Below are 70,655 nucleotides of genomic sequence, written 5' to 3'. Positions count from 1 at the left end.
TTCAATTTTTTACAGTTAATGCATCTGGTGTCCAAATCAAGCCAAGTTTGACACTGGACTTCCCTTGGCCACTAAGAATAAACTTGGCACTAAGAAAATGCCAAGCGTGAAGCCGATAGGATGAACTGTTCTCGAGATATGCGTTCCACATACAGACAGATAGACGTGTGGTGATATCGTAGGTAGATAGCACCTTTCATAAAAACAGAATGTAACAGAAAGTTATTCACATACCATTCCACCCCCCCACCCCAAGAACATGTATATTATAGTATACATATACACACACATTTAATTACAAGCACACAATTTTCACATCTCAATCAATCATGCACTCATACATGCTGGTCTTTTTGTGATTTGATTTCACCTGGCTAGGTACAAGTACGGAGTGGCTGGAGATGTTAGGGAGAGGTCAGACAGGATTGTTTAAGCTCTATGACCATTGTTAGTGAAGAGAAACCCAGTAATATGTATGATTGAATCAAAGACACATCATTGTTGCCTGTAGAGCTCAGCCTGAAGTTTCCTGACCGGAAAAATGACTCCGATATGATATGAAACTCATCACACTTAACCATGTTGCCTCTGAATCAAATAAACCACATCCAGAACAACATCAACTCCCCACCTGAGGCCATGATTGAAACCAATGCTTCTCTTTACCTGGGTGAGGTATTGATATTGATGACTCCTTTACACCATTCTACCAACAGAAGAGAGCTCATGTTTTCTATATGTTGTGTTCATGTTCATCTCCAAAAGCACTGACAGCAAGGTCATTACACATGACACAAAATATTGTTATAATTTTTGTCCTTCTTTGTAACACTGCAGTACCCGTTCTACACATGCCTGTTTGGAATGGGCTGTTAGCTTGGCCTATGTTAATACACCGGGGCTACTTCAGAATTATTCCTTGTCATTAGTGAGTCCTACTCAAGCAGTTCTATAATGCACTGTCCCTTTTTTTCATTGTGTGCTGGACGTTGTGTGCTGAGCTTTATTCAACCTACTAATTTAATCTGCAGTGACGTTTTTATGGTCAATGTTTTTCATAAAATGTAACTGGGTTAGCGTTAGGGTAATCCTGCTCAAGCATTGACATCATACTGTATATGTGCTGGTGAAAAGTTAATGCTGGTCACAACGGCCTTCAATAAGAAGTGAACTGTTTTGAGGAAGACTCAAAGACTACTTTTACAGCATGCATTTGATGAGTTATTATTATTATTTTTTTTTTTTTTTAAATACTTTTCCACATTCTGTGCGAGCTATTCTATCACCTTATGCTACATAGTTATATCGTATGTTTGGTTTCAGGATGCACTGAGATAGAAGCCTGCAGTAGGGAGGAAGGCCTCTACCTGTTTCTTCACACCTGTCTTCAGAGATTGTCCAATACTATACCAGATTTGTACCATTGGCAGAAACATGGTGCCATTAACTGTAATAATTTAAGTAGGATGTGTGTTGGAAATGACTTAACATGGCTTTGTTAATCAGTGTGACACACAGCAGATCAGCTGTGTGTCAGTTGTCTGTTGTTCACACGTTATAAATAAAACAATATACCATTTCAGAAGGTTATCCTCTATGTTTCTTTATAACTGGCTATAGTAAATGTATTACTGTTATAATATGCTGTATGTTGTCTTTCCCACTACTGTCACTTTAGCATGGAGGTATAACACATTATGAATGCTGAATTTATAAACCTTGTTAAACTATAAGTTGTCATGCTTATTTATAAATATTGTTAGGCAATGTATATAAGTGACATTTATAAAGTATACCGAAAAAATCCTAATATATTTCTAATATAGACTTTTGAGTGACACTATTTGTCTGCACTTTTGCTATATTTATGGCTACATAAACAGTTGTATTCTTCCAATTCATTATTCATCAGCTTCACAAAAAAAAAAAAAACATTACATATAAAGATCCTACAGAGACAAAGATCAGTTTTGCGCCCCTTTGAACAAAACAGAAATGTTATAACAGCACTTGAAACCCTCTATAAATAATACCTATGCACCACTCATATACATGCATACACATGCATGCAACAACAAAATACTCATCTTTCAGAAGCATTTTGACACAGGGTTGCAAACTGAGAAGATGTGAGGCTGCACTAAGCCTCTCATCCTCTCATATGCCAAATAAAAAGGGACATCTGTCCTTAATGACAGCTTCACCGCCCTAATAAAGTGCTCATAAATGCTCCCTGAGACATCACTGCAGAGCTGTCAAACCACATTCACTTCATGCACTTTGTGTGCTCGCTCAAATGCAAAGTGCTTTCCTTGTTTATCTTTACTGAGAGTCAGCTAATTGTGCATGAGCCCACGACTGTTAAGATATGTAATGCCCATGGTTTCACCTGCCAGCTTTCACTGAGCAGATGAATACATTCAGAGCAGTATTTGTACCATAGAGGTGAATTTACCTGCACTGAAATCCTTAACCTAAATATTACTCCCACAACCACGATGTCTCTTTTACAATCGTGTTGACTTTTTAAACAATAGAGACATTAAGAATGAAGTCCTGTTGGTAAACTGGTGCTGATGGCCAATAATGTTGTGTGTATTTTCCCATTTGCACTGGCCCACAATGTTGAGTGTGTTGATCCTGGCGTGGATGGAATACCTGAATATTCCGCCTGCTCTCCCGGATTGTCTGGAGAGACTATGGATAACATGCACAGACACACAACTCCTCTAGTTTATTATATTTTCTATTGTAGACAATTGATAGCAAACCACATGACACATATCAGTAATTTATATCAATTTAATTACAAAACAAATACAATTATGTGAAAAATAGATAGGTATAAAAATTGTCCAGCATTTCATAGCAATACTATGATTAAATCAAAGCCCCTACAAGGAGTTTCTAACTGGTAATGAAACTGTCTTATTTTAGTATTGCTGCCTGTTTATGAGCAAATTAGACAATAAGGGAGAAAACTGACTTTTTCTTATTCTCAATGTCTGTGGTTGGGACTGATTACCCACGAGGTCAGAGGAACGATTTATGGCAGTGAGGCTGGAAAAGCCTCTGTTTAGGTGGAGGGAGAGGAAACAGAAGCAGGGGAAGCAAGCCGGGCTAAACGCTAGGCTAAAAGCTAACCAGCACTCCCAAGTATGTTCCTCGCAAACTCCACGCCTCTTCCAAACAAGATGAAGAGAATTATGACACATTACCTCATTGCTATGCAATTTGCTGAGTATTTTGGCCTTTGACCCCCTCTTGTTTCACTTTGGTACGTGCCCAGGAATCGCTGTCACAGTCTGCATTTGGGGCAGAAGAGACAGTGATCTGAGAAGTGGATGGAAACTGATGCAGTCTGATCCAAAGAGATTGTTTTCTTGGTGTATGTCCTGAACCTGCAACGTGTGTCTGTTTTCACTTCTTCCAAAACAAATACACATGCTGTCTGTACTGAGGTTTTTACGACAGCAGAAACACTAAAGCTTTTGTCCACAGAGGCGCCAAAAATCTACGAAAATGTTCCTTGTAGGAGCTTCAATAACACACACAGACAAACATATGTATATTGTATTGTCATGAGAGGTCACTAGGACAGGCTTGTGTGTGTGTTTGTGTGTGCGTGTGTGTGCGTGTGTGTGTGTGTGTGTGTGTGTGTGTGTGTGTGTCTGTGTGTGTGTTTTCCCACAGCACCTCACTTAGAATCAACACTTTAACAGGCTAGTTGTTTTATTTTTATTGAAATGTAGTGGTATATTTGTACACATAAGAATTTCAGTTGAGGTCCACAGAGGCAGCGCCGTTGTTTAACTGCCCAACAAATCATGTATTTATTATTCACCTTTCTCTTCTCAGACAAAGAGGCAGCAGTAAACGTTTTGTTTCAATTCTCAGACCAAATTTTCCAATAGGAATTCAATCATATAACTACATGCTACAGACAACAGAGATAAACTGTGATCAGCTGACCACATATTTACAATATAAATGGTGGTATACCACTGCTCTGAAAGACAGAACGGTGGTGCTACTGGCCCCTTGCGCTGTTCTGCCATATTTACAGGCCAATGTGAACGGATTACTGAAAAATATTACAAATGCATAACACTAAATGTACAAAATGTGTTATATATACTGTGGCATTTACAATTATATCCTTGATATATGCAATTACAGTATGAACCATTTATTCTAATAATGTGTGCAGAGTGAAGTTTGCATTCATCCTGCTTGGTTTTCTGCATGCAGATTATATAGTCAATGTTTTTCATAAAGTGAAATTGAATTTGCTTTATTACTGTTCACATGTGTGGCTTATATAATAATAATAATAACTTTATTTGTATAGCACTTATCTAAACAAGGTTACAAATTGCATCACAAAAAAAAATCCATGGCAAAAATAAGAATGAATTATAATAAAAGGTAATCAGTTCAGTTCAATTTTACTGGCCAAATCATAATATAATAAGGTCAAGACCTTAAAATGTATAGAGAAACCCAACATTTCCCACAATGAGCAAGCACTTTGGCGACTTTGGAGAGAAAAAACTAATATATATAGTTTGAATGATTTACTGAACTGCTCTCTCTGAAAGCATCCAGAGATCTATCATAGTAAAGACAATTAAAATAACTTTTTATTTTATGGTTAATTCTCATCTTCTGTTGATATGTATTTTCGTCCTCCTCATCTTTGTTGTCGTGCTCACATGTCATTCTAGATCCTCCAGGCAGAGGATCAATTGACCAAAGCTGTAGTGTGATGGGGTTGTTTTACGCCCTGGCGCACACTGGCTGCGGCTGCGACGTGGAACGGCTGCACTGCAGTTCTGCTGCATGTTGCGGTTGTCAGTTTTTCACACCAGCTGCGGTACAGCTGCAGTTCTGCAGCGGAGCGTCTACTACCAGCTCTATGTTTTTACATAAGGTTTGCCTTGAAAATGGCCATAAATATGTGTGTGTGTGTGTGAGAGCGAGACAGAGCGGGAGAGCAAGAGACACTACTGCCCATCACCTGAAGTTCTTAACGTTAACTTTTAATATAACTACAGTCTTTCTGGGGTTTCTGGTGTGACTCCTGTATTTCCTTGTATAAAGTAGTCCTGTGTACTCAAATAAACACCAGTACTATACAGTATGAAGCAGTGGATGTTCAGCTGCTGCAAATACTTCACAATAAAATCTTTTAAAAACAAATGAATGGATTCAGTCAACAGAAACGGTGGTGTGCTTTTATTTTAAAACAGGTAGGCTATAGGAAGTGTTGCAAATATTTACGTTTGTGTGGCCTGGGCCGTACTCTCTGAATCGCCTGGTGATCCTTTTCTCCCACTCCTCCCTATCATCCTTCCTCACACTCAATCTCAACACCAACATCTCTTGATCCTCCGGGGGGAAGGCACATTCTCCTACTTTTCCTCCACAATATGCTAATCCAAAGCAAACCCATACACTCAATACAAAACATAACCAAAAAAAAAAACACAAAGGAAAATATATGACACCAAAATGCCCATGACCAGAATGTGGATGCCACAGGTTTCCCATGGATGATATGTCAATAGGTGACGGCAACAGTGACAGCAATGATAGAGAGCCTCTTTCTTCACATGCTGCACATGCACAAGCAACCTGGACCTTGCTATGTGTTGTGACATTTTATCTCTGTAGTAGTATAGAATTTATATTGAACATGTTGTTATACTGACCAATACTAACTAAACTTTTTTGATAAGATGTGACATGCCTTATAAGAGGCAACCGCAATACCTTTTTATATTGCAAGAGTGAGCCTCATGCTGAAGTAAGGACTAATCTTGATTATTTGTATTTTTCAGATGTTTTGCAGATCAGAAGTTCCTGCATTGTCTTTTCGAGAACCAGGGAGGCAACAGGAAGCAGTCTTTCAACAGCATCTTTTAACAGCAGTCATGGCTGGAGAACTCCTAAGGTGCTGCCTACTGTTCTGCATGTCGACATTTCTCCCTGTCAAGTACCCCATGATATGTATTCAAATCCCACGGGGTTGCACTCAATGAAAAAAGACAGGGGCTTTAAAATCTGAGGGTCATGTCAATGCCATGTTGGAGAAAGCACAAGAAGAGAATACTGACAGACTCTTGCTCTATGCCATAAAATGTGTACAGCAAGAAAATACAAGCAAATGAAATATAGATTAAAACATTAGCTAAAGCACTTATTTTAAAAGCAACACATAACACTGAACAAAAAGAGACAGAGAGGCAGATAACAGATTTAGACATTTTGGAAATGCAAGCAAACCATTACTTAGTGGTAAAAATCAAGTAAACACAAAATACTATTATAATACAGAGTTAAATCCTATAATGCTCTGTAATGATTTATCTGAGGAAGTAAGTGAACGTGTTATTTGTCAACGTTGAAGACCTAAACAAGAAAGAGTAGATATCATTGGTCCTTTGGTACTGGAACGATGGGGCAGTACAGGAAAACCTTGACTTTCAACAAGCTACATGATTAGATGGACAAGATTATGACAGAGCAAAAGTAATGAGTGGGACACACTGAGGAAATAATAATGTCTATGTTATTATAATCAAAATTGCCTGAACTTATGATTGTTGATACTGTGAAGGCAGTCCCGGCGGCTGGATGCTTTTTTCACGACTGAAGAAGCTTTACCTGCATATGTGTGGGTTCTATGTTAACCAGAAGTGGCTTAAAGTGCAAAGGTATGCACAATGGTCAACCAAGGATAGATGTTTGAGCTTTACTAAGTCAGTTAGACCTCAACTATTGTCTAATTGCAACTCCCCAAAGCCTCATTGGTGATGCAAAACTACACAGGTGCAGAATAGATATTGAAAATGCAGAGGGAAAAGAGGTCTCAAAAAGTCAGCTCCAGCTTTTGTAGGTCTGACAGAGCAACATTATTGACAAGCACCTGGAAGACAGTTGGTTGAACCAAAAAGCATGAGCAGATATTCAAAGTGGCCCTGGGAGGTATTGAAATCTTTTCCAATATTATCTTCAGCACCAAATGGCATGCATTTCACTAATACATGATGAAACTGTGTCACTGTGAATGGGTTTAAACGCAGAGTTGATTAGTTGTAGTTAAAACTTGTTTTAGTATATTGTTTAAGCCTTTATAATAATTACAGGAACAACACTATGGGTGTATGATATTTGAGACTTGTTTACGTATTTCTCAATTGGCACCATCTTTCTGAACAGGTTGCACAGCCAACTAGAAGTTAAAGTGACCCTAGGAAGTAGAATGATGGCAAAGTCATCTGACCAATGTGAAGGTAGAGCCAGGGCCATCTCTATACTGAGTACCTCCCTTAGTCATGATATTCAGGTGGAGCTGAAGACAAATCAGGAGGGTCTGGATCTGGTGTGGTAATACTGACCTCTGTTGGAGAAAGAGCAGTCAAGCAGATTGAATGTATGAATGGGAATAGGAACTCAATTTCGCAATTTTACCAGTTGCCCAGTCAATATGGGAATTACATTTAACTAATCTGGGATGTCCAAGGACCAGATATGCATTGGGGGAAGTGTGGGACGTAGGATTGGATCTGTTCACAATAGTTTCCAGAGGAGAAAAGGAACACTGGAGCAATCTGCTGAGTAACAAGAGCAAAAAGTCTTTTTAGAACAGTGGTCACCAACGTTTTCAAGCCCAAGATCCCTTTTAATTCGTATTACACCATCCGAATATCTTCCAAAAAACCCACTCAGGAGGCTCATATTTATTAGGGCCCGAGCACCGAATGGTGAGAGGCCCTATTGAAATTGAAAGGATTATTGTGACTAAAGTGAATTGGCTTTTTGAGGGCTTTAACATGCTGAACTTCTTACCAAACTTTGCACAAAATTAGAAAGTGGTGAAAATTTACGTATTCTGGAGTAATTTGAAATGGGCGTGGCAAAATGGCTCAACAGCGCCCCCTGGAACACAGCCCCTAGGTTTCCCTTTGACCGATCTTCACAAAAGTCGTAGCCCAGGTGTATCGTGACCAATCATGAAAAAAAGTCTCAAGGAGCATTATGAAAAACGCAACAGGAAGTCCGCCATTTTGGTTTTAGTGGCCATTTTGGCCATATTCCACATTTTTACTTTGATGTACTTGTCCCAGGGCTTTTATCTGATCAACTTCTAATTGAGATGAGTGTCATCACAACAAGACGGAGATCAAAACTAACTCAAAGATCGATTTTTCGTCACACGGTGTGACCGTGGCGTGGCGTCAAAATTTGATTACACGCCATCAAAACACGAGGTTCTGTATCTCGGACATACATGGTCCAATCGAGTCCAAACTAGACACGTAAGACAAGAGTCCCGGCCTGATGACATCTACACAGAAATCATGACTTAAAATCACAGCGCCCCCTGGTGGCAACAGGAAATGTCTTGTTTTTGGAACCTCTTACACGTGGAGGTATTCTTCCTCACCCACTGCCCGCAGCCACGTCAAACCTGTGTCAAATGGGTCTCAAGACATTGTTCATGAAGGCATAAGATTACTGTGACTTTTCGTCAAACGCCATAATAGTGGCGTGGCATCAAAGTTCATCAACTCGCCATGACACACGAAATTACTATAACTTCGGTGTTGGAGGTTCAAACTCCCTCAAACTACATTTGTGTAGCAACAGCCCCCCCCTGCAGACATTAAGATGGTTTTAAGAAATGGGCGTGGCATAATAACTGACTAGCGCCACCTAAAGTGCAGCCCCGGCACTACGATTGGCCGACATGTACAAAAATCGACAGGGACATGTGTCTTTTCATAACAAACAAATAAGTCTCTTGGATAGATATGCTCGACCAAACAGGAAGCCCGCCATTTTGACTTTAGTGGCCATTTTGGCCATATTCCACATTTATACTTTGATATACTTTTCCCAGGGCTTTTATCTGATCAACTTCAAATTGAGATGAGTATCATCACAACAAGACGGAGATCAAAACTAACTCAAAGATCGATTTTTCGTCACACGGTGTGACCGTGGCGTGGCGTCAAAGTTTGATTACACGCCATCAAAACACGAGGTTCTGTATCTCGGACATACATGGACCAATCGAGTCCAAACTAGACATGTAAGACAAGAGTCCCGGCCTGATGACATCTACACAGAAATTATGACTTAAAATCACAGCGCCACCTGCTGGCTACAGGAAGTGACATGTTTTATACTTTGATGCACTGCTCCTGGCTGCTTTACAATATACAGCTCAAATGAGCTCAGTCAAGTCATTTGACCATGGTCAGAATGGTGACATTTCCTCAAACCGTGTAAACGTTGAGGTGCGGCGAAGGATCATCCTTCGCCAAAGGACACGATGTTGTCATAACTCCAGTGTGCATTGTCCTATCACCGCCAAACTTCTGTCACTTGATTATAGTTCAAGCCTGAACAGCTCCATGTGTCAATATTTCCTCAGTGTCATAGCGCCACCTACTGATTCGCCATGAAACAGGAAGTACTTTGTAAATCCACTCTGCATTATCCAACCGGCTCCGAACTGCTGACCTATGATCACAATCTTGACCTGAACACATCCATATATTAATATTAGTTCAGGGTCATAGCGCCACCTACTGATCAGTGTGAAAATTAAGTTGTTGTAACATTGTCCGATTGACACAAAATTGCTCACGCTACATCAGAGCCCCTACTTGAAGAGATATATCAGTCTGTAGGTAATAATAGTGATGGCGCCACCTACTGGCAACAGGAAGTAAGCTTTTTTTACAACTATCATTCGATTTACATACAATTTTCACAGTGTGATGTGCAATTGATGGCGTGGATCGCAATGAGCAATTAGCAGGCAAGGATCGACGTCGCTCGACGGACGCAGGAAGTGAAGCGTTTGTCCTTGCCACAGTGCGCAAAACGCGTGCAACGCGGAGACGTGCGCTTGGTCATTGATCGCTCTCTCCACCGACCGCAACAGGCTTCAACGTGCGGGTGCTCGGGCCCGTCAGTGCTACAACGTAGCCCTAGTTATTTTTGCAATTTCTGTTAAAGGCTTACGAGCATTAATATACACAAAGAAAGGAAGTTATGCGACTTTATCTATTCAATGCACAATATTTACATTATTATCAATTCATATTTACAGCATCTGTTCAATGCACAATATTTAGCTTCTCAGTTCAACAATATGTTCTGCAGAGGAGCTGCTACTGCAGCACAATGTTTTTACATAGGCTTTGCCTTGAATATGGCCATAAATATGACTATTTCCTTGTATATAAGTAGTCCTTTGTACTTAAATAAATACCACCGCTATACAGTATAAAGCCGTGCATCTTCCACTCCTGCAAATAGTTCACAATAAAAAACCTTTTTTTTTTACACAAATGAACAGATTTATTTTGAAATGCCTACAGGAAGTGTTGCAACCATTTATGTTTGTGACATAAATTGAACAGATAAACATTAAAACTCAGGTGAAAGGTATATTCTGCTGTCAACAACAATATTTATCCGTCTATGTCACAAACGTATGTATTTCCAACACTTCCCTGAACCTGTTTCAAAGTAAATGCACTGCAGTAAAGCAAAGAGCATTACAGGGATCGACAGTGAAGACTGTCCAGATCGACCGGTCAGTCGCAATTGACAGGTTGGCGACCACTGATCTAGAATGTTGGCACAAATCCTTATTCAAAAGTTTTTATCTGCCCCAGAATGTACCAGATAGACAAATACAGAGATGTATTATTCAAACACAGAATAGCATGAAACTGCATTTGGTCTGGCTCACCAGCATCCCCAATGCTACTGTCTAGCCTGGTAGCTAGTGACTTGAAACAATCAAAGACAAACTGATAAATGGCTGATTCTCCCACGCTGCTGTAGCTCAGCTAAACAATGTTCCCCTGAGTAACCCCATAATATAGGTTATTTTAGCACTGTATGTGCAAAAACACTTGGGAAGACAAGCTCTGCATGTTGGTCAAAAATTAAAAGGGATTTTCAAGTATCAAAAAAGTGTAGTAAAGCTTTCAATTCATTAATTGTTTCAGAGCACCCCAACATACTAGGAATTTAAAGATCGTTGTACTTTGCCAATTTGGATGGATGGAAATTTTGTCCAGAGGGTAACATGCCTCTTACCCATTATCAGCTGGGATTAGTTCAACTCTCAAAGGATAGGTGGTATAGATCATGAATGGCTGGATTAAAAATTGAATGTCAAAATATGGGTGAATGTTCCAAACTGCAAAATTATAATTTAGTGTCATGGTCTGCATTTTGATTTTAACATTACAATAGTAAATTAACTATATTTCCTCAATATCTTTATAGTTGCCTTGCTAAGTGTCTCTCTCTTTGTTAAACTGCATCCCAAAAAATCAATAACTCAAATTTAATCCTGCTGTCTGAAAAAGGCACCTTGGGAAGAGAGGGTGTGTTGAATAATACCAGCTGGGTCCACGGTGTTCAGTTCAATTGTGGTTAACAGATGAACCCAAAAGCATAACACTGTCTCAAAGTGACCATGATTAAAAGAAGGATTTTTTTCTAAATGTCTTGGAATGATAAATGATGAATTGGGGGGAGAATAACTCCAGCAGGTGATGCAAAGGGAGAGGTGGTGGATGGCTGAGATAAGCACTGAAGAGCTGGCAGGCAAGGGAAGGAAGTGAGAAGTAGTTGGACACAACCAGCTTGTACTGGAGGAACTGAGCAATCGGTGCAGCTGTTGAGTGAGATACCTGGTTAGCAGGGAATGATTCTAGTGTAAAGGAAGACAAAGATTAGTATTAGCGAAGACAGACAAGGAAGTTAAGTATGCATACTACTACATCACTTGATACCAAACTGGCAGAAGCAAAGAACTAGTGGAAATAGAACAAGGGATTAAAAAACTACTGGGCTGATGAGCTAATGGACTGATAGAGCTTCCCCTCAACCCCGACCAGTCTCCCAGTCTCTGCCACTGTATAGCACTCTCACAGGGAGGGTATTTCACAGGTTATAAATATTGCCTGGTTTTCTCAAAATATGACACAACTGAGTCTTGGTTTCATCATCACAAAGAAACTTGTTTCACACTATCCGAGGGTCCTTTGGGTTCTTTCATGTGTCTTTTACTGAGGAGATCTCTCGATTCAGGCCATTCTGCCATAAAGCCCAGGGGCCTCATTTATGGAGCAGTGCATAGGATTCATACTGAAAGTGTATGCGTGCAAAAGCCAAAGATGGTGTACACCAAAAAACATTTTAAAAATGTTTAAACGTGCGCATGCACACCTGAAAGCAATGGTCCCTTCATAAATCACATTCCACCTGGAAATGTGCATACGTGGATCTGTCTCATATCCCACCACATGCCCACATTCGACGTAAATGGTCAATGCAAAGCACCTCATGAATGCTGATGGGTATATACAACCCTGTTGATAAATGTTTTTTTATGTTGAATGGCATAGAGCGAGGAGAAGACCAAGTGGCGCTACTTGTCTGACACTGAAAGAAAGGTGCTTGTGATTGAGGTGAAGAAAGACATTATTTTTTGGCCACAGCACTGTGTGATGCAAGGAGGCCACAAGAGCATACAGCCTTTCCTTGCATGCGAGTGCCTCTGTAAGTGGCTGCATCCTGACTGAAGCAGTGATACAGACACAAAGAGACACCGTTAGAACAATACAAATAATAGAAGATGAGCAAAAACAAGTAAGTGTTTAACAAGTAAGTATTTATTTCTACATTTATTCATTTCTGAGTCCATATGTTATTGAAGCAAGTAGGCTTAACTAAGTAGGTCTAATTCTATCGTAAATGATTTACAATTTAATAATTTACATTTAATTTTTCTTCTTCACTAAGACAACATAAACAGCTCATTCATGGTATTGCATCAAATTATATTAATCAAAAAGCACATTAAAATTAATTAAACGGTAAACTAAAGGAGCATATTTTAATCAAGGACCTGAATCGAACTAATGAATATATTATTCAGCTGCAAGGTTTTCTTTAGACTGCATATGAGGTGAGAAGCAGTGAAGAGTAAAATCATTCAACCTGCACCTTTCCATTTAAAGGCTTTGAATACAGTCTACTCCTGGCTGTACTCCTCTATGACAAGTGAGCCTTTTGAAATGCAGCATTCCTGTGACACAATGTGATCTGTACCATAGATGAAAGTGCACATTCACGCTATTCACAGGAAGATCTCATTATCTGCTTTAATTAGATATTTTCTCTGAACATATTCCCCCTCGGACTTGCCCAAATTGACTTTTTTTCCTAAAAAGATATCAAAGTGCATGAAAGATCAGAAACCTTTCCTTATTCATGCCATAAAATAAGAAAGTTTGAAAAATTCTGAGAAATCTATTAAAGAGCGTTCATAGAGTAACTCATTATGCTTCCATATGGTATTTGACTATTGTTAGGCCAAATTAAAGAGGGTAAAGCAAACATAAGAGAGGACTGCAATGCTTTAAACTTCAACCCCAGTCTTTCATTATGGGGTGCCTCAAGGTCCAAGTTTATAGGAAAATCTACGGTGGCCTTTCAGGCAAAATTATTTTTGAAAGACTCTCTCTAGAGCCAGTGTTTAGCTTGTCCATTTTGGGCTACTGTAGATACATGACAGTGCAACTCTGTGGAAGAGTCTCCTAATGTATGCTTACATAAAGATGGTTGTCCACATTTGTTATCAAAAGAAAGAAGGAAATACATGTACAAAAAGAGTGGTTCAAACGTTATTTGTGGTTTCTGAATCTCATCAGCATAAAATATTTCATCCATTATATTGAATTTCATTTATATGGGGTGTGTAGGAGAGATCAGGAAAGACCAAACTACTTCCAACCACTTAACAAGCGACTGTGGTTTCAATAAGCAAACAAACAAGTAGCTACAGTATTTACAACAGAGCATTTTGCAGTTCACATTCAGTTCACGTCTCGTTGAAAAATGTTTTTGTTTTGTAGAATTTGTATCTGTTTAGATTTTTTTATTATCGGGTTTTGAGTGAAGATTGAGGGTCTGAATACAGTTCACCATGATAATCATCACATGTTCAGTTGAAGAGGGGGTCTGATATTGCTATAGTTGCCCCTTGCAAATGTAGATGAGAAAAGCAAGACAAGCTCAGCATGAAACAAGAGGAAACAAGGTGAAAGTGATGGCTTTAAAAAACAATTCTGTAGTCTATACATCTGTATGAGGTAAACAGTGTTGGTGATAACTGCCCCAGTTCTTCATACTATACTTCAAGGACTGTACAAGAAAAAAAATTATTAAAAACAATTTCAGAAAAAGTCAAAAGAAAGATGTAATGCCATTACCTTGAACATTATTAGTCATGTCATTACATCCAGCATCTAATATCCACTGTGTCCATTAATACACCCACTGCATAATCATCACATATCCAAGGTGTGAAAATGTAATTTATCATTTTTCAGAGGGTTCCTGAAGGAAATCAATCAGATTTTTTTGAGGATGCCTCTCTGCATTACATGAAGTACCATATTTGACAGATCTAATATTTGTCATTTCTGGTTCGTATCCATGCCCCTGTGGCCTCTGAGGCTCCTTTGTAGGATATTTTAATGACATTCACAAACTGTCACTTTGTCTGGATAATGTAAGTTGAACATCAATGAACAATGAATGAGATGCAAAAAGTGTTTTTCAACATGCATTCATCAATATCCAGGTATCAATTTGTATCACCCTGAACACAACTTAAAGAAGGTCTTTGAGCCTACCATGTTTAAAACCATGAGAAGGACGAACAGAAGTTTACAAGCTCTGACTAATTGACATTCTGGAAATGGCCCTCTGCTCCAAAAGTGCCAAGTGCGATCAGAAATTAAAGTGAGAGTTTCTTGTGTTTCACTGACTCCAGCTCTCCAGCTGAAATGTCGCAGTATTGACCTCGCTCAGCTCTGTCATGTAAGGAGAAAAAAAAAACATGGCAGTCTCAAACCAACCGCTCAGGTCTTCGAAGTATTTCAAGGGAACTTCACATTTTTAACCTTATTTCGATTCGTTGACCTTTAGCTGGAGTGGTCACAGATTGGATCCAAGGAGATTGCTTCCAGAATTGAAATGTGTGACAGAGCAGAGGCTGTTATTCCCCCTTTTTCCTTCTCATGAAAGACAGATGGTTTGCCTTCACTTTATGTTCCAGCTTTTCAACTCATGTTTTGATCATCCTCAAATATACAGTTATAATGCCTATTGTGGAGAAAATGCTTCTTTTTTTTTTTAAACGGCCCAGACTATATTCACCCCTAACAAATAATAATTGATTATTATGTTGGGCAAATTTGTAACTCCAAACAAAAGAAAAATGAGCAAACCAAGAAGCCCAAGTCATTATGGCATTTATGTTATATGTATGGATGTATGCTGATTTCGCAGTCAACGACACAGTGTCAGCAGCAGTGATATCCACAAAGTTAGCAATTGCTCCCAAAGAAATGAAGGGGAAGACGGTTAGAAAACACAGATAGACTCCTCGTCGGGGAATCGAACCCCGCTCTTCCGCGCGGCGCAGCAGCCGCTGATTGTTTAGATTGTTTAAACGGCCCTAAACAGTTTCCCATCTATTGTAGTGCTAAACCACTATGGACGTAATGCCCCTTCCGGCCACTGAACATGTTGGTGCATGAAGCATGATGGCTTCATCTCCGTCTCTCTTCCTAGACTTTTCTTTCAACTTCAGGGACTGAAGAAGAAGCGTCAGGAGTATCGATCTCAACAACAACTTTCTCTTTTTGTTTTATTCAACAAAGGTAAGAGACTGTTTGACGAAGGACCCGATAAGTGATTGGCAGATATGTGTGTCACATTGTCTTGGGTTAAGTCTATCCTTTTTATATTGAATAACAATGATGCCTGTGCTTTTCTGTTCCTGCTGCACATACAGTATAAAGTAGCATGAGATTAACTTTGCAACACCACGAAGAAACACTAATGTTATAAAGTTAATGTTATTTCAGTGGCAGATGAATGAAAGAACGAATGAAGAAATGAATGAATTTAATAATTAATTACAATGTAACAACAACAACACGAGACACTAGTCAACATCAGTAATGTTATTTACCGCTGGTATTTATTTCATTTTAGCTTCTACATAATAAAAATTTAAGCTGCGATACAGAATTATTATTTTTGGGGTACATTTTTGGTCACTTCAGGAAATATAATCATATTTTAAGAAGGAATTTCATTTATAGTGTTTTTAATATTTTCAAATGTCAGAAAAGGTACAATTTAATCAAAAAAGTATTAAGGATCAAGAAGATATAAATGCTTATTATATCTAATACTATTATTCTCTCATATTGCATGTCACAGGCCAGTATGCACAAAAAAACAACTTTTGGAAGGATCCAAGGGGTTTTCCGCAAGGGACCTCGAGGGTACCTCCGTCAGGATCCAACTGATGCTGCTAAACTCCTCAAGGACAACCCTGCTCTGCAGGACAAGTCTGCACCTCTGAGGGAGGACACGGTCAAACGAAATGCCATCACTGTTATCCGTCAAAGAGGAGGGGATCCCTCAGACAGGACAGAGTTTCTGGGGGAATATATTTGCAGTTTGGGAAATATAAGGGGAAATCCTTCCGGTGGCTTTAGAGAATGATGTAGGCTACACAATGTACCTCATCCAGCACCTAGAAAAAAATGAGGCTACAGGGGTGTCTATGAATGTAGGGCACAACAAGGACAGCATGTTGTCATTTGTGGGTTATGCCCACGAAATTAACGAAATCAAATCTGTTCGATCATATGAATAGGGTAAGCCCATAGCTCAAGTCGTGTCAGAGGATGAGCAGTTGGTTGGCTTTGGCTCTCGTGCCAAGAGCACCTGGCAAGAGGTTGTGGAGAGTAGGGCTGATGGCTAAACAGCCTTCATCATGAAGACCAAGTGCATTTCAGGGACTCTGATGTACAAACTGCAGCAGTACCTGAGAAAGAAAGAGTCAGCCTAAGTCTCCTCTCCACCAGCTCCTGCCTCAAATGCACCCAATGAAGCCATGAGTAGGATTTCTTTTTCAGTGTACATGAAATGTAGCTGTATTCGTTTACAAATGTCAAAATACAATGCAGTCATGTACCATGATTATTATAACCAAAATAAAATGTAGAAATACATTTTTACAATGCTCTTATCTCTTTCTGTCTTTGTCACAGTGATGGATGATGAGGAGGAGCTGGAGAGAGCAATGCAAAGCATATCACCCACCAGAAAACTGGTTGAGTGTTGTAAGTACATTTTTTGTTTCATTTTCTACCAAGTGAAAATTCTAGACAGATTTTGGCTAAAGCTTTGTTGTTAAATGAAAATCTTCTATACTAATGAATTTGTTTGTCTATTGCCAGCTGCTGCTCCATCATCATCAATGTCTGCTATACCAGGACGAGTCACAGGAATGGATACAAGTTTTTTAAACATTCACACCTGTTGGATTGAGCCAGATTTCCCTAGGACTGGCGCCGGTAACACGAGCCACAATGGTAAATGTAACTTGTTTCTAAATCTTCTATACATTCATGTTTAACCATAACCACTTATGTATTCTATACATTCATGTTTAATCATAATTATCTTATGCACTGTTGTAATATCAGTTGTATGTCACTTATGTATTAAAAAATGCATTTTATTATGCAGGTGTCTTTTCACCTTAGCCCCCTCCACATCTACAGTAAGGAAGACCTGTGCCTTTTCATCCTGAGCTGCAGTTTCTGGTGAAAGAGTTTATCAGTCCCCAGCAAAGTGAGAGGACTGTCTCTGCACCAGGTGTGTATCACAGGTTTTGAATAACAATGATGAAACTATTGCCCACATTTATAGGTAAATAGCTACATGATGGAATACAAAGAAAACTAGGGCTACGTTGTAGCACTAACAGGCCCGAGCACAGGCAATTTGAAGCCTGTTGCGGTTAGTGGAGAGAGCGATCATTGAACAAGCGCACGTCTCCGCGTTGCATGCGTTTTGCGCACTGCGGCAAGGACAAATGCTTCACTTGCCTGTTCACACAACTGTTGCCTAGTTGTATGTTTTTAGTTTTAGTTGTTAAAAGGGTTTTTTAGTAGTTTTTCCTTACTCTTGTTGAGGGTTAAGGGCAGAGGATGTCACACCATGTTAAAGCCCTATGAGACAAATTGTGATTTGTGAATATGGGCTATACAAATAAAATTTGATTGATTGATTGATTGACTCCCTGCGTCCGTCACGTGATGTCGATCCTTGCCTGCTAATTGCTCATTACGGTCCACGCTATCAATTGCACATCACACTGTGGAAATTTGATGTAAATCGAATGATAGTTGTAAAACAAAGCTTAATTCCTGTTGCCAGCAGGTGGCGCCATCACTATTATTACATACAGACTAATATATCTGTTCAAGAAGGGGCTCTGATGTAGCATGAGCAATTTTGTGTCAATTGGACAATGTTACAACAACTTAATTATCACACTGATCAGTAGGTGGCACTATGACCCTGCACTAATATTAATATATGGAGCTGTGCAGGTCAGGATTGTGATTATAGGTCACCATTTGGGGGCTGGTAGGATAATGCAGAGTGGATTCACAAAGTACTTCCTGTTTCATGGCGAATCAGTAGGTGGCGCTATGACACTGAGGAAATATTGACACATAGAGCTGTTCAGGCTTGGTCTCTGATCATGAGACAGAAGTTTGGCAGTGATAGGACAATGCACACTGGAGTTATGACAACATCGTCTCCTTTGGCGAAGGATGATCCTTCGCCGCACCTCAATGTTTACACGGTTTGAGGAAATGTCACGATTGTGACCATGATCCAATGACTTGACTGAGCTCATTTGAGCTGTATATTGTAAAGCAGCCAGGAGCAGTGCATCAAAGTATGAAACATGTCACTTCCTGTTGCCAGCAGGTGGCGCTGTGATTTTAAGTCATGATTTCTGTGTAGATGTCAGCAGGCCGGGACTCTTGTTTTACATGTCTAGTTTGGACTCGATTGGACCATGTATGTCCAAGATACAGAACCTCGTGTTTTGATGGCGTGTAATCAAACTTTGTCGCCACACCACGGTCACACCGTGTGACGAAAAATCGATCATTGAGGTAGTTTTCATCTCCGTCTTGCTGTGATGACACTCATCTCCATATGAAGTTGATCTGATGAAAGCCCTGGGACAAGTTCGTCAAAGTAAAAATGTGGAAAATGGCCAATATGGCCACTAAAGTCTAAATGGCGGGCTTCCTGTTGCTTTTTTCCAATTGCACCTCTGACCTTTTTTGTTTGTCTGGTCATGATACACCTGGGCTACGATTTTTGTGAAGATTGGTGAAAGCTAACTGAGGGGCTTTTCCTTAGATGGCGCTGTTGAGCCATTTTTCCACGCCCATTTCAAATTACTCCAGAATACAATTACTTTTTGGGGTTTTGAATTCCCTGCAAACTTTGGTAACAATTTGAGCATGTCTAGGCCCTGAAAAAGCCCCAAAAGGGAAATACAAATCCTTCGAAATACAATAGGGCCTCCCCCCGGAGGTGCTCGGGCTCTAATTATTAGGACTTGTGCATCACTCATCAGCAGGGCCTGAGACTCAGGTCAAAGTGCACTCAGCATGGAGCAATGATAACTGCTCACCTCATACAGACTGGCTGTGAGCTCCTCCAGCTCCTGCTCCAGCTGATTCCTGACTTGAGACAGACGCTCGCACTCCTTATCCTTCAGTTTCAGTTCCTGATATTTGTGGGAGAAAAGTGTCACAACCACATTGAACAAGGAAGAATTGCATTGTCGACTCTTTTTTTCAGGTCAAACTATGCTTCTGTGTGTTTGAAATGAAGAGGGTTACAACACCCTCTTTGCAGCGTCCAGCTGTTCCCTGAGGATCTCTGAGCCCTTCTCTCTGATTTCTTTTTCTCTGATTTCCAGTGAGGGGCTGCGGAGCAGACAGAGGTCGTCATGGTCTCTGCCGGAGGTGGACCCAGCCTGGCCTCCTCCCTCCACTCTGGACTCTGGCTCTGGATCCAGATCTACCAACCTGCACAACGGACACACAAAATAATGAACATGATTATTAAGTGAACATGAAGTTTTTCAAGTTACAACTGGGTCCATTATCTAAACCATTTATCCTCTTGGGGGATGCGGGGGAGATGGAGCTAGTCCCAGCTGACAGTGGGCGAGAGGCGGGGTAGAGTCTGGACAGGCCGCCAGCGTATCACAGGCCCAACATACAGAGGAAGTCAGAGTACATGGAGAAACCCAGGCATATACAAGGAGAACATGCAGACTTCAATCATTCCCTGGACCTTGCTGTGAGGCAACAGTGCTAACCACCGTACAACAATGCCACCCATTTTATATATTAAATATATATATTCTTTTTTTTATTTTTAAATAGCAAAGATTCCTAAGATGTTGACAAAGAAATGTAATTGAGGCTTGAACAAATACAACCAAATATACAGAACTTTAATTAAGAAAATAAAGATTTTTAATGTTGCACATCTTCTCTGCATTGTTCATTATTTTCAAATCCGTGAATATCAGCAAACAGACACTGGTAAGTCTGTTTGAGGCTCATGTCAGCTGATACTATATCGGCCAAGTACCGGTCGGACACTAACTTAAATGATAATGACTGATTACTCCACAATTTTATTGGTATTTAAGTCCTGCCCTGTTTGTTAGTGGCGTACAACATTGTGTTTGTGTATTAACTTCAAGATAACTCTGATACGATACATTCAAATGCAGTGTTAATGTTTAAAGTTTATAGGTTTAAGGTACAAGACGCAGATTCCCCATAGTCCTTCGAGTGCAGTTGATGTGGAACATGACAGCAGTCGCGCCCGAGCAACTGCTGCAGCCTCCCAGTCCCAACGATCCAGACAAATGCCACATGTGAGTGAATCGCGGGCTGACCAGCGGAGAAATGCTCGTCCCGTGTGAACAGCCAGGCGGCTGCGCGCTTGGGAACGGCGCTGCGCTGCCTCGCAGCCTCGCTGCGTCCGGTGTAAACCCGGCGTAACGAGTGGGGGGTGGGCCAAGGCCATGTAGGGAGACTTCCAGTGCCTTGTTACGACACAAAACCCAGGAAGCTCAATCGAGTCACTCAAGCATGACGTTTCTGACTTAGAGGAACTATAACAAAACGCGCAAGTGTTTTTTTCCCAGAGTTTTGGGGTTGGTAGACATGCCAGATACCCACATTAACCTGTAGAAGCACTAACAAAGTGGAATTTGCATGCTATGTCCCCTTTAAGCTAAAGTACTGCATCACAGGAGTCCCAGACCCCTGAGGGACCCGGACCACCGCCTCGGACCCTCTGCTACTATCTGGCAACGTTTCATTTGAAAGACTTTAGCTTGTTGGTCACTGCTGTTGTTGTTTGTGAAGTTTAAGGTGAAAGCAAATGCTAACAGTCATTTAGCAGCACTGTTAGCCTGCTAGTTAGCTTCAACTTTCTTTTTTTTTTTTAAATACGGAGAGGTTTCCCCTCAGTGTCCGCCCTTACCCCATCAGTGTCCGGGACAGCAGACCGACACAGCTCCCTCCTCTGTGTCCCCTGTGTCCTCTGTCCTCCAGCTGTCCTCCTCTGCGGCTAAATGATGGACAAACACTGCAGAAAGTGAAGCTTCGCTGCTTTCACTGAAACTAATCGCAGCTGTTTTAAATCTCAGCAGCCAGCGGAGGAATGCGGACGCTGACGTAGACACCGACAACAGCGACGGTCACAAAAACACGAGCAAGTTTGAATATAAAGAGCCGAATAAAGAAGTCAGACAGAGACAGGGGCTGATGCTGCTCCTGACATTTCTCTCATTGATTTACTCTCATCTCCGCGTTGTTGATCCCAGTGAAGAGAGGGAGCGTCTCTGCGCGTCCGCCTCCACACACACGTCACATGACCGCGCATCCACTCCCAGAGGCCTGTCCGGAGACCCCCATCCAAAAACTCATATACCAACATACCAACATACCCACATACCAACATACCCACAAACCCTAATACCCACATACCCTCATATCCATAAACACATTCATGACAAAATGTCGACTTGGTAGTCAGAACGCCACTAGAATTTTTGGCCAAAAATGAAGAAAAAAAAACACAACTTTATTTAATTTATAACTTGTTTACAAAAACGTCTAGTTCATTATAAAACAAATCGTGTTATTATACTCATAATAAATGCTAATGCTCATAAAAGTGTTGCTGTTAGAGTGAGACTTTCATTCATCTTTGGTGCATTCATCTTTATTAAAGGTCCAGTGTGTAAGATTTAGGTGAAAGGGATCTATTGGCAGAAAATAATCCTAGTGATGTTTTCAATTATCTAAATTGTATGAATTGTTGTTTTCTTTACCCTAGAGTGGACCATTTATATTTAAATACTTTATATTTACATCGAAAGCAGGTCCTCTCTATGGAGGAGTAGCCCAGACTGGGCAAACTAAACACCTTTTGAGTTTTTATACCAACTTTCATGTTCTTTTAAATTTGAAAAAACTTTCAGTTATGTAGATTGATCAAAGCCAAATGGGATCAAAGCCAAATTAAGTGACAGACCCCTTTATAGGGTTCAGGAATTGTAGAATTCCTTTGAACCACAGACCAATGTCTGTGGTTCAAAGGAACTTCAAAGGAACTTCACTAGAAGTTCCTTTGAAGTTACTTCACTAGAAGTTCCTTTGAAGTTACTTCACTAGAAGTTCCTTTGAAGAGACATTGAACCACAGGGTCTGTCACTTAATTTGATCATTTCACTTCTGCTGCAGGAGAGAGTGAGACGTGCTTTCACGACTGCTGTGCTTTTGGAAAAACTTTGGAGAAATGCCTAAACTGATTTCCGTTGGTTGTCTGACTGAGGCAAAGAAGTGGGCCATGGATGGCAGGTCCAGAAAAAGATCCTTCTCTGAAGTCCTGCAGAGACCAGGAACCTTCTCCAGAGAGAGAAAGAGGTTCAGAGTCTGCAGAGAGGAGGGAAGTCCATGTCCTGTGCGCATCCAGAGGCTATGCTCAAGACACATAAAAAGGCCCTTCACTGAGACTGCTGAGGACATTGAAAGTCCTCAAGAGATCTCTTCCAAAAGGATGAGGATGACCACTGATGAAGAGGCTCCTCGCACCTCTGCAGTGTATCCTGCACCTGTGGTCAGTGTCACCATTAACATAGTGGCGAGTAGATAATGAGAGAATTTTCTTTGAATTAACAGTCAACACCAGGCAAAATGTTTTTGTTGTATAGTAACTACAGCATTGTTTTTTCTTGTTACAAAGAACAACAGTGATTGCAACTTATTTAACATAATTTATTTATCTTTATTTCTATTTCATTTATTTATTATTCAACATTATCTTGTTTTCTATTCAAATTCCAGACGTTCCCTGTCACTGAAGAGGTCACTGAGACAGAAAGGTTCTCGCTCAGTAAAACCTGGATCATTGGATCCAACTACATCCGCCGTAACCATGCGATTACTGAGGACATCGAGACTCCTCGCACGTCTGCAGTGCATCCTGCACCTGTGGTCAGGGTCCAGAGGAAGAGAAGCCTCGATGTCCTCAGTAACTGTGAGATTACTGAGGACATCGAGGCTCCTTGCACCTCTGCAGTGGATCCTACACCTGTGGTCAGGGTCCAGAGGAAGAGATGGAACAACTCCTATTCAAAGGTAACTTGAATTTAGTTATTTGTTCCTCTTAAGTCAAAGAAAAAAGGTGAATTGTAAAGAATTTACAGCAGAATTAACAGTCAATACCAGGCAAAAGGTTTTTGTTGTATATGAACTACAGCATTGTATTTTCTTGTTACAAAGAACAACAGTGATTGCAACTTATTTAACATAATTTATTTATCTTTATTTCTATTTCATTTATTTATTATTCAACATTATCTTGTTTTCTATTCAAATTCCAGACGTTCCCTGTCACTGAAGAGGTCACAGAGACAGAAAAGTTCTCGCTCAGTAAAACCTGGATCATTGGATCCAACTACATCCGCCGTAACCATGCGATTACTGAGGACATCGAGACTCCTCGCACCTCTGCAGTGGATCCTGCACCTGTGAACTCCTATTCAAAGGTAACTTGTATTTAGTTATTTGTTCCTCTTAAGTCAAAGAAAAAAGGTGAATTGTAAAGAATTTACAGCAGAATTAACAGTCAATACCAGGCAAAAGGTTTTTGTTGTATATGAACTACAGCATTGTATTTTCTTGTTACAAAGAAACATTGATTGCAACTTATTTAACATTATTTATTAATCATATATTTTTATTTTAACATTATCTTGTTTTCTATTCAAATCAAAGATGTTCCCTGTCACTGAAAAGGAGGTCAGAGAGACAGGAAAAGTCTTGCTCAAAAAGATCTGGATCATCGGATCCAGCTACATCCACCGTGGGGAGAAAGCTGCCTTTGACTGTTTCGGCGATAACTTTGGACTCAAGGCCAACGTGCAATGGTTTGGCAAAGGAGGCCTGCGGTGGACTGGTGTCCTTCCTCGCTTTTACAGCGAACTGTCCACGCAGAGTCCCCCAGATATCTTGGTCGTCCACGCCGGGGGCAACGATCTGGGACTCACGCCAGCCAAGCAACTTGCAGCTGCAATGAGAGGGGGCTTGATACAGCTCCACAAAAAGTTCCCCAACATGAAAATCCTGTTCTCCTGCATCAATGAGCGGCAAGCGTGGCGCTACGGTGAAGCAAGGATCATCGACAGGGACAGGAGGACTGTCAACCAGCTGATGACCGAGGCTGTTCACCAGTTTGGAGGTGAAGTGATACAGCATCCACTCCTGAGGTCTTTCAAGGAAAAACTCTATCTACCTGACGGAGTGCACTTCACCCCGGAAGGAAACCATGTCTTTCTGTCAGCGATGCATGGAGTCCTGAGGAAGATGCTTCTCTTACAAAGACTCTCACTGACTCCTCCCTGTGAGAAAGTTGTTGAATGTGAATAAAATCTAAATAAAACAAACTTCCTGATCAATCAGGAAGCAGTGAACTGAAAACACTCTGTCAGAGTCCTAATGTTTATATGACTTGTAACCTGGATCACAGGATAATGGCCGCCATGTCAATAAGCTGAATTGTATTTAATTATTTTATTTGGGTTATTGGTAAATTGTAAATAGACTGTAATTATTTAGCACTTTTCCAGTCTTAGAGACCACTCAAATATTTACAGTACAAGTTACTTTCATCCATTCACACACACTCATTCATCACTTTACAAAGACAAAACAGCTAAATAACTATATTTACAACATTGATGAGAAAAGATGGTGCCTTACATGACCGGAGAGGTGTATCAATGTTACACCTCTCAGGATCCGACACCATTGATTAATAGCTAAATACATGATCGTAAGTTTGCCACCTAAATCCTCCCAATAAAAATCGGAACAAATGAATGTGAACGAGTTCAGTTTTGGAACTCTGAACTTACTTCCAATTTTTTTTAATTGAACTATGAACTAGTTCTTTTTAAGTGTAAACTGGCACAGCACTGCCCACCACATATCCAGCCAGCACCCACCCACACACAGTACCTAGCCACATTCCACACCAAAATTGAATGGGTTCTTCCCTAACCTATACCACATCCTTCCACAGGGGAAATCTGTTCATTTGTTTTTGTGTATTCTTGCTTACAAACCAACCAATAGACCATCAAACAAAGAGACAGGGGTGAAAACATAACCTCCTTGGGTAAGCGTTTCAACACCTGTCCCACAGTGATCCAATCTCCTCCACTCTGAGTTAAACACCAAAGAATGAAACAAACCCGTGAGTCGACAAGCAAATCATGGGGCACAGTGTTAACTGAGCGGTTTAAGACACTGACCACACTGTGTAATCTCTTTATCCCTGGTTTGAGTTCAGCCATGGACCTGAGTTGCCCTCATCCCCTCCATCAGTCTCTGTTCATTTCCTGTCAGCTCTCTACTCCTGCAACTCTAATAAAGGAAAATAATAAAATCAAAACAAGCCCTGCTCTGATTGCAGAGAACCCACAGATTGAAAAATGGCTCCTGTTCGCTCTTTATTTTCGTCTAGATAAGATTTTACATGAAAACACAGGTCAAATCTGCTGGCTTGCACTTTGCTCACAGAGAGTAGATGTTGTGACAGAGAAGTGCGTTACTCACTCACATGTCTGGTTAACTTTCCATGGTTGAACATGTTGTCGAGCGGAAAATATAAAATGTATTAACTGTCTCTACTAGAGGTGGTGGAAGGTCCTTATTGTCACACCCCAAAGGAGCATAGTTATATGAACACATCCATTTTATTTCATCTACCTGCTTTATTTTATTTCTCATGATATTGCTGTATTGTTGCATTTTATTCATATTTTGACTGCATTGTTAAGCACCTTGTATTTGCAACTACTAGTGCAACTATATGAATACACCCTGATTTGATTTGAATGAATCTATCCTTATCCAGTGCAGCAGACAACCACCAAGTTTATGTCGTTCTCTATGGAGAGTAGGGAACCAATAAAACCTTTTGTATTTAGCCCAGATTCAACACTCACCGACCAACCACACAACCCTGCTCAGGTTTTCTGCTGCTCCTTTGTCTGGTCGCTGTGTGTCCCAGCACATCAGGTGTCCCGAAGAAGACAGCAGAGGAGTACACTGCTATTCCGGACCTCCCCACCTTGAGGACTTCATATCCGCGGCTGGAGAGGGTTAATCACTAACACTTTCTGACCAGTAACAACTCAGCTGTGCACATTTCTACCTAGATTCTAGATGAATATTACCAGAACCATACTGGATTTTTTTATTCAGATATCAACATATCAACATATTTGATATTGATATTTAATAGCTGAGTTGAAAAATGCTGTTGTCAGTGCTCTCTGGTGGACAAACAATGTAAAACAGTTTTTCTATTCATCTTGAACAATTTCTGTTCTGTAATTTAACGCTACTTATTGGCTGATAGATTCACGCAATATACTATTGATAAGCCAATATCTGCTATATATATATTTATGCCTGGGCTGATTTGTCAGATTTAATTTTGATATTGTTTAACAGTATTCATACAACATGAAAGGTTTTAGAGCTGTGTTATAAAAATAACGGTTATTATACCACATTATGGCAGTGTGACAGCCATGGCAAGTGGATTCAAACTGGACAAAATGTAGAGTAAATCTTAGGATAACAGCATACTGCTGCCCTAATGACAAAAATATATTTAGAAATAAAAATGTATATATTAAAATTATTTAGAAAATTCTATTGATTTACAATGTTTTTAATCATTGTAACATTTTAATTAAATTAATTTCTATTATGAAGAGAGGAAACGTTTTCTTGTTTTAATGAGATGTGTTGATAAATTATGTTATACAAGAAATTAAATTAAATTTGGTATTTTGTATCAACAAGAAATATATGTCAGATAAATACAAAAATATGATATAACATGAAAAGGATCTTGTTAAAACAAGAACAAGTTGTACGTTATTTGGAGAAACAGGGATTTTTTTTATCATGGTTGGTTGCTTCTGTACCTTATGAAGAAAAGGTGTATTAGACCATAAAGTGTGGCACTAGTTCTTTTTACAGGTCTCTCAGTTATTTAATCTGTCACAGACTCATGCAGATGTTTTGTTCTCCATGTTTGTGTTGAGTGATGAGCAGAAGAGGCTGTTTGAGAAGCTGGCGATATACTGTGACCGCTACGCAGAGCTCATTCCTGTCTCCTTTGTGCTGGGTGAGTCGGAGCTGAGTGGTTTTTCTCTCTCAAATTTGAATGCTAATCCAAACATGTGCAAACCATCACAATGCAGGCCGTCATTAATTCCATCATTTTTAAATTCCTTATCCAGGCTTCTATGTGACCTTGGTCGTGTCCCGTTGGTGGGCTAGTTTGAAAACGTCCCCTGGCCGGACCGCCTGACAGCATTGGTGGGTGGTCATGTTCGTGGAGCCGATGAGGCCTCCAGGCTGACCCGCCGGACTCTGATGCGATACGCCAACCTGTCCGGTGTCCTCATCTACCGCTCTGTCAGCACAGCCGTCTACAAGAGGTTTCCCACCGTGCAGCACCTGGTGCAGGCAGGTACGACTTGCTGATGAAACCACTGAAACTTACTGTTCAATTCCTCCCTAGTCTCATCCTATACAACACAAACACCAAAAAGCTGCTGGCCCTGCTCCTACAGAGTCTTGAAGCCACTAAGGTGGTGCTTTTGGACCAGTGTGGCACAGGCTCAGAATCAGGCTACATCCATACTATTACATTTTGGTTCTAAAACTCATCACTGCTGCGCAACCAAGACGGTCCAAGAAAATAAAATCCTTAAAGTCAACAATCTGCTTTCCAGTGTGTGTGAAACGTTACATGATATATGCTTTCAGATGCGTGGGTATGGACAGGGATAGTCAGGATGCGGAGATGCAATGCTTGTGTGGACGTGATCGTTTTAGTTAAAAACACTGTTTTAAAACGCAGGCATAGTAATATGGATGTCGCCTCAGTCACCCTCTAATGTGGTTGAACTGTTTGTGTGATACAAAGTAATATATGGTGGTGTAACAGCTGAGAATAAGAAGTGAGGAAACACACGGAGAGCAACATCTCTTATGCTTTCTCTGATGATATCATTTTGGCCTTTATCCCCACACTGCGTCTGTCTTTCAGGATTGATGACGCCCGAGGAGCTGAGGCACCTGGAGGACTTGCCATCTCCTCACAACAAGTTCTGGGTTCCCTGTATGTGGTTCGTCAGTCTGGCTCTGAGAGCTCGGTCTGAGGGTTGCATCAACAACGACGTGGCGCTCACAGCCATCCTCACTGTAGGTGTCCGTGTCAGTCTGTCCTCAGGCCTAAAGAGCCTGAACGTCTTCGTTTATGAGAAAATCTTGACTCGGAAACATTTGTCTTTAAATCACTTCTGTATGTCCTGTTTTCTCCTCTGTGCAGGAATTGAATAGTTTACGGGCAAAGTGTATGAAGCTGTACGGTCCAAAAACTTGCTCACTATCCTTGTCAATTCAGATAATTACAGAATACAGATCCAGCAGCTAAAGCTAAAACTCCATGGAGCCTGGCTGAAGGGATGCAGTTACCTGTCTGCTGCCAGTATTTAAACCCGCTCCCCGCTGCCGCCAGTAAGAGTCATAGGTCATACTGACAGACTGTCCGGGAACCAGGCAGAGAATCAGAGAAAGGAGAGCAGGAACAGCAGGCTGAGAGAGGAAGAGACACCAGAGACAGAGAGGAAGAACAAGTCAGGCAGAGGTTAGTAGTGAGAGAAAAAGAAAAGAAATCAAAAAGCTAAAGAACAAGATAAGAGAAAAGGAAGCAAGAATAATTGATGGGAAAAGAGAACGAAGTCCAAAGATGCAGAAATGTATTTTAAGGAGAAGAGAGGAAAGTGTACAACATTTTATGAAGGTCACCTCTCGGTCCTCTTTGGCCACAGAAGAAGGTTCATGTTTTCCAGGTGAGGATGGAAAAATACCGCTCGCACTCTTGTTGCGGACGTGTCCCCCGACGTGTTTGTACGGCCCCCTGGCTCCCGGAGGCTGCAGTTGTGGATGCAGCTGGCGGTTTCGGTGAGGAAGGTGTGGATGTCAACACCAGAGTCTTCAGCGCTGTGACCTCTGCTTGAAGGACGTCAATCTGGGAGTCAGACACAGAACATATAGAGGGAAAGAAAGAAAAATTATGATGGGAGAGAAATCAGTGGCATCAACACTATTTATGTCCTCTTGTTAATAAAATATGTCTTTACTGCAGCCTATTTTAAGACTAATCAGAGATGGATTCATGAGTAGTTTAGGAGAGTCCGAGGAATTTTTACGGGACAAAAGTTCAATTCATCAGACATCTCATTTTCAGGTTTGGACAGAAACAAAGAGGAACAACACACACCTTCCCTTGAGCCTCCTAAAGTTGTTTCTCTGCTGCTGCTTGTTTGACGTTTGCTTCATTCACCATCTTGTGAGCTTCCTGTACACAAGTAGATTACTTCAACACAGGCTTAAAGCAATGCAAGTTGAACATATCTGTATTAACGTCTGAGACATCTGGTTGTGAGGTTGTTATTAATTCTTCACTCGTGCTAAAAATTAAATCAGTTATTTGTTAAAGCTGCAACATTTTATCTTATTGGTCGCCTGGGAGCAGCAGCTGAGGACACAACTGTGAGTGTGTTCACAAGACAATATCCTGATTGTGAGCATTATTCTGGCTAAGATCATATTCTGGAACAGACGTTTACATAGAGACATCATTACTCATACACATATATCACTGATTCTTACATTAACCCAGTTTCTTATAATCTGTGTGGAGTTCTGTCTCTCTCAAAAAATCTGATCATTACCAGGGCACTAATGTTAGTCCAACATAAAGCTGATGAACCCAGAGAACAATCATCTGACTCTGCAGGTTTATTGTTTTATATGCCGTGTTTCACCATAACTTTTCACCCTCTCTGCTATCATTAGTGCGACTTCCAAAAGCAGCAGCAGCCATTTGGTTTCAGGGAAAAAGTTAAACTCAAGATTTGAAGGAGACCAAAAACTGTGATAAAAGCAGAGAGAATATTGGATAGAATTTACCTGGTGGACATGAACAAGACTCCAGATGTGTGATAATGTTGCTCTGTGTCTGCTGGATGAATTATCTGTTTGCCAACAAGTTTGACTTAAAAAGTTACAGCTTGCATTAGCTTCCCCAGAGTAATGCATATTTAAAAGACTAAAATATTAATGTTAATGTTAATGTTTTGACTACAATGAAAACTGTAACTAGGGCTACGTTGTAGCACTAACGGGCCTGAGCACAGGCATTTTGAAGCCTGTTGCGGTTAGTGGAGAGAGCGATCAATGACCAATCGCACGTCTCCGCGTTGCATGCGTTTTGCGCACTGCGGCAATGATAAACGCTTCACTTCCTGCGTCCGTCACGCGATGTCGATCCTTGCCTGCTAATTGCTCATTACGGTCCACGCCATCAATTACACATCACACTGTGAATTTTATGTAAATCGAATGATAGTTGTAAAACAAAGCTTACTTCCTGTTGCCAGTAGGTGGCGCCATCACTATTATTACCTACAGACTAATATATCTGTTCAAGTAGGGGCTCTGATGTAGCGTGAGCAATTTTGTGTCAATTGGACAATGTTACAACAACTTAATTATCACACTGATCAGTAGGTGGCGCTATGACCCTGAACTAATATTAATATATGGAGCTGTTCAGATCAGGATTGTGATCATAGGTCAGTAGTTCGGAGCCGGTTGGATAGTGCAGAGTAGATTTACAAAGTACTTCCTGTTTCATGGTGAATCAGTAGGTGGCGCTATGACACTGAGGAAATATTGACACATAGAGCTGTTCAGGCTTGATCTCTGATCATGAGACAGCAGTTTGGCGGTGATAGGACAATGCACACTGGAGTTATGACAACATCGTCTCCTTTGGCGAAGGATGAACCTTCGCCGCACCTCAATGTTTACACGGTTTGAGGAAATGTCACAATTCTGACCATGATCCAATGACTTGACTGAGCTCATTTGAGCTGTATATTGTAAAGCAGCCAGGAGCAGTTCATCAAAGTATAAAACATGTCACTTCCTTTAGCCAGCAGGTGGCGCTGTGATTTGAAGTCATGATTTCTGTGTAGATGTCAGCAGGCCGGGACTCTTGTCTTACATGTCTAGTTTGGACTCGATTGGACCATGTATGTCCGAGATACAGAACCTCGTGTTTTGATGGCGTGTAATCAAACTTTGTCGCCACGCCACGGTCACACCGTGTGATGAAAAATCGATCTTTGAGTTAGTTTTTATCTTTTATCTTGTTTAAATGACACTCATCTCAATTTGAAGTTGATCTGATGAAAGCCCTGGGACAAGTTCGTCAAAGTAAAAATGTCTAAAATGGTCAAAATGGCCACTAAAGCCAAAATGGCGGGCTTCCTGTTGCTTTTTTTCCAATTGCACCTCTGACCTTTTTTGTTTGTCTGGTCATGATACACCTGGGCTACGATTTTTGTGAAGATCGGTGAAAGCTAACTGAGGGGCTTTTCCTTAGATGGCGCTGTTGAGCCATTTTTCCACGCCCATTTCAAATTACTCCAGAATAAAATTACTTTTTGGGGTTTTGAATTCCCTGCCAACTTTGGTAACAATTTGAGCATGTCTAGGCCCTGAAAAAGCCCCAAAAGGGAAATACAAATCCTTCGAAATACACCGTTCGGTGCTCGGGCCCTAATAAAGTTTTATGATTCTAATTGAAACATCGATATTTTCAGGAACCCTCCTACATTCTGAGACATCCTCTGCCCCTCATATACCCGAGCCACCACACAGTATGATGTTTAATATCTATTTTCTTGAGTATTATTGTGCCCCAAATGTGTAATTTGTTCTTTCTTATACAGTCTATAACAAGAATAGAAAGTGTAAGTGTAAGTGCTGTGACATCTCTCTCATCTCTTTTTTCATCTATTTTCTCAGCTGGTCCCTCTATTATTGTTCCCCCACCAACACTCAGACCTGCCTCTCGTATACCTGAGCCACCACACAGTAAGATGTTACTTGGCCCCCAAAACATTTTCATTTATTATACAATCTTTGATGATAATAAAATTTGTGTAAATGACCACGAGTCACTAATTATCTTTTTTGTAATCCACATTCTCTCAGCTGAGCCATCAGATTTTACACATTAACCAGATCAGGATATAAACAGTTGGACCTGTTGTCATCATCAGAAGGTGTGGATGAGGACAGAGCTCCATTCTCTGGGATTGTGGCATGGGTTCCACCATGGAATCAAGCCAGGAAAAGCTGTTTCATTGTGGCGTCTCCCTCCTCAGCCAGAACTCATTGACTCTGTGTCAACGCTTCCATGCCGCAATTTCTTTCAGCTCCATTCCTTTTTTATATGGAAGCCTGAGAGTGAAATTATGGTGAGACTGAGAAATATGTATATACTCCAATGCCTTCATGGCTGTTCAAACCCAGATGTAGTTTCAGCTGGTGTGGGTAGGCCTCGAGTGATTGTTGGCACCAGTGGATAGTATTACATCTATGCGTCGCGCCTTCGCTGCAGGATGTGCAAGAGGATCTGGTTTGCCGACAGTCCTCGGTGGCTGGATAAACTGCCGAAGCGTTTCACAAACATTGTCCCAGCATTCCTTACATACAAAAAGGCCATTTGCAAGTCTGTGCTTCAGGAGCTGAGGCGTACAGGCAAGTCACCATCAGACATGGCGAACCAGGTGAATGAGCTTATGCACCTTAAATATGAACATGCTCATCTGGCATATCTTTGCAGCATACAGAATGTCAAGAATGCTGAATGTGGTTTTATGGGCAGAAGACTCTTACTCAGCTTGTGAGGATGGATGATATGCCACATTCTTTTGTTGCATATGACGATGCAGATGGATGGTGTGGAATCTCCGTCTCTGCTTCCTAACTGACTGACTGCCTTATTGATGAGTATAAGCGCCAAGAGCCAGCCATCACCAAACTCCTGCAGGGCACTTTCGGACAGGTCTTGCGGTCTGACCACACCAGGAAGGTGGTACGAAAAGTGACCTTGTCGTCTGGCACCATGTCAAGTTATGCAATCATGAATGAGAATTGGATGATTGTCTCCTGGGTCATGGTGCAGTCTGAGACAGAGAAGTCCCTTGAACCCATGTGCCAGGGGTTAGAAAAGAGGTACGACGATGCAGGGGGGGAGAAGGCCAATTACCACTGGGTAGAGAGGTAAAAAATACCTCCATCTCCTTTCACTGTCATAACACTTGTAATATTTCTGACTCTCAAAGGGTATTATTATTTCTTTCTTGTGTTCAGGGATTGCTGCACACCATTCAGAATCCCTGACCTTCACCACAGAGAGTATCTTAACTGGGATGCCTGGAGGACCACACACCCTATCATCACTGAGGCCACTGCTGGGACTCTGCAGAACACCTGTGCATCCCGTACACATTACAACCCCAACATTGTGGTCAAGTTGGATTTGTTTCACTGCATGAGGCGCTTCACAAGAGAGTGCACTTCAGAGCATCATCCCCTCTTCAGCACAGTTTGTCAACTCCTCTCCACTGCCTTTTCTCTTGTGGATCAGGAAGACTTGCAGAAGCTCAAGGACACTTATCAGTTCTGTAGAATTCAGCCAACAAATCCTACAAAACAGAAAAGGAAAGATTGGCCGCAGAGAGAAGGAAATAGCAGCCACTGCTGCTACAGAGCACTGGTCACCTGTTCATTCAAATCTTGTTAGTATTGAATGCATCATGTGTCCAAATCACGCCAAAGTCATGAGACACATGCACTGACCGACAGACAAAGCATATTCTGTATGTAAATTGTGTTCCTAAGTTCTGGATGTTCTATGTTGCTGTTATTAAAACTAGTTTTACTCGATTTCATCCTAACAACACTGTTCTGCTTATTTTCAATATGAATAATGCAAACAATATTATTTTGATTCACTCTTGAATGCAACAGTATAACAATTCTAATTATAAATATACTTTAGCTGTGTAATTTAAAATACAGTATTATACAAATATTACATACTGTACTTTGGGCCCTCCTCAAGTCTTCTACAAGTCTTCTGGATAGACAAAGTGTAACAATTCACCTTGCTTAGGATGAAAGGGGAAAATTACAATGCTATTTTAAAGGAGCACGGGTGGATCTGTCACGCTGTGTACGGGCGGCGCCGCCTTTATATTGTCCACCTTCATCTTGTCAGACAACCAACGAACTCTGTAATTTATCGGACCTAACCTTTTCTCTACCCTTACGGGCCCTGACCATCTGGGTGCAAAATTGGCAGAGAATTTAGCTGAGGCTTTAGACAATGGGCGTGCCCTAACCCAGACCAGATCCCCAACAGCAAAGTGTACATCTTTGCGTCGTGCATTGTAATACCTGGCTTGTCTGGCTTTGGCCACCCCAACATGTCTTTCAACCTCTTTGAGCAATTGTGTGTGTGAGTGTAGGATGTGGTATGCTGATGTGCTAGGTGCAGGGGATCTTTGTATGAGACGCTCCAGTGGGCCTTTGAGGGTGCGTCCGAGAGATAACACTGCAGGGGTCACCCCAGTGGTCTCGTGCACTGCAGTGTTGATAGCCAACCTAAATTCTGGCAGCCACCGGTCCCAATCATAATGGTAGTCCCCCACAAAAGAGGCGATCATGGTCTTCAATGTCCTATTAACCCTCTCTGTCAGATTGGTCTGTGGGTGGTAGGCCGTAGTGAGCTTTTGGGTTATGCCCCACGACTGACAAAGACTAGCCATCAGCTGGCTTGTGAATTGGGGGCCTCGGTCTGACACCAGGTAGTTGGGAACCCCCCAGCGAGTGAAAATGTCATTTTTCAGGACCTGACAGACCTTTGGCGTCTTAGCATCCTTCAGGGCGAAAAGCTCCACCCATTTGGTGTAGTAATCCACGACTACCATCAGCACTGAATTCCGGGCTTTGCTGAGTGGTAGGGGTCCCATGAAGTCTACTCCTATCATTTCCCCCGGAGCCTTGACCTCTGTGGTCTGGAGTTGCCCAGCTGGTTTCTGATTAGAAGCCTTATATTGCTGGCATACAGTACAAGCTCAGACATGGCTCCACACATCTTTACGGACCGTTGGCAACCACGAACCCTCCAGGATTTTTAGGAGGGTTTTCATCCTCCCCAGATGTCCTCCAAAAGGAATGTTATGAAAATAAGCCAGAAACTCTGGCACAAGTACAGCGGGGACAACCATCTGGTAATTAAATCCCCCATATTTTGAAGGCACACCTCGGTACAGCACTCCTTGTTGGTATTCATAGTGAATGCAACCAGGTGTGGGCTGCTCGATGGAAAGGCTAAGCTCTTTACAAAGTATGTCGGCCTGCTGGGTGCTTTCGATAGCCTGAAGGGAGCTGGGTAAGACAGACCAGTAAGATTTTGCAACAGCAACACAAACATTCCCTTCTGATAATGGTGGTGCCCGGGATAGAGCATCAGGGACAACATTACATAGCCCTTTTTATAATTGACTCTGAATGAGTAAGGCTGGAGCTGCAGAGTCCATCTGGTCAGGCGAGATGATCTCTTACGGCAGTTAAAGGCCCAGGTTAGAGCGCTGTGGTCTGTGAATACTTCGAATGTCTCCCCATCTAGGTAGTGCCGCCATTTCTCCACTGCCCAGACGACTGCTAGGCACTCCTTCTCCGAGGTGGAGTACCTCAGTTCATCACCCTGCAGTGTTCTTGAGGCAAAGGCTATAACTTTCTCCTCTCCCTCGATAGTCTGCATCAGGACGGCCCCTAGTCCCACGTCGCTAGCGTCACAGTGAACCAGAAAGCCAAGGAGCGGCCGCGGCTGAGCCAACACTGGTGGTGAGTGCACCATACTCTTGAGGTGTTCAAAGGCGACTTGACATTGCTCAGTCCACTCCCACAATACTCCTTTCCTCTTGAGGTTATTCAGAGGAGCCACCATGTCCGCCATACTGGGTAGAAACTTGTGGTACCAGCCTACTAATCCAAGGAATCTTTGGAGACTCTTCAAGTCTGTGGGTGCTGGATAGGCTGTTATGGCCTCAATCTTTGCTGGGTCCACGACCACCCCCTCCCCTGATACTATATGCCCCAAAAATGTTAGCTGAGTCTGAAGAAGATGGCATTTCTTCACATTGAGAGTTAGATTGGCCTCATGCAGCTTTTGGAAGACTGCATCCAGGTCCCGTAGATGCTGCTCCTGAGTCTTGGAAAAAACGATGATGTCATCTATATAGACGAAACAGATTTTCCCCTTTAACCCCACCAGGACAGTTTCCATCAGCCGCTGAAAAGTGGCACCAGTGTTCCGCAGACCAAATGGCATAACCCTAAACTGGAAGAGGCCTAGATGGGTGGTCATGGCGGTCTTTCTTTTGCTCTCTTCGTCCATGGCCACCTGCCAGTACCTCTCTGGAGATCAAGTGAGCTAAAATATTGGGCACCCTGCAAGGACTCCAGAATTCCATGCACCAACTGCATTGGATATGCATCGTGATGCGTTTTGGCATTGAGGCCTCTATAGTCCACACAAAAACGCGGAGTCCCATCCTTCCTTGGGACTAAAACCACTGGTGAGGCCCAGGCAGAGGAGGAAGGCTCTATTACACCATCACTGAGCATCTTCTTAATCTGCTCCTCAATAACCGCTTGTTTATGCAGTGATGCTCTATAGGCTCTCCTTCGCACTGGCAGCTCATCTGTGGTCATGATCTTGTGCTTTACGATCTCAGTTGCACCCATGGACTCTGTCCAAACTGTAGACCACTTCTGCAGCAGTGGTCTAACCACCTCAGGTTGAGCCTCTAAGAGAGGAAGGCTGGGCTGCTCGATGCTAGCATTTTCCCATAACGCCATGTAGAAATTGACTATTGAGTCTTGAAACCCCCACGGCAATGCATCCCGGGTTTTGGGTAAAAACTTATGCTCTTTCTCCCCCGGCATAACATACTTCCTCAGGTGGGACATTAAGACTATCTGGCTCGCACACATAAAGTCTAGACCAAGCAGTAGAGGCATGTACAGCTGATCATCCCTAAGTATATGTACGCTGATGGAGATGTGAGTATCATGGAGGGTGAGGAGCAGGTTAGTTTTCCCTAGAGCCTTACTCTCTTGTCTATTGGCCATAACGAACCTTGGGATTTCGCTCACGTTCAGAGTCTGTCCAGCCCTCCTTAGGTTGTTCCATAGGGTTCTGTTCATCAACGAGTATGTGCACCCTGAGTCAAGGACGGCATCCCCCTCTGATCCTCTGACCCTTATTGGTACCACCAGGAGGGTTGGAATGCCCAGAACCGGGGCCACATCTGCACCATGTCCACAGCCCTGCCCATGTTCAGGTTTCCTGCTGGATTTTTTGCACATACGGTCCGAAGAGTTGGACTGCTGTACACGGTTCCAATAGTCTTTGGAGTTGCTCCAGTCTTTCTCTATCAAGGACCCCACCTTAACCAGCTGGTCGACCGTGGACACAATGCCATGTAGGCCACTGGCCAGCCTCGGATTACATGCCCTGAGGATTCACCGCACAACCTCCTCCTCTGCCATATCGTGACTCCACTTCAGGCAGAGCGCCCGGTGATCATAAGCAAAGTCCCTCAGGCACTGATTGGGTGATTGTACACTAGACCAGAGTTGCTCCTCAATCTCAGACTGGTAATCGGTGGGCAAGAAAGCTTCAAGGAATGCATTTTTGAACATCGACCAATTAGATATTTTGCTGCGAGCGGCTAACCTCCAGCTCCGTACTGGTCCTTTTAGAACAGCGTTGAGGGTGCCCAAAAGCTCAAAGTCACTCAGTGGTCTTAGAGTAAGAAAGTTCTCACACTGTTCAATGAAATCAGTGACATCAGCCGAACTCCTCGAGTCACCAAACTGGGGAAACTCCATTGTAATAGGTGGTTTAGCAGAAGCTGCAGCCGAGGTCGGGAGTAAAACGTCTCCCACAGATGTTGGGTGGCCGGCAGGCAAGACCACAGCAGGAGTGGAGAAACTAACAGGCCTCCATGAAGCTTAATGTTGTGGTATGCATTAATAAAAGGATGTATTCACTGTACTGTAGTTATGCAATATATATGTTTATATATATATATAGGACAGGTAGGACAGGTTTGCACAGCTACCCCTGCTCTGATCCTGATCTTCACAAATCAATTAATTAAACCGAACATTCACTGAATATATAATACAGTTATGGTGAAAAACAACACAGTTAATGTAACTTAATTATTAATGAAATACCATTAACACGGAAACTGCCGTGATACTGAGGTATTAGCTGTATCAAAACACAATTTTCGGCCCCTGTTATTTTAACTAAAAAAAAACAAAAGACCGAAGGAAGAAAAAAAACTCCTCGGGTCAAGCCAGCATGATCCGTAAACAGCGATATCCACATTAATTTTATCATCCTGGCCACCACTGTAACAATTTGCCTTGCTTAGGATGAAAGGGGAAAATTACAATGCTATTTTAAAGGAGCACCAGTGGATCTGTCACGCTGTGTACAGGCGCCACCGCCTGACCAACTTACAATAAACGAATAATATTTTATTTTAACCTTGTCATCTGGCCCCACCACATATGAAATAATATATATAATAACGAAATGAACACAGAACGTTGCATTCAATTATCTGTATTGACAATAAACCTAATCATACACACGTAGCACCTGGATGTGTGCCCGCAAACAAAGACGGGAACGTGAACACAACCACACAATTTAAACAAATCCCATACATCAATATTTCCCAAACCCCATGTTCATACAGTCCCTTATAGTGGTGAATCCCCAAAAAACGTCCCAAAGCAACGTTTACGCAGGTGTGGCGTGGTGAGGTGCCGCAAACAATACAAAAATAGTCCACGCTATCCTCACCACCTCTGAACGCCCAGAAAAAGAGTTCAGTCCTCACGGTAATCCCTGAAAGTGTCGCCCAGGCAATAATCCAGTTTCCATGGAAATAATCCCTTGTAGGTCCGCAGGCCCACAGTTAACTCGAACGTCGCTGGTCGCTCACCGGCCCGCACAAACAAAACAACCCCTTGCCGAGACGTCACTTCCCCCCATTTATAACATTTGGATGTTAAAGATACCAATATATACACAATAACACATTCAATAAACAAATACATACGGAGATCCATTCCCTTAACCTTATAATTTAAGACTTCTGACAGTTTGGATATGCACAGACTATAATACATGTAGGTAAGAAGCGCAGATTTATCTGTCCTCCCTAACACATTTCCTGTACATAAAGTGCACTTAGGTGACTTTTACAAAAGTAAAATTCAGCAAAGGTTTCATATATGCTCAGAGTATACTGCCGTTGGGATGAATGCTGATCCCAACTGGGCCTTAATAGCCTGAATGGCATGGGCTGAGCCAGGTCGTCCACTTGACCTTTATCCCAGGCAATGTCCTCCAGCTTTGTCTTTGGGATCATAACATATGACCTGGTCAATTAGGATATGTTGAAAAACCCCTACAGAATGGGATGCTTCTGCCAGGGGATCTCTGCCCTTGTACTGGACTGCCCTCCGGGTCCCTCTTGAGGACACTGCCTCACTTGTGGAACAGAACTTATCAAACCTAAGTTTTTTTCACATGGGGCTGCGAGTCCCTCTGGATCTGAAGAAAGCAAAGAACCATAGGGTATCATGATCTTCTGTTCCACAAACAGTTCAGAATCTGTAATGCTGCTTTCATTTGGGAGGTTCCTCTCTTTGCTGGTGTCTCCTTTCAAACCCCTGGGATGAGCCTTGCCATCCTTCATTTTTCTCAAAGTTGCCAACACATCTGCAAAAACACTCTCACTGTGATTGTCTTCATGGATCCTTGGAACAACAGTCTCTGAAACCCAGTATATCAAATGGAGACACAGAAGTTGGGTCCCGAGTAGTTTAACTAAAGCATCATCGCACAAAGATGTTTCTGCCCAGTTTCGAGCTGGGGACCTTTCGCGTGTGAAGCGAACGTGATAACCACTACACTACAGAAACTGACATGGCACAAAGCACCTCTGCTTGACCCACAAATACATGTTGGGTCCCATTTGTTTTTCTCATTAGAGGAGCCACATCCAAATGTTAGGAATTTGTTACATAGAGTTCTTTGTGAAAACTGAAGTATAGCTTACTGTCCCAAATCTCTCACAAAGAGAAGCAACAAGCTTCATAGGATACCTCTGTCTTCTGTTCCACAAGCAGTTCAGAATCTCTAATGCTGCTTCCATTTGGGAGGTTCCTCTCTTTGCTGGTGTCTCCTTTCAAACCCCTGGGATGAGCCTTGCATGACCTTGGCTTGAGCTTGAGTGTGACAGACAAAGCAGTGACAGACTGAGAGATAATGGAAAGTTTGCCATCCCTAATTTTTCTCAAAGTTGCCACCGCATCTGCAAAATCACACTCACTGTGAATGACAGCAATGGCGAATGGAGATGCTATGAGTCACACACATTGTCTGCCAGAACATTCTGACCTCACTGTGTTGGAAAAGAATTGAGACATAGAAAGTTGTTTCTGCCCAGTTTCGAGCTGGGGACCTTTCGCGTGTAAAGCGAACGTGATAACCACTACACTACAGAAGCAGACGTAGCACGGAGCCCCTTGGCCTGACACTGGAAAATACACCATAACCACCGAGTCTCATAAGTGTTTTTCTGAGAGGAGCCAAATCCAATTGATAAGAATTTGGTGCAAGGAGTCCTTTGAGATTTCATAAGAGAGATTCAAAACTGGACTGAAGTCGCAGATACAGTAAAGGCTCAATGTTCACTGTGACCAAGTGGCTCAATCACTGTTACGTGCAAGAAACCAGCAAATAGTTTAGACTGAATCTGACGGTGGGAATGTGTGACCCATTCTCAGAGATGGCAGGCAGGTTGTGTGTGGTTGTTATGAAATTGTTGTCAACCGGGTACCACTGTTACTACATTAATGGTTGAAGGCAGTTGTTATGGGGGATGGGAGCAAAGCCTACCCTTGAGAGCTGGATGCTGGAGCATTACTTCTGATTTGCCCTGTAGTGAAGATTGAGCAGAAAACACAGATGGACTCCTCGTCGGGGAATCGAACCCCGGTCTTCCGCGTGACAGGCGGAGATACTTGCCACTATACTAACGAGGACTGCTTCACTGCCAAACTCCGCCATGTCTAAAGAAAGTGGGCGCTGTTCTGACTTTGATTACATTGTACTCTTTCTGTTGGGCGGATGATGACAAATCTTTTGTTGTTCTGGCTTTCTACTCCAGTAAACTGGATTTTGAAAAGGACTGAGGACTTACATTGGCAACTTTGTGTTGCCTCAATTTGCAAAGGTTTCATATATGCTCAGAGTATACTGCACTTGGGATGAATGCTGATCCCAACTGGGCCTTAATAGCCTGAATGGCATGGGCTGAGCCAGGTCGTCCACTTGACCTTTATCCCAGGCAATGTCCTCCAGCTTTGTCTTTGGGATCATAACATATGACCTGGTCAATTAGGATATGTTGAAAAACCCCTACAGAATGTGATGCTTCTGCCAGGGGATCTCTGCCCTTGTACTGGACTGCCCTCCGGGTCCCTCTTGAGGACACTGCCTCACTTGTGGAACAGAACTTATCAAACCTAAGTTTTTTTCACATGGGGCTGCGAGTCCCTCTGGATCTGAAGAAAGCAAAGAACCATAGGGTATCATGATCTTCTGTTCCACAAACAGTTCAGAATCTGTAATGCTGCTTTCATTTGGGAGGTTCCTCTCTTTGCTGGTGTCTCCTTTCAAACCCCTGGGATGAGCCTTGCCATCCTTCATTTTTCTCAAAGTTGCCAACACATCTGCAAAAACACTCTCACTGTGATTGTCTTCATGGATCCTTGGAACAACAGTCTCTGAAACCCAGTATATCAAATGGAGACACAGAAGTTGGGTCCCGAGTAGTTTAACTAAAGCATCATCGCACAAAGATGTTTCTGCCCAGTTTCGAGCTGGGGACCTTTCGCGTGTGAAGCGAACGTGATAACCACTACACTACAGAAACTGACATGGCACAAAGCACCTCTGCTTGACCCACAAATACATGTTGGGTCCCATTTGTTTTTCTCATTAGAGGAGCCACATCCAAATGTTAGGAATTTGTTACATAGAGTTCTTTGTGAAAACTGAAGTATAGCTTACTGTCCCAAATCTCTCACAAAGAGAAGCAACAAGCTTCATAGGATACCTCTGTCTTCTGTTCCACAAGCAGTTCAGAATCTCTAATGCTGCTTCCATTTGGGAGGTTCCTCTCTTTGCTGGTGTCTCCTTTCAAACCCCTGGGATGAGCCTTGCATGACCTTGGCTTGAGCTTGAGTGTGACAGACAAAGCAGTGACAGACTGAGAGATAATGGAAAGTTTGCCATCCCTAATTTTTCTCAAAGTTGCCACCGCATCTGCAAAATCACACTCACTGTGAATGACAGCAATGGCGAATGGAGATGCTATGAGTCACACACATTGTCTGCCAGAACATTCTGACCTCACTGTGTTGGAAAAGAATTGAGACATAGAAAGTTGTTTCTGCCCAGTTTCGAGCTGGGGACCTTTCGCGTGTAAAGCGAACGTGATAACCACTACACTACAGAAGCAGACGTAGCACGGAGCCCCTTGGCCTGACACTGGAAAATACACCATAACCACCGAGTCTCATAAGTGTTTTTCTGAGAGGAGCCAAATCCAATTGATAAGAATTTGGTGCAAGGAGTCCTTTGAGATTTCATAAGAGAGATTCAAAACTGGACTGAAGTCGCAGATACAGTAAAGGCTCAATGTTCACTGTGACCAAGTGGCTCAATCACTGTTACGTGCAAGAAACCAGCAAATAGTTTAGACTGAATCTGACGGTGGGAATGTGTGACCCATTCTCAGAGATGGCAGGCAGGTTGTGTGTGGTTGTTATGAAATTGTTGTCAACCGGGTACCACTGTTACTACATTAATGGTTGAAGGCAGTTGTTATGGGGGATGGGAGCAAAGCCTACCCTTGAGAGCTGGATGCTGGAGCATTACTTCTGATTTGCCCTGTAGTGAAGATTGAGCAGAAAACACAGATGGACTCCTCGTCGGGGAATCGAACCCCGGTCTTCCGCGTGACAGGCGGAGATACTTGCCACTATACTAACGAGGACTGCTTCACTGCCAAACTCCGCCATGTCTAAAGAAAGTGGGCGCTGTTCTGACTTTGATTACATTGTACTCTTTCTGTTGGGCGGATGATGACAAATCTTTTGTTGTTCTGGCTTTCTACTCCAGTAAACTGGATTTTGAAAAGGACTGAGGACTTACATTGGCAACTTTGTGTTGCCTCAATTTGCAAAGGTTTCATATATGCTCAGAGTATACTGCACTTGGGATGAATGCTGATCCCAACTGGGCCTTAATAGCCTGAATGGCATGGGCTGAGCCAGGTCGTCCACTTGACCTTTATCCCAGGCAATGTCCTCCAGCTTTGTCTTTGGGATCATAACATATGACCTGGTCAATTAGGATATGTTGAAAAACCCCTACAGAATGTGATGCTTCTGCCAGGGGATCTCTGCCCTTGTACTGGACTGCCCTCCGGGTCCCTCTTGAGGACACTGCCTCACTTGTGGAACAGAACTTATCAAACCTAAGTTTTTTTCACATGGGGCTGCGAGTCCCTCTGGATCTGAAGAAAGCAAAGAACCATAGGGTATCATGATCTTCTGTTCCACAAACAGTTCAGAATCTGTAATGCTGCTTTCATTTGGGAGGTTCCTCTCTTTGCTGGTGTCTCCTTTCAAACCCCTGGGATGAGCCTTGCCATCCTTCATTTTTCTCAAAGTTGCCAACACATCTGCAAAAACACTCTCACTGTGATTGTCTTCATGGATCCTTGGAACAACAGTCTCTGAAACCCAGTATATCAAATGGAGACACAGAAGTTGGGTCCCGAGTAGTTTAACTAAAGCATCATCGCACAAAGATGTTTCTGCCCAGTTTCGAGCTGGGGACCTTTCGCGTGTGAAGCGAACGTGATAACCACTACACTACAGAAACTGACATGGCACAAAGCACCTCTGCTTGACCCACAAATACATGTTGGGTCCCATTTGTTTTTCTCATTAGAGGAGCCACATCCAAATGTTAGGAATTTGTTACATAGAGTTCTTTGTGAAAACTGAAGTATAGCTTACTGTCCCAAATCTCTCACAAAGAGAAGCAACAAGCTTCATAGGATACCTCTGTCTTCTGTTCCACAAGCAGTTCAGAATCTCTAATGCTGCTTCCATTTGGGAGGTTCCTCTCTTTGCTGGTGTCTCCTTTCAAACCCCTGGGATGAGCCTTGCATGACCTTGGCTTGAGCTTGAGTGTGACAGACAAAGCAGTGACAGACTGAGAGATAATGGAAAGTTTGCCATCCCTAATTTTTCTCAAAGTTGCCACCGCATCTGCAAAATCACACTCACTGTGAATGACAGCAATGGCGAATGGAGATGCTATGAGTCACACACATTGTCTGCCAGAACATTCTGACCTCACTGTGTTGGAAAAGAATTGAGACATAGAAAGTTGTTTCTGCCCAGTTTCGAGCTGGGGACCTTTCGCGTGTAAAGCGAACGTGATAACCACTACACTACAGAAGCAGACGTAGCACGGAGCCCCTTGGCCTGACACTGGAAAATACACCATAACCACCGAGTCTCATAAGTGTTTTTCTGAGAGGAGCCAAATCCAATTGATAAGAATTTGGTGCAAGGAGTCCTTTGAGATTTCATAAGAGAGATTCAAAACTGGACTGAAGTCGCAGATACAGTAAAGGCTCAATGTTCACTGTGACCAAGTGGCTCAATCACTGTTACGTGCAAGAAACCAGCAAATAGTTTAGACTGAATCTGACGGTGGGAATGTGTGACCCATTCTCAGAGATGGCAGGCAGGTTGTGTGTGGTTGTTATGAAATTGTTGTCAACCGGGTACCACTGTTACTACATTAATGGTTGAAGGCAGTTGTTATGGGGGATGGGAGCAAAGCCTACCCTTGAGAGCTGGATGCTGGAGCATTACTTCTGATTTGCCCTGTAGTGAAGATTGAGCAGAAAACACAGATGGACTCCTCGTCGGGGAATCGAACCCCGGTCTTCCGCGTGACAGGCGGAGATACTTGCCACTATACTAACGAGGACTGCTTCACTGCCAAACTCCGCCATGTCTAAAGAAAGTGGGCGCTGTTCTGACTTTGATTACATTGTACTCTTTCTGTTGGGCGGATGATGACAAATCTTTTGTTGTTCTGGCTTTCTACTCCAGTAAACTGGATTTTGAAAAGGACTGAGGACTTACATTGGCAACTTTGTGTTGCCTCAATTTGCAAAGGTTTCATATATGCTCAGAGTATACTGCACTTGGGATGAATGCTGATCCCAACTGGGCCTTAATAGCCTGAATGGCATGGGCTGAGCCAGGTCGTCCACTTGACCTTTATCCCAGGCAATGTCCTCCAGCTTTGTCTTTGGGATCATAACATATGACCTGGTCAATTAGGATATGTTGAAAAACCCCTACAGAATGTGATGCTTCTGCCAGGGGATCTCTGCCCTTGTACTGGACTGCCCTCCGGGTCCCTCTTGAGGACACTGCCTCACTTGTGGAACAGAACTTATCAAACCTAAGTTTTTTTCACATGGGGCTGCGAGTCCCTCTGGATCTGAAGAAAGCAAAGAACCATAGGGTATCATGATCTTCTGTTCCACAAACAGTTCAGAATCTGTAATGCTGCTTTCATTTGGGAGGTTCCTCTCTTTGCTGGTGTCTCCTTTCAAACCCCTGGGATGAGCCTTGCCATCCTTCATTTTTCTCAAAGTTGCCAACACATCTGCAAAAACACTCTCACTGTGATTGTCTTCATGGATCCTTGGAACAACAGTCTCTGAAACCCAGTATATCAAATGGAGACACAGAAGTTGGGTCCCGAGTAGTTTAACTAAAGCATCATCGCACAAAGATGTTTCTGCCCAGTTTCGAGCTGGGGACCTTTCGCGTGTGAAGCGAACGTGATAACCACTACACTACAGAAACTGACATGGCACAAAGCACCTCTGCTTGACCCACAAATACATGTTGGGTCCCATTTGTTTTTCTCATTAGAGGAGCCACATCCAAATGTTAGGAATTTGTTACATAGAGTTCTTTGTGAAAACTGAAGTATAGCTTACTGTCCCAAATCTCTCACAAAGAGAAGCAACAAGCTTCATAGGATACCTCTGTCTTCTGTTCCACAAGCAGTTCAGAATCTCTAATGCTGCTTCCATTTGGGAGGTTCCTCTCTTTGCTGGTGTCTCCTTTCAAACCCCTGGGATGAGCCTTGCATGACCTTGGCTTGAGCTTGAGTGTGACAGACAAAGCAGTGACAGACTGAGAGATAATGGAAAGTTTGCCATCCCTAATTTTTCTCAAAGTTGCCACCGCATCTGCAAAATCACACTCACTGTGAATGACAGCAATGGCGAATGGAGATGCTATGAGTCACACACATTGTCTGCCAGAACATTCTGACCTCACTGTGTTGGAAAAGAATTGAGACATAGAAAGTTGTTTCTGCCCAGTTTCGAGCTGGGGACCTTTCGCGTGTAAAGCGAACGTGATAACCACTACACTACAGAAGCAGACGTAGCACGGAGCCCCTTGGCCTGACACTGGAAAATACACCATAACCACCGAGTCTCATAAGTGTTTTTCTGAGAGGAGCCAAATCCAATTGATAAGAATTTGGTGCAAGGAGTCCTTTGAGATTTCATAAGAGAGATTCAAAACTGGACTGAAGTCGCAGATACAGTAAAGGCTCAATGTTCACTGTGACCAAGTGGCTCAATCACTGTTACGTGCAAGAAACCAGCAAATAGTTTAGACTGAATCTGACGGTGGGAATGTGTGACCCATTCTCAGAGATGGCAGGCAGGTTGTGTGTGGTTGTTATGAAATTGTTGTCAACCGGGTACCACTGTTACTACATTAATGGTTGAAGGCAGTTGTTATGGGGGATGGGAGCAAAGCCTACCCTTGAGAGCTGGATGCTGGAGCATTACTTCTGATTTGCCCTGTAGTGAAGATTGAGCAGAAAACACAGATGGACTCCTCGTCGGGGAATCGAACCCCGGTCTTCCGCGTGACAGGCGGAGATACTTGCCACTATACTAACGAGGACTGCTTCACTGCCAAACTCCGCCATGTCTAAAGAAAGTGGGCGCTGTTCTGACTTTGATTACATTGTACTCTTTCTGTTGGGCGGATGATGACAAATCTTTTGTTGTTCTGGCTTTCTACTCCAGTAAACTGGATTTTGAAAAGGACTGAGGACTTACATTGGCAACTTTGTGTTGCCTCAATTTGCAAAGGTTTCATATATGCTCAGAGTATACTGCACTTGGGATGAATGCTGATCCCAACTGGGCCTTAATAGCCTGAATGGCATGGGCTGAGCCAGGTCGTCCACTTGACCTTTATCCCAGGCAATGTCCTCCAGCTTTGTCTTTGGGATCATAACATATGACCTGGTCAATTAGGATATGTTGAAAAACCCCTACAGAATGTGATGCTTCTGCCAGGGGATCTCTGCCCTTGTACTGGACTGCCCTCCGGGTCCCTCTTGAGGACACTGCCTCACTTGTGGAACAGAACTTATCAAACCTAAGTTTTTTTCACATGGGGCTGCGAGTCCCTCTGGATCTGAAGAAAGCAAAGAACCATAGGGTATCATGATCTTCTGTTCCACAAACAGTTCAGAATCTGTAATGCTGCTTTCATTTGGGAGGTTCCTCTCTTTGCTGGTGTCTCCTTTCAAACCCCTGGGATGAGCCTTGCCATCCTTCATTTTTCTCAAAGTTGCCAACACATCTGCAAAAACACTCTCACTGTGATTGTCTTCATGGATCCTTGGAACAACAGTCTCTGAAACCCAGTATATCAAATGGAGACACAGAAGTTGGGTCCCGAGTAGTTTAACTAAAGCATCATCGCACAAAGATGTTTCTGCCCAGTTTCGAGCTGGGGACCTTTCGCGTGTGAAGCGAACGTGATAACCACTACACTACAGAAACTGACATGGCACAAAGCACCTCTGCTTGACCCACAAATACATGTTGGGTCCCATTTGTTTTTCTCATTAGAGGAGCCACATCCAAATGTTAGGAATTTGTTACATAGAGTTCTTTGTGAAAACTGAAGTATAGCTTACTGTCCCAAATCTCTCACAAAGAGAAGCAACAAGCTTCATAGGATACCTCTGTCTTCTGTTCCACAAGCAGTTCAGAATCTCTAATGCTGCTTCCATTTGGGAGGTTCCTCTCTTTGCTGGTGTCTCCTTTCAAACCCCTGGGATGAGCCTTGCATGACCTTGGCTTGAGCTTGAGTGTGACAGACAAAGCAGTGACAGACTGAGAGATAATGGAAAGTTTGCCATCCCTAATTTTTCTCAAAGTTGCCACCGCATCTGCAAAATCACACTCACTGTGAATGACAGCAATGGCGAATGGAGATGCTATGAGTCACACACATTGTCTGCCAGAACATTCTGACCTCACTGTGTTGGAAAAGAATTGAGACATAGAAAGTTGTTTCTGCCCAGTTTCGAGCTGGGGACCTTTCGCGTGTAAAGCGAACGTGATAACCACTACACTACAGAAGCAGACGTAGCACGGAGCCCCTTGGCCTGACACTGGAAAATACACCATAACCACCGAGTCTCATAAGTGTTTTTCTGAGAGGAGCCAAATCCAATTGATAAGAATTTGGTGCAAGGAGTCCTTTGAGATTTCATAAGAGAGATTCAAAACTGGACTGAAGTCGCAGATACAGTAAAGGCTCAATGTTCACTGTGACCAAGTGGCTCAATCACTGTTACGTGCAAGAAACCAGCAAATAGTTTAGACTGAATCTGACGGTGGGAATGTGTGACCCATTCTCAGAGATGGCAGGCAGGTTGTGTGTGGTTGTTATGAAATTGTTGTCAACCGGGTACCACTGTTACTACATTAATGGTTGAAGGCAGTTGTTATGGGGGATGGGAGCAAAGCCTACCCTTGAGAGCTGGATGCTGGAGCATTACTTCTGATTTGCCCTGTAGTGAAGATTGAGCAGAAAACACAGATGGACTCCTCGTCGGGGAATCGAACCCCGGTCTTCCGCGTGACAGGCGGAGATACTTGCCACTATACTAACGAGGACTGCTTCACTGCCAAACTCCGCCATGTCTAAAGAAAGTGGGCGCTGTTCTGACTTTGATTACATTGTACTCTTTCTGTTGGGCGGATGATGACAAATCTTTTGTTGTTCTGGCTTTCTACTCCAGTAAACTGGATTTTGAAAAGGACTGAGGACTTACATTGGCAACTTTGTGTTGCCTCAATTTGCAAAGGTTTCATATATGCTCAGAGTATACTGCACTTGGGATGAATGCTGATCCCAACTGGGCCTTAATAGCCTGAATGGCATGGGCTGAGCCAGGTCGTCCACTTGACCTTTATCCCAGGCAATGTCCTCCAGCTTTGTCTTTGGGATCATAACATATGACCTGGTCAATTAGGATATGTTGAAAAACCCCTACAGAATGTGATGCTTCTGCCAGGGGATCTCTGCCCTTGTACTGGACTGCCCTCCGGGTCCCTCTTGAGGACACTGCCTCACTTGTGGAACAGAACTTATCAAACCTAAGTTTTTTTCACATGGGGCTGCGAGTCCCTCTGGATCTGAAGAAAGCAAAGAACCATAGGGTATCATGATCTTCTGTTCCACAAACAGTTCAGAATCTGTAATGCTGCTTTCATTTGGGAGGTTCCTCTCTTTGCTGGTGTCTCCTTTCAAACCCCTGGGATGAGCCTTGCCATCCTTCATTTTTCTCAAAGTTGCCAACACATCTGCAAAAACACTCTCACTGTGATTGTCTTCATGGATCCTTGGAACAACAGTCTCTGAAACCCAGTATATCAAATGGAGACACAGAAGTTGGGTCCCGAGTAGTTTAACTAAAGCATCATCGCACAAAGATGTTTCTGCCCAGTTTCGAGCTGGGGACCTTTCGCGTGTGAAGCGAACGTGATAACCACTACACTACAGAAACTGACATGGCACAAAGCACCTCTGCTTGACCCACAAATACATGTTGGGTCCCATTTGTTTTTCTCATTAGAGGAGCCACATCCAAATGTTAGGAATTTGTTACATAGAGTTCTTTGTGAAAACTGAAGTATAGCTTACTGTCCCAAATCTCTCACAAAGAGAAGCAACAAGCTTCATAGGATACCTCTGTCTTCTGTTCCACAAGCAGTTCAGAATCTCTAATGCTGCTTCCATTTGGGAGGTTCCTCTCTTTGCTGGTGTCTCCTTTCAAACCCCTGGGATGAGCCTTGCATGACCTTGGCTTGAGCTTGAGTGTGACAGACAAAGCAGTGACAGACTGAGAGATAATGGAAAGTTTGCCATCCCTAATTTTTCTCAAAGTTGCCACCGCATCTGCAAAATCACACTCACTGTGAATGACAGCAATGGCGAATGGAGATGCTATGAGTCACACACATTGTCTGCCAGAACATTCTGACCTCACTGTGTTGGAAAAGAATTGAGACATAGAAAGTTGTTTCTGCCCAGTTTCGAGCTGGGGACCTTTCGCGTGTAAAGCGAACGTGATAACCACTACACTACAGAAGCAGACGTAGCACGGAGCCCCTTGGCCTGACACTGGAAAATACACCATAACCACCGAGTCTCATAAGTGTTTTTCTGAGAGGAGCCAAATCCAATTGATAAGAATTTGGTGCAAGGAGTCCTTTGAGATTTCATAAGAGAGATTCAAAACTGGACTGAAGTCGCAGATACAGTAAAGGCTCAATGTTCACTGTGACCAAGTGGCTCAATCACTGTTACGTGCAAGAAACCAGCAAATAGTTTAGACTGAATCTGACGGTGGGAATGTGTGACCCATTCTCAGAGATGGCAGGCAGGTTGTGTGTGGTTGTTATGAAATTGTTGTCAACCGGGTACCACTGTTACTACATTAATGGTTGAAGGCAGTTGTTATGGGGGATGGGAGCAAAGCCTACCCTTGAGAGCTGGATGCTGGAGCATTACTTCTGATTTGCCCTGTAGTGAAGATTGAGCAGAAAACACAGATGGACTCCTCGTCGGGGAATCGAACCCCGGTCTTCCGCGTGACAGGCGGAGATACTTGCCACTATACTAACGAGGACTGCTTCACTGCCAAACTCCGCCATGTCTAAAGAAAGTGGGCGCTGTTCTGACTTTGATTACATTGTACTCTTTCTGTTGGGCGGATGATGACAAATCTTTTGTTGTTCTGGCTTTCTACTCCAGTAAACTGGATTTTGAAAAGGACTGAGGACTTACATTGGCAACTTTGTGTTGCCTCAATTTGCAAAGGTTTCATATATGCTCAGAGTATACTGCACTTGGGATGAATGCTGATCCCAACTGGGCCTTAATAGCCTGAATGGCATGGGCTGAGCCAGGTCGTCCACTTGACCTTTATCCCAGGCAATGTCCTCCAGCTTTGTCTTTGGGATCATAACATATGACCTGGTCAATTAGGATATGTTGAAAAACCCCTACAGAATGTGATGCTTCTGCCAGGGGATCTCTGCCCTTGTACTGGACTGCCCTCCGGGTCCCTCTTGAGGACACTGCCTCACTTGTGGAACAGAACTTATCAAACCTAAGTTTTTTTCACATGGGGCTGCGAGTCCCTCTGGATCTGAAGAAAGCAAAGAACCATAGGGTATCATGATCTTCTGTTCCACAAACAGTTCAGAATCTGTAATGCTGCTTTCATTTGGGAGGTTCCTCTCTTTGCTGGTGTCTCCTTTCAAACCCCTGGGATGAGCCTTGCCATCCTTCATTTTTCTCAAAGTTGCCAACACATCTGCAAAAACACTCTCACTGTGATTGTCTTCATGGATCCTTGGAACAACAGTCTCTGAAACCCAGTATATCAAATGGAGACACAGAAGTTGGGTCCCGAGTAGTTTAACTAAAGCATCATCGCACAAAGATGTTTCTGCCCAGTTTCGAGCTGGGGACCTTTCGCGTGTGAAGCGAACGTGATAACCACTACACTACAGAAACTGACATGGCACAAAGCACCTCTGCTTGACCCACAAATACATGTTGGGTCCCATTTGTTTTTCTCATTAGAGGAGCCACATCCAAATGTTAGGAATTTGTTACATAGAGTTCTTTGTGAAAACTGAAGTATAGCTTACTGTCCCAAATCTCTCACAAAGAGAAGCAACAAGCTTCATAGGATACCTCTGTCTTCTGTTCCACAAGCAGTTCAGAATCTCTAATGCTGCTTCCATTTGGGAGGTTCCTCTCTTTGCTGGTGTCTCCTTTCAAACCCCTGGGATGAGCCTTGCATGACCTTGGCTTGAGCTTGAGTGTGACAGACAAAGCAGTGACAGACTGAGAGATAATGGAAAGTTTGCCATCCCTAATTTTTCTCAAAGTTGCCACCGCATCTGCAAAATCACACTCACTGTGAATGACAGCAATGGCGAATGGAGATGCTATGAGTCACACACATTGTCTGCCAGAACATTCTGACCTCACTGTGTTGGAAAAGAATTGAGACATAGAAAGTTGTTTCTGCCCAGTTTCGAGCTGGGGACCTTTCGCGTGTAAAGCGAACGTGATAACCACTACACTACAGAAGCAGACGTAGCACGGAGCCCCTTGGCCTGACACTGGAAAATACACCATAACCACCGAGTCTCATAAGTGTTTTTCTGAGAGGAGCCAAATCCAATTGATAAGAATTTGGTGCAAGGAGTCCTTTGAGATTTCATAAGAGAGATTCAAAACTGGACTGAAGTCGCAGATACAGTAAAGGCTCAATGTTCACTGTGACCAAGTGGCTCAATCACTGTTACGTGCAAGAAACCAGCAAATAGTTTAGACTGAATCTGACGGTGGGAATGTGTGACCCATTCTCAGAGATGGCAGGCAGGTTGTGTGTGGTTGTTATGAAATTGTTGTCAACCGGGTACCACTGTTACTACATTAATGGTTGAAGGCAGTTGTTATGGGGGATGGGAGCAAAGCCTACCCTTGAGAGCTGGATGCTGGAGCATTACTTCTGATTTGCCCTGTAGTGAAGATTGAGCAGAAAACACAGATGGACTCCTCGTCGGGGAATCGAACCCCGGTCTTCCGCGTGACAGGCGGAGATACTTGCCACTATACTAACGAGGACTGCTTCACTGCCAAACTCCGCCATGTCTAAAGAAAGTGGGCGCTGTTCTGACTTTGATTACATTGTACTCTTTCTGTTGGGGGGATGATGACAAATCTTTTGTTGTTCTGGCTTTCTACTCCAGTAAACTGGATTTTGAAAAGGACTGAGGACTTACATTGGCAACTTTGTGTTGCCTCAATTTGCAAAGGTTTCATATATGCTCAGAGTATACTGCCCTTGGGATGAATGCTGATCCCAACTGGGCCTTAATAGCCTGAATGGCATGGGCTGAGCCAGGTCGTCCACTTGACCTTTATCCCAGGCAATGTCCTCCAGCTTTGTCTTTGGGATCATAACATATGACCTGGTCAATTAGGATATGTTGAAAAACCCCTACAGAATGTGATGCTTCTGCCAGGGGATCTCTGCCCTTGTACTGGACTGCCCTCCGGGTCCCTCTTGAGGACACTGCCTCACTTGTGGAACAGAACTTATCAAACCTAAGTTTTTTTCACATGGGGCTGCGAGTCCCTCTGGATCTGAAGAAAGCAAAGAACCATAGGGTATCATGATCTTCTGTTCCACAAACAGTTCAGAATCTGTAATGCTGCTTTCATTTGGGAGGTTCCTCTCTTTGCTGGTGTCTCCTTTCAAACCCCTGGGATGAGCCTTGCCATCCTTCATTTTTCTCAAAGTTGCCAACACATCTGCAAAAACACTCTCACTGTGATTGTCTTCATGGATCCTTGGAACAACAGTCTCTGAAACCCAGTATATCAAATGGAGACACAGAAGTTGGGTCCCGAGTAGTTTAACTAAAGCATCATCGCACAAAGATGTTTCTGCCCAGTTTCGAGCTGGGGACCTTTCGCGTGTGAAGCGAACGTGATAACCACTACACTACAGAAACTGACATGGCACAAAGCACCTCTGCTTGACCCACAAATACATGTTGGGTCCCATTTGTTTTTCTCATTAGAGGAGCCACATCCAAATGTTAGGAATTTGTTACATAGAGTTCTTTGTGAAAACTGAAGTATAGCTTACTGTCCCAAATCTCTCACAAAGAGAAGCAACAAGCTTCATAGGATACCTCTGTCTTCTGTTCCACAAGCAGTTCAGAATCTCTAATGCTGCTTCCATTTGGGAGGTTCCTCTCTTTGCTGGTGTCTCCTTTCAAACCCCTGGGATGAGCCTTGCATGACCTTGGCTTGAGCTTGAGTGTGACAGACAAAGCAGTGACAGACTGAGAGATAATGGAAAGTTTGCCATCCCTAATTTTTCTCAAAGTTGCCACCGCATCTGCAAAATCACACTCACTGTGAATGACAGCAATGGCGAATGGAGATGCTATGAGTCACACACATTGTCTGCCAGAACATTCTGACCTCACTGTGTTGGAAAAGAATTGAGACATAGAAAGTTGTTTCTGCCCAGTTTCGAGCTGGGGACCTTTCGCGTGTAAAGCGAACGTGATAACCACTACACTACAGAAGCAGACGTAGCACGGAGCCCCTTGGCCTGACACTGGAAAATACACCATAACCACCGAGTCTCATAAGTGTTTTTCTGAGAGGAGCCAAATCCAATTGATAAGAATTTGGTGCAAGGAGTCCTTTGAGATTTCATAAGAGAGATTCAAAACTGGACTGAAGTCGCAGATACAGTAAAGGCTCAATGTTCACTGTGACCAAGTGGCTCAATCACTGTTACGTGCAAGAAACCAGCAAATAGTTTAGACTGAATCTGACGGTGGGAATGTGTGACCCATTCTCAGAGATGGCAGGCAGGTTGTGTGTGGTTGTTATGAAATTGTTGTCAACCGGGTACCACTGTTACTACATTAATGGTTGAAGGCAGTTGTTATGGGGGATGGGAGCAAAGCCTACCCTTGAGAGCTGGATGCTGGAGCATTACTTCTGATTTGCCCTGTAGTGAAGATTGAGCAGAAAACACAGATGGACTCCTCGTCGGGGAATCGAACCCCGGTCTTCCGCGTGACAGGCGGAGATACTTGCCACTATACTAACGAGGACTGCTTCACTGACAAACTCCGCCATGTCTAAAGAAAGTGGGCGCTGTTCTGACTTTGATTACATTGTACTCTTTCTGTTGGGGGGATGATGACAAATCTTTTGTTGTTCTGGCTTTCTACTCCAGTAAACTGGATTTTGAAAAGGACTGAGGACTTACATTGGCAACTTTGTGTTGCCTCAATTTGCAAAGGTTTCATATATGCTCAGAGTATACTGCACTTGGGATGAATGCTGATCCCAACTGGGCCTTAATAGCCTGAATGGCATGGGCTGAGCCAGGTCGTCCACTTGACCTTTATCCCAGGCAATGTCCTCCAGCTTTGTCTTTGGGATCATAACATATGACCTGGTCAATTAGGATATGTTGAAAAACCCCTACAGAATGTGATGCTTCTGCCAGGGGATCTCTGCCCTTGTACTGGACTGCCCTCCGGGTCCCTCTTGAGGACACTGCCTTACTTGTGGAACAGAACTTATCAAACCTATGTTTCTTTCACATGGGGCTGCGAGTCCCTCTGGATCTGAAGAAAGCAAAGAACCATAGGGTATCATGATCTTCTGTTCCACAAACAGTTCAGAATCTGTAATGCTGCTTTCATTTGGGAGGTTCCTCTCTTTGCTGGTGTCTCCTTTCAAACCCCTGGGATGAGCCTTGCCATCCCTAATTCTTCTCAAAGTTGCCAACACATCTGCAAAAACACTCTCACTGTGATTGTCTTCATGGATCCTTGGAACAACAGTCTCTGAAACCCAGTATATCAAATGGAGACACAGAAGTTGGGTCCCAAGTAGTTTGACTAAAGTATTATCGCACAAAGTTGTTTCTGCCCAATTTCGAGCTCGGTACCTTTCGCGTGTGAAGCGAACGTGATAACCACTACACTACATAAACTGACATGGCACAAAGAACTTCTGCTTGACCCACAAATACATGGTGGGTCCCATTGCTTTTCTCATTAGTCGAGCCACATCCAAATGTTAGGAATTTGTTACATAGAGTTCTTTGTGAAAACTCCCAGCCATCTCCTCCTGCTCTCCATACATTGCCCTAAGTTTCCAAATTCAGTTGTTTTTACCTTGTCTGAGTTATCACATTTGTCTGATGACACAGTTTGTGTGTGTGAGTGCGTGTGTTGGTGTGTGTGTCAGCGCGAGAGATGAGATGAATTATGAATGGATGCAAAGCAATGACGAAACTGTGTGTGTGTTTGTGTGCACGCACACATACGCAAGTGAACAATGTGATGTCGTCCTTATCTTAAAAACTGCCTTACCCTTCCCTCAAGTTCTGGTACATCATACAGAAACTATGCAATTGGTTATAGTAATCAACCGCTCATAGTTCATCAATTTTGCATCTGACAAACGTGATCACAATGAGCGGTTTCCACTTTGGTAAATCCATTGGTAGAGTTGTAAGTGTGCTCCATAATGGGCCTATAGAGGCTAGAAAGGAACTTTGGCTCAACCTGATCAAATATATTTGCTTAATTTCTTAGCAAATATTTCCTAAATTCCCTGAACTCAAGGAGTCAGAGGAACTTCCAGGGTCCAAGTTGGATTTGCAGAAGTCACAAGCAGGACCTGGGGTCCAATCAATTGCATTTGATGTGAAAATTTACTTTTTCACTTTAAGTCCAAGTTGTATTTTATGATTGCACTGATTATTTCAAAATCTGAAGTGTAATGAATAAGTAATGTATTTATTTGTTTTTCAGTTGTCAGTAATTATATTTTTCTCCCCTGTGTTGTTTAATAATCAGTAAATGTATTTCTCTCTCACTCTGTGTGGTGAACTAGACAAAAAACATCCGAAGCTCAGACACAGAATTGACTGATGAATCACTCTAAATGTTTATGACATATTTTGTCTCTCATTATGGAAAAAGCCTAATCTTAAGACAAGAACAGTACAATAATTGTTCATTTACCCATCAATCCTCGCATAAACAATGGAGAAAATGTTTTTAAAGACTTGCTCATAATAAGAAAAGAAACACGTCCCCAGGAGGGACTGATTCATTTCCACACAGCCCCATTAAAATGTAAGGGAAGTGTTTTGGAGGATATTATTGTTATCCATTCACTGATGATGTGGTAGGATGGGCTGTTGAGAAATGGCAAGGAGAAGGCAGTTTTGAACCTTGAACAACTGTGTTGTTGCAAGAAATTACTGATTATCCAGATCCTAGTGGAGACCCTGTCTATGATCATTTTTACATGGAGGAACGTCTAAAGACAATGGGTAAAACATTTTTAAGTAAGTGAAAATATGAGGGAGCAGAAAGAACAGGTTTGAAATAATGGATTTAATGTCAGTTTAAGAATGACTGGGGGGGTCAACTATTAAAATATTGATGACTGAGAAGCCTCTTGATTCATGTTCAGGGAAAGGAGTTAAAAGCAGGGATTCTTTGTGGCAAATTATAATTATCATTCAGGTGCAAAGTTGCAGGAATTGCAGTCTGACCTTAATGATGAGGGCATGTACAGCGTTTTTCACGGTTTGCAAAATCTCCTATACTCAAGTCAAATAGCCAATAGTTAAAGCTGCCCCAATACCCGGATGAACTGTCTCATGTTGTTGCTTTGTCTGCTGCTGCAGCTCCTCCCGCATGTCTTGAGCCCTCCAGAAGCACTGCTAGTGTACTACAAGCTACTGAACTTTTACTATTACACAGCTCAAGTCAAATCCATCCATCTATCCATCATTAGCCATACCACTATTCCACCTCTGAAAAAAATACAAAATAACAAGCCAGCAACGAATGCATAGTTAATTTTTCTGGTTCAACACCAAGCAGCAATCCTAGGTTAATATTTTCTTCCAAAGCATTAAGAGGCAGCAGCACCAGGTAAACATGCACATTTCACTGATTCAACATCTCTGTGCAATGTCTGCAGTGAGAAGAATATTTTTACACAAGTAGAGCTATTGTATATATGTAGTTCAGTTTTGTTCGTACAAACAGGCAACAGAGAGAGCGAGAGACGGTGAGGCTACATGGTGACTAAGGTAGATTTAGATGTAAGAAATACAGCAATAAAATATATGTTCAGTTTAGACTTTTAGTAAATAAATGCTACAACTCCTTAAGACCCAAGACAAGTATTTGTACTCCCACTGCTCTCATTAGCCCTTATAAGAAAATTCCTCTAACATACTGTAAGACAACAGAATGATAGGTTACAGTGTGACTCACTACCGCTAATGCGAAAGCTAACAATGGATGGGAAGTGTGCAAAAAAGATATCTTCCTAATTGTTTCACTAACGTCTTTGTTCGTATCTGGAATTCGTATCCTGCAAATCGTTCATCTGATCGGCTTCACACTGAGCATGTGGTGAATAACCTGAAAAAGTGCAGTGTTGGATTCTGTGCGAATTGTAAACACGATACATCAAATGTTAATAAACAGGCAACCAGCGCTCTGACCGAGTTAAAGACATCTTCTTCGACATCCTTACTATTAACTACAGCAGCGTTCGGCAACTCGTTCAGACTACAGGTCAAAATCGAAGCCAGGTCATTTTGATAATTAGCTTTTTTTATTTTTCCAAGTTGGAATTAGACTCAAACATTCAGGGGTGTCTCAAGTACTGATCTCTATCATGTCAACAACATTCATAGAATCATGTCCTCTTTGTCAATTGTCAATTATTGTTTTGTTGCAGTAATTCTTTATAACGAACTGAATTACAGAGCTTTTATTCCTATGATTGTGTCAATTGCTAAAACTTATTTATAAACTGGACACATGAACCGTAATAAAGAAAATTCTGTTTCATTTTATGAAAAAACATGAGAGTTTAGATAAACCGGGAACACATGAACCATAGACTGTTTATCAAAAGCTCTGCACACAAGGTCCATCACTCAAACATTAAAACGTAACAGTATATTATAGAATTATTTGAGTACTCACTAACAACAAGGAATAATTCTGAAGTAGCTCCAGACCATTAACACCGGCCAAGCTAACAACCCATTCAAAACAGGCTTGTGTAGAAAAAGCACTGCACTAGTCAAAGAAAAGCTCAATAATATATTATATATGTTGCCATGAGCAGTAAATTCACCACTCCTAAGCAGAAGGCAGAGGATATTTTGGAGCCTGACCAGGCATGCCCTCTCTTCCTCGGGGCAGCTGCTTCCTTCACCATAAGCCTACAGGGTCCACAGCTCCTAGTACTGTTGCAAGACATCCTCACAGAGTAAACAGGACAATTTGACGTAGTGGAATGAGTTTGCCTCAGAGAGCAGCGTCAGAAGGGGACTCTTAATTCTGCATCTACTTCTGTAGTACGACCTTAATGTAAAAAATGTTGCTGTTTTGAATGAGTTGAAGTTTGAATTTCATTTTATTGTGTTCTTATTGTGTTCTTAAGTACCTGGCCATCTTTCGACCTTTGTTTGGCATAGTTGGTTTTAGGCTTAGTAATAATTATTAAAACCCAAATTCATACCTCTTTCTTTTAGATTTCACTCCTCCTCCATCTCACATTGGACTTGGAGGGATGACCGACTGATTTATTGCTAATGGTTCACCCTGGGAAATACAACAGCAGTGCAAACATATGTAAATAGGTGTGCGATATGGTCCCAAACTAATCAACACAAACCCATTCCATCTGATCGCTACAAAAAAAGTGTTTTCATGCAGCACCATGTTGAGGGTTCGAATACATTTTGGTAATGCCTGATCTATTTTCTCAATGGGTTGGAGCTTTTCCAATCAGAGAATTAAATGGCAAGATAGTTTAACAAATCAGAACAGACATTATTGGGATTTAATATAAATAGTGATAGAGGGACTATTTCATGGCAAAAGGACTGCTTGGCAAAAACATGATCCCCATCATCCACAATCTGGAGGTCTTCAACAGTCAGCGAGTGATAAGAGAACTAGTTGGAAAAGTTTGTCATAGATTGGACAATGTCCTTGTTAATATTCTCAATGGGCAGCTGTGGAACATCATTGCCATTTCAGTTACTGTAAGCTTTGGACTAAAAAGTACAACAGAATATTGAATGATCAAGCCCTGTGCCCCACTACCGTCGCATATCAATACTACATGTACACTACAATCTATTCTCATTGACTTTACTAAAACTCTGTCTGAGCCTAACCGTGTCAAAAACACGGAAGTAGAACTGACTGGTCCAGTTCTGCTTCATGCTTTCTCCACTAGTTGGGAGACCAAGGATACTGGTGACAACTCCACAGTCCAGGGCAAATGCTTTTTCCAACATCGCTTGCTTGCTCTCCTTTCTTCCCTGTCTATGTCAATGTCAAGAGACTCACAGAATGTCTTCATCTCATTGTCTCTCAGTTTTGGACTCCAGATTGCTTACAGCATTAGACAGTGATGTGTCTTTCCCTTGGTTGTATGTGTTATATGGACAGCGCTCAACTGTTCATTAAAAATTGATAGGCACACAGAGCTCTCAATTTCTTACAGTATTCAACAGACCAGAGGCTTCTACAAACCTACAGTGAAGTGGAACTGCCAGTTCAAATAAGTTATTGGAGCATTCACAGAGTTTTTACAGCAGGCGTTTTTCCACCTGAAAGCATATCTTGTGTCAATCAGTATTTTAAGGTCAACTGGCTGCTTCGAAATCTGCTTGTGCATACGATGGGTTACTGGCTGTGTGACAAAATGTGTATAGACTCTCAAAGGTGAGGTAAAAACTGACTGCTGTGCAATTAACTGTGCAGACATCCACCAAAACTGACTTTGGGTTCCATGCAATGGATGTTGACAGCTGGGGGGTGAGTCTGACACACTTTGTCATGTGACCAGACATGTCACTTGCCCCATCATTACTATATGCAACAATGCATTGGTTTCAAGATCAAGACAGAAAATAATAAAAAATTTTAAGTGGATTTTACTTATTGTCTCCTCTTCGGCAAGGTCTCAATATTTCTCATATATTATGAATCATGTGATTTTTATACCTGTGCATTTTTACATTAAACATAATTTTTCTTTGGAATTCATTTGCATGTATTCACGTTTAATTCAGGAGACAGAGATGGGCAGAAAGCCCGGACCAACTTGGACACACGTCCTGCGGAGTTCATCTCTGAAAACAGCTTTACACTGTGCTACAATGTCTCAATATTGATTTTGTTCCATTTTTCTCAATAATGGAAAATTATGGATATTTCAAAGTGAATGAGCTTTGTTCTGATCTGGAGAAAAAAAACCTGGAATAATGACAATGTAGACAGACTAAGCCTTTTGCACAACAAAAACTTTCTCCACATTTCCTGTTTATATTATAGAGGGACACGAGGAAAATATTAGTTTTTAGTGAGACAGCGATAGAATACATGTTTTTATTATTCCTTATGACAATTAATTATTTCCCGTCATATGAGTACACTGATTATAGCTTAACTATCAAGCTCCTATGTAACTGGAGACAAAACTTCATTTGTACTCCATGTAGATCATAAACTCTTTAATTCAAAAACAACTCACTCAAATAAAATGAAATGAAAAGGATTTAGTGTTTTTTTCCAGACAAACCACAGCTCCCCTGTTTACTTGTTTGTGTTTACAGACCAGTCTTTTCCAGTCCATTAAAACGGACATTATGTATCACAGCATCGGACAAATGTGATCAATGTGGTGTCCACATCCTCCCAGACCTTCTCAACATTTAAGTGCTTTACTATAATCAATTTATTTTGTATAGTAGCTCATAATTTTATTGTATTTCCTATTTTGCCTGTATTATCTTTTATTGTTCATCTCCAGTTGTTTGATGTGCACTTAAAGGTGGTATATAAATAAAGTTTGATTGATTGATTGATACAAAAGAAATCAGAATCTTCACATGAATAAACATAAATCATTCACATCCACATTCAGTCTCTCTTTCTCTCTCTCCCCCCCCCCACACACACACACTTATTTGCAGACTCTGAGTCGGCCCTGCCTCTGGACAAACTGCAGCAGAGGACGACAACACAAACATCCAAACAATAACTGTGGACTTTTGTAAATGTAACATTGTCACATGAACCATATCTGACCATTACATATCCCAGAGTATCAACACACACATCTTTGACTGCCTGTTGTCTTTAGTCTCAGCCTGATGATCATCCAGAGAGACACGCATGATGGCCCCTCTGTCTCATGGTGTGCCACATGGAGCAACACTGCCCCCCTCTGGACAAAGATATTCACATGTACACTGGGACTAAATGACTACTGCTTATGACTTCATGTTAGGAGCTTCATGAATCTGATTTCACTTTTTTTTTTTAAGTATTTGCTGTGCTCATTAGAGTCCAGAAAATATTTGGAAAAATTGACCAGTGAGAGGAGATCCCTTCAACCTTTTTTCTGCAGTTTAAATTCTGGAAACATTAAAAAAGAATCTTGGTGCTTGAAACAAGTTAAAATGGGTGAAATAATCTTAACCAACTGGGAACGTCTTTCATTTGTTTTAAGAAAATAACTACTGTTGAGAAAAAGTCAAAAATTCACCTCAGTAAATGACATCTTCAGCCCCATGTTTGTATTAATCATGTACAATGCAAGGTACACCCACACGTTTTTTTGGTTATGAATTAATTGACATTTGGTTCTACTCATTGCATTGCACTGTCACTACATTTGGGAGCTCAAATCTTGTAGAGACAATGGTCTCTGAGGTGGTTGAACCCTGCAGTAGCTCCGAGGAGGAGGAGGCTGAGAGGGAGGTCAGAGGAAAGATGGAAAGGGACCATCAAAGAAAACAAAGAAGAAGAACAGAGGACACAACCTCAGTAGAGAAATGTGAATTTACAGTTAGAAAGGTATTAACAGACATTTCATCATTAATTAATGAGGAAAGCACAAGTCATTCAACTGGTGAATAATGATTTAAATACATTGAAGTTCTTTCAAAGAGAAAAAAGAATGGTGACCTCCCTCTAGTGGTATTCACTGTATATGTGCAGAGCATTGTGGATTAGTTAGTTTTTAGTTTTATTTGTTTTCTGCTGTTTTTGACAGACATTTAAAAACATAAAACAGCAACACCATTTTCCAATACCGATCTCTTGGTCCACCAAACAAAAAATAGACAGTTTTCTTTCGTACCATTTCCTTTTAGTAGCTAGTTCCCATATACAGACAGATTATTTAGTTTCTGTATTATGTATGTATGAGTGTCAAGGACTAGCATCGCAAACAAAATTCAGTTCACCTCCATTGTATTAGGGTGGAGACAGATAACTCTTTATGATTTTTTTATCATAATATCTTTTTCACTTTGGACAGGCAGATCTTGTTTAACTTATATCGTTTAACTGTCCAAAAGAAAGTGAATATATGTATTTCCTGAAATGAGGAACCATTTCTTTAACTTTGATTTATCCATAGAGGTGGTAGATTTGTCATTTAGGTTGGAGGATTTACTGTCCACATTACAGCATTTCACCGTCAACAAGCTGAGGCTCCTCTGGGTTATTTTTCTTATCTGTAGAGAGCAGCAGCATGCCTTTAGAAGGCTGCTGTACATCTGTGGAGGATGTGAGCAAGTAAGCAGCAGTAAGAGGATGGCTGTTGCTGGTGGAGAAGAATGAAGAGGAGCCTGGGCCTGAAAGAGAACAAAAAGAAGATGAGACTAAGAAGGAGAACAAAGAGGAGTGGTCATTACATTACATTACATAACATGTCATTTAGCTGATACTTTTATCCAAAGTGACCTACAATTAGCATCCATTAGCTCAGTAGAGGTCTGGAGTAGATGAGGTCCCTCATGGGGACCAAAGCCCAGTCCATGAGGTAAAATGTCATTTCTAGGGTCCTGGGTAAGGTTAGGGGTCAGATGAGAGTTGGGGTTAGGTTAAGTTCTGGGTTAGGCATGAATTGGTCATGGTTAAGGTTAGGGATAAGGTTTTGGCTGTCCAAAATGAATGGAAGTCAATGCAAAGTCCTGTCCCATCAGTGTGTGTGTGTGTGTGTGTGTGTGCGCGCACACGCATGTTTCTACCCATTTTCCTTCAGGCCTTGAGATGATTTTGGAGAGTTTTCTCATCTTCTGAAGCTTGCCCTGGGTCAAGAGGAAACTGTTGGGTTTCTCAATACATTTTCAAGATCTTGACCATAATATGTTATGATTTGGTGCTTAAAATTTAACTGAACTGTATACCTTTTATTTAGTTCATTCATTTGTTTGTAACCTTTTTTAGATAAGTGCGATACAAGTACAGTTGTTATTATTATTATCATTATTATTATTTCTATTATCATAAGAGCTGCCCATCTGTATCACAGTATACAGCTGTTTCTATTATTTTGTCCTACAGTTTGACAAAAAATACATCTTCTAAATGATGAGCATTTGCACCATTTCCTCAGCTGATGAGGAGCATTCTTGAGATGCTTAGTACTTGTTGTACTGTATGAAACAATTATTTCCAAAACAGGACTGTTATAAATGTAATTTGTTTGTGTAACCAAAGGATGAAACTCTACAATCGTTAGCTGTTTTTTGATCAAACAGCTAACTTCTACTTGTTTGAGGAAAAAAGACATGACAGGTTACAAATAAGAAAAAGCAACAAGTAGGTGAAATATCTTGTTTACTCGTCCATACAGCCAGGCAGCTGACTAATTAATATTATGACCATCTGCACAATGTTGACCGTATGAAATGTAGATAAATGTATCATTTGCATGGTCAAGAAATGTATCATTGTGACTTTAAGGCTCTACATCATCACCAACCACCAATGAGGAAGGAGGCTGAGTTGCTTAGCAACATGACCCATATAAACAAACTTTGAAAACGATTGAGTTCATGCTCATTTGTAGATCCTATGTTTTGTTTCCCCACAGGCTGATTGCACTGTTGAGCTATTCTTGATATTTGTTTCCAGCTAATTGTTCATGTAGTTTTTCTTCCTGCGATGGCTAAAGTCATGACGTGTGAACCGTTTGAGCTTTACAACCTCCTCAACCAGTGCAGGACTGTGTCGAGGCTGGCAGACATCAACTACCTCTGCTTGGTTGGTAAGAGACAGGATTTATAGTTATTGCATGTTGTCAGGGCCGGAGTCAAAGTCACCATTTATATATGAGCTTCTTTCAGTTTGACTGCTCTGCTTTAATTTAGCTGTAACCTACTCGTGTGTTGTCTGTATCTATTTTAGATGCTCGTGAAATTCAAGATTACAACACGAGTCACATCATAACAGCTAAGAGTTTGAAAATGGTATGGATATAAATTTACTTAGTTTCAGGATTTATGTCTGATGAATGATATGTGCACTTAAAATTAGCCTTCATGAAACTTTGTCATGATAAGCATGTGAATTTATATGTGATGACCTGTGACTTTTGACCACCAAAATGTAATCAGGTCATCTTTGATACCAACGGAATGTTTGAGTCAAATGTAGAGAATTTCCATCTCGGCTTTCCTGAGATGTTGCATTTTGAGACAACCCAAAAGTATACGACAACTCAGATCCGTTATCAACCCTGAAAGAGTAAAAGTCAGCTTGCATATCTCTTTGCTACCTATAAAGAATGAAAGGATCTAGAGGTGGCCTCCCTCATGTTCCTATACCTCAAAACATCTAATACCTCAATTTGTAGATACCTTTACTACACAGCCCACTTCCTCTAGTCATCACAGGGAAGCTTGAAAAATGTGAATTGGTTGTGAGATATATGATGAGCTTTGGGATTAGGGAATCAGAGAATGTTCCTTTAATACTACACTTCAGTAAGTGCAGTTTAATGCCATGCATTGCATCAGTCAGTTGCTTTCAGCTATTTGTATAAAAACAGGAAGGTGGGTTGGTGGGACCCTGAGTCATCTTTACTGGAACCATTTCATATATCAAGCAGAACTGCTTGGAGGCAAATTGACCTGGTCTGTGTACATGCTGTTTATTGTTGTTCTGAAAGCTCCCAGCAGGCTTTAATGTTTTCCTCGCTTTTAAACGCGGCTCAATGATTTGGTGCCCGGTCTTTATATAGAAGAGATTAGAGACTCTGATTCAGGCTGTAGGTTTGTGGAGTCTCAGGTGGATTTGGCTGCAATTAGTTTGTGTATGTTGATTTATGTCCCCCTGAGACTGGCTTAAGGAGCCATGTATTTGAATTACTTCACACGCAGTGGCAATGTATTGACAATTTCAAGAGGAATTTACCACTCACCCTTCATTGTTTTTTGTTCTGTTTGATTATTGTAAGTGGGTGTTTCAGGTTGTTGGTTTGTGTGTAGTTATGTTTTTATTGTATCTTTCTGTATACAAATGTTCTAGATGTTTGAAATTTAATTGATATGAAAAGGAAACTACTACTACTATACTACTAGTGTTTATTTCAGTGGGCAATCATCTGCCATTTTTTATCTTCCCATGAAGAACTACTGACATACTGAATTCTTAAGTAAAGGTTACATTTTGGAAAAAACTAAAAAAGCTGAATCACACAAACAAAAAAAGAGAATACAATTAATTAATTACAACAATTAATTACAAGCACTGATGTCTTAGAATTCCTTACCAAGGTTTTTTCAATAAAATGTTAAACTGCTTGAATCGGTTTCCTTTTCAAAGGAGTGATATTTATGGAAAGAGGTCGGCATCCTGCTTTTATTTATTGTTAGTGGATGTAAGTGTAAGGAATGTAGAGGCAAGCAATAAAGCATAACAGAGTAGTTTCTGAGTTCCTTATAATCCCACCTACGATTGTTTTGTGCTTGAGAAGTCAAAACCTTCTGGGTGACTCTTTCCAGGATTCAGATGGTAAATTCCTCCTGCCAGTGGCTGTGGAGGTGGACAGTATGCAGCATGTGGTCGTCTACGACAGCACCACACGCTGTTTGCATGAAAAAGGTAACTGCCTGAAGCATTAAAGAGATAGTTCACCCAAAAAGTTACATTCACTCATTATCTACTCACCACTATGCCGATGGAGGGGTGAGTCCACAAAACACTTTTGGAGTTTCAGGGGTAAATAGTGTTGCAGCCAAAACCAATACAATTGAAGTAAATAGCGACCGCTTCTTCAAACGTAAAAAAAACAACAGAAAAAACAACAGAAAAGGCCTGAATGTTGGCTGTTGTCCTCCTAGTTACTGCTGCAGTAACTGCGAGACGAGATCAGCGAGTTACTGCTGCAGTAACTGCAGCTATCATGAGAACCCGCGATACTCACAAGTTCTGGTGAGAACTCACAATAGCTGCCCCCACCCCTCCATTGGCATTGTGGTTAGTAGATAATGAGTGAATTTACATTTTTGGGTGAACTATCCCTTTAAGTGTTTTATCAAAGCAGCTCTGCAGAGTTGAAAAGGCTGGTTACCAGTTGACTAACATAACACAATGGTGTGTAGCTATGATGACAATGTTTTGTACGTAATTTCAGTATTTTCCCTAATCCCCCTTCACTTCTCTGACAGATGAAAGCTAATCGTTCCCAACAGGCAATGCCCTCAGCCTGTATTTCAGCCACAGATATCCCTGTTAAGTGAAGTTCATCTTGTTTTGTGCAGGCAGAGCAGCTGAATGTGCTCAGGTCCTGGCTAAAGCAAGTCTCTGTCCGGTCCACATGCTGAGTGGAGGCTTTCAGAGGTTCTCAGCTCTGTACCCGTTCTTAAGGACGGAGAAAAGGATGTACACCATTATGGTAAGACAAACTCACCTGACCTGGAGGTTCATACACTCATAAATAAGACTGTTAAGGTTCACCAGAATTATAACATGTATTATTATACTGTACTTAACAGCAAGTTTGAGGTATTTAGGCTTTTATACTTTCCTTTTAAAGCTATTTAGACCAGGTTATCCTAATTTCTTTGCTTTATAGTCACTTTATCGATCTGCTATGATCTAATATGTTTATCAAACTGAGGGATTTAGAAGAATACAAGCCTCAAATAAAAGCCCTGGCCACCATTTAAGGAAATACTATATTTCTATGCTCCAGGAGCTTGAAAACCTGAAGACTTATCCACTGGAGATTGTAGCAGGACGTCTTTATATGGGTGACGTGAAACAGGGCATGGACCCCAGTATTCTCACAGACCTGAAAATCAGCACCATCATCAGCATCTCACAGAGGTACACTCTGGAGTACGGCAGGACTGAATATCTGAAATATCATTACAGTTCTGACCGTGCTGCTGTTGAGTTTGTTCTGAATTTCTTGTGTGTTTGTTTGGATCTAGGTCCATGAAGGGGAAACAGGCCATTCTTAACATCCCTGTGGCTAATTCAGTGCTCTCTGATTTGTATTCAAGTTTTGAAAGGATTTGCAGTTTTATTGGTAAGTCACACTATACTTTGGGATTTAATCATTCAGTGTAAAGTGCAATAATCATATATATAGCATAAAAGACTACAAACATGAATAAAGTGTGTATTAATTGCTTAAACTGAATTTGGAAAAGTAATGAATGTCAATTCGATCGTTTCCTTTACTTCAACTTAGAGGACATATTTGGGTTTTATTTTTAAAAGAAGATATTGGTAAAATGGTTTTAAATGCAATAGAGATGATATGCTCTTCAGTCTATGAATGAACTTCCCTATAAATATTTCCCCTGTTACGTGGATTACTAGCTTCTTGTTCATTGAATTGTAAACTATCTCCTGTTTTCAGGGTCACACATTAACATGGACTCTCGTGTCCTGGTAGTTTCCAGACAGGGCAGAAGCCGCTGCAGCACCGTTATCATTGCCTTTGTCATGCACCACCTCAAATACACACTGGAGGCAAGTGAGATTTGTTACCCTGTGTGTCTGCATAGCTGTGCAAGCAGGGTATTGTGTTCACCTGTCCGTTTTGTGTGTGTGTGTGAGTGTGTGCTGTTGTACAGATATCTTTTTGATATAATTTTGAGCCTACAACCTATGTGGACATTTTGGCCGGTCCTCACTGTGTGACCCCCCTTTAATGGACTGTTTTGGGGTTAAGATTTGGTGTTAGGGTTAAGGTTAGAATTAGGTTTCGGTTAGGGTTAGACATTAAGTTTGGATGGTTAGGGTTAGGGTAAGGGGCTAGGGAATGCATTATGCAAATGAGTGTCTCTGCATCCTTTAAGACGATACTCCACGACCGGAAGCTTGTAAAGATCAAAAACATAATTTATGATCACATCACCTTCCAGCACCTCTATGGATCATAAATTATCATGTTATTCTTTATTTTATCTGTTGAAGTGTAGAAAGTGCACAAGCTGTGGTTTTAGAGTAGCCTACTCTGATCTACATCTTGGCAATATAACGTGAATAAGAGTATTTTTTACACATGAGACTGATATGGATCATGGAAAGAAAGCATATGGATATGGAATTCAACATCACATTCAGTGAACATAATGCTATTAGTTTGACTTTTTTTCCAGGAGGCCTGGAAGTATCTTCTGAAATGTAAACCCAACATGAGGCCAAACACAGGTTTTGTACAGCAGCTGTCTGACTGGGAGCTTCACATCATGGGAACTAAAGTGACTGACATCTCTGAACCTCATTTTTAACTAGGGAATGTGACTAGTTTATAATCACCAATATTATGATGATGATCAATATTATGATGTTCATTATTATTTCCTCAGATAGAAGTATTGTCATTTGGAGTTTTTTACATATATTTTACACAAGCTCAATGTTTACGCTGTAATAATACTACTTATACTAATATTATTTAGGCTTAAATTCTCAAATTTAAGTCTAAAACACAACTATTTTGAGCAAAGGTAGCATCACAAGGGGTCTTCCTACTATCTTGTGATTGTATTTGAACATTTGTTAAGATAATCGTTACCTCTGTCCTCTTTTATTGACATTCATC

General features: G+C 41.9%; 2 protein-coding genes and 24 non-coding genes across 26 annotated transcripts; 1 reads left to right on the top strand and 25 right to left on the bottom strand.

The window, feature by feature from the left end:
* Positions 1-19,603: 19,603 nt before the first annotated feature.
* On the bottom strand, positions 19,604-21,944 carry LOC117761283 (guanine nucleotide exchange factor for Rab-3A-like). The gene is made up of 3 exons (XM_034585009.1): positions 21,523-21,944; positions 19,859-20,042; positions 19,604-19,738 (listed from the first exon to the last, which is right to left on the bottom strand). Exons 1-3 carry the CDS (start codon positions 21,525-21,527, stop codon positions 19,604-19,606), a joined length of 324 nt encoding a protein of 107 aa, XP_034440900.1. The 5' UTR covers positions 21,528-21,944.
* Positions 21,945-40,507: 18,563 nt separating this feature from the next.
* Positions 40,508-40,580, bottom strand: trnav-cac. Its single transcript has one exon. It is a non-coding gene; the product is annotated as a tRNA-Val (tRNA).
* Positions 40,581-41,094: 514 nt separating this feature from the next.
* On the bottom strand, positions 41,095-41,167 carry trnav-uac. Its single transcript has one exon. It is a non-coding gene; the product is annotated as a tRNA-Val (tRNA).
* A 466-nt stretch (positions 41,168-41,633) lies between these two features.
* Positions 41,634-41,705, bottom strand: trnad-guc. The gene has a single exon. It is a non-coding gene; the product is annotated as a tRNA-Asp (tRNA).
* An 820-nt stretch (positions 41,706-42,525) lies between these two features.
* On the bottom strand, positions 42,526-42,598 carry trnav-cac. The gene has a single exon. It is a non-coding gene; the product is annotated as a tRNA-Val (tRNA).
* Positions 42,599-43,112: 514 nt separating this feature from the next.
* Positions 43,113-43,185, bottom strand: trnav-uac. Its single transcript has one exon. It is a non-coding gene; the product is annotated as a tRNA-Val (tRNA).
* A 466-nt stretch (positions 43,186-43,651) lies between these two features.
* On the bottom strand, positions 43,652-43,723 carry trnad-guc. The gene has a single exon. It is a non-coding gene; the product is annotated as a tRNA-Asp (tRNA).
* Positions 43,724-44,543: 820 nt separating this feature from the next.
* Positions 44,544-44,616, bottom strand: trnav-cac. The gene has a single exon. It is a non-coding gene; the product is annotated as a tRNA-Val (tRNA).
* A 514-nt stretch (positions 44,617-45,130) lies between these two features.
* On the bottom strand, positions 45,131-45,203 carry trnav-uac. The gene has a single exon. It is a non-coding gene; the product is annotated as a tRNA-Val (tRNA).
* Positions 45,204-45,669: 466 nt separating this feature from the next.
* On the bottom strand, positions 45,670-45,741 carry trnad-guc. The gene has a single exon. It is a non-coding gene; the product is annotated as a tRNA-Asp (tRNA).
* An 820-nt stretch (positions 45,742-46,561) lies between these two features.
* trnav-cac lies at positions 46,562-46,634 on the bottom strand. The gene has a single exon. It is a non-coding gene; the product is annotated as a tRNA-Val (tRNA).
* A 514-nt stretch (positions 46,635-47,148) lies between these two features.
* On the bottom strand, positions 47,149-47,221 carry trnav-uac. The gene has a single exon. It is a non-coding gene; the product is annotated as a tRNA-Val (tRNA).
* A 466-nt stretch (positions 47,222-47,687) lies between these two features.
* On the bottom strand, positions 47,688-47,759 carry trnad-guc. Its single transcript has one exon. It is a non-coding gene; the product is annotated as a tRNA-Asp (tRNA).
* Positions 47,760-48,579: 820 nt separating this feature from the next.
* Positions 48,580-48,652, bottom strand: trnav-cac. The gene has a single exon. It is a non-coding gene; the product is annotated as a tRNA-Val (tRNA).
* A 514-nt stretch (positions 48,653-49,166) lies between these two features.
* On the bottom strand, positions 49,167-49,239 carry trnav-uac. Its single transcript has one exon. It is a non-coding gene; the product is annotated as a tRNA-Val (tRNA).
* Positions 49,240-49,705: 466 nt separating this feature from the next.
* On the bottom strand, positions 49,706-49,777 carry trnad-guc. Its single transcript has one exon. It is a non-coding gene; the product is annotated as a tRNA-Asp (tRNA).
* Positions 49,778-50,597: 820 nt separating this feature from the next.
* Positions 50,598-50,670, bottom strand: trnav-cac. The gene has a single exon. It is a non-coding gene; the product is annotated as a tRNA-Val (tRNA).
* Positions 50,671-51,184: 514 nt separating this feature from the next.
* Positions 51,185-51,257, bottom strand: trnav-uac. The gene has a single exon. It is a non-coding gene; the product is annotated as a tRNA-Val (tRNA).
* A 466-nt stretch (positions 51,258-51,723) lies between these two features.
* On the bottom strand, positions 51,724-51,795 carry trnad-guc. Its single transcript has one exon. It is a non-coding gene; the product is annotated as a tRNA-Asp (tRNA).
* Positions 51,796-52,615: 820 nt separating this feature from the next.
* On the bottom strand, positions 52,616-52,688 carry trnav-cac. The gene has a single exon. It is a non-coding gene; the product is annotated as a tRNA-Val (tRNA).
* A 514-nt stretch (positions 52,689-53,202) lies between these two features.
* On the bottom strand, positions 53,203-53,275 carry trnav-uac. The gene has a single exon. It is a non-coding gene; the product is annotated as a tRNA-Val (tRNA).
* Positions 53,276-53,741: 466 nt separating this feature from the next.
* trnad-guc lies at positions 53,742-53,813 on the bottom strand. The gene has a single exon. It is a non-coding gene; the product is annotated as a tRNA-Asp (tRNA).
* An 820-nt stretch (positions 53,814-54,633) lies between these two features.
* trnav-cac lies at positions 54,634-54,706 on the bottom strand. The gene has a single exon. It is a non-coding gene; the product is annotated as a tRNA-Val (tRNA).
* A 514-nt stretch (positions 54,707-55,220) lies between these two features.
* Positions 55,221-55,293, bottom strand: trnav-uac. The gene has a single exon. It is a non-coding gene; the product is annotated as a tRNA-Val (tRNA).
* Positions 55,294-55,759: 466 nt separating this feature from the next.
* trnad-guc lies at positions 55,760-55,831 on the bottom strand. Its single transcript has one exon. It is a non-coding gene; the product is annotated as a tRNA-Asp (tRNA).
* A 9,924-nt stretch (positions 55,832-65,755) lies between these two features.
* Positions 65,756-70,389, top strand: styxl1 (serine/threonine/tyrosine interacting-like 1). Its single transcript, XM_034584358.1, has 8 exons — positions 65,756-65,858; positions 65,999-66,060; positions 67,597-67,696; positions 68,356-68,489; positions 68,790-68,935; positions 69,031-69,128; positions 69,465-69,577; positions 70,210-70,389. Exons 1-8 carry the CDS (start codon positions 65,756-65,758, stop codon positions 70,339-70,341), a joined length of 888 nt encoding a protein of 295 aa, XP_034440249.1. The 3' UTR covers positions 70,342-70,389.
* Positions 70,390-70,655: the final 266 nt, after the last annotated feature.

This window comes from Hippoglossus hippoglossus, chromosome 5 (genome assembly GCF_009819705.1).
Source record: "Hippoglossus hippoglossus isolate fHipHip1 chromosome 5, fHipHip1.pri, whole genome shotgun sequence".
Taxonomy (NCBI): Eukaryota; Metazoa; Chordata; class Actinopteri; order Pleuronectiformes; family Pleuronectidae; genus Hippoglossus; species Hippoglossus hippoglossus.
Note: the sequence above shows the minus strand (reverse complement) of the source record. Positions and strands in the feature narration are given on the sequence as shown.

Excerpts from the sequence above, each read along its gene's own strand:
- LOC117761283 (XM_034585009.1), bottom strand. Across the intron at positions 19,739-19,858 it reads AGCTGGACGCTGCAAAGAGG|GAACTGAAACTGAAGGATAA; the intron begins GTGTTGTAACCC and ends CACAAATATCAG.
- styxl1 (XM_034584358.1), top strand. The coding sequence starts at position 65,756 with ATGGCTAAAGTCATGACGTGTGAACCGTTTGAGCTTTACAACCTCCTC. Across the intron at positions 68,936-69,030 it reads TCACAGAGGTACACTCTGGA|GTCCATGAAGGGGAAACAGG; the intron begins GTACGGCAGGAC and ends GTTTGGATCTAG. Across the intron at positions 69,129-69,464 it reads AAGGATTTGCAGTTTTATTG|GGTCACACATTAACATGGAC; the intron begins GTAAGTCACACT and ends TCCTGTTTTCAG.